Here is a 72089-nt window from a genome sequence, read left to right as displayed (position 1 = left end):
GCAACACTCTTGCGGATTTTGGCTGCATCAACCTTCAAAATACGACAGGTTTCCCTAGCATGAAATATGACATTTACAAGACAATTTGTTCATTCAACAAACATTGTCTGTTTGACACTGAGCTCTTTCAGAACCAAAAAAACATGGGGTTTGCAGCTGCAAGGTGCAGCTGGCATGCTGCACGGATGAATGATGTGATTCGTCCAGATGTTGGGGAACTTGTTCCCACCTGAACATAGGAATTTGTCCTACGAGCCTTATGGAGTTTTTCTACACAGAGCACGTATGCATTTACAGCTACTTTAGAAAAGTGCCAAACTTGTTCTGAGTGCAGCCCTTTCCGAAAAAAGGTGTGCTGTCCTAATGTGCTGCAGTGACTGTTAACTTGTAGCCTTTTAACATTGAGTTGATTATACACTTCACAGGATGTTTAGCACAAAGCCTGGGCATTGTTGACAAATTCAAATATTTCTCAACAATTCGCAAATGGGCATGCCTTGTTCCATTAACAAACTTGGAAAGGCGTCCATTCATGTTTTCGTATGGGTACGCAGAAAAATTCGACAAGGGATCCAACTCTCGGACACAGTTCACAAGGTGGAGAAGGGAGTGCGCATTGAACGTCATGTGTTGCTTCCCATAAAGTTCCTGGTACTCCTTGAGGAAACTGACCATTTCCTTTTGTACTGATCTCAGCTGATCCTGTGGAACTGAGTCAGCAAGACAGAAATGCATGAGGCGCACAAACTTCAGCGAGTTTTTTAAGTACGCAGATGGAAGAATACCATACAGAACAACTGGCGAGAAGTAGAGAAGCCAATTGCGCCACTCGGACGATTTCCAATATTTTCTGAGGGTCGGTGACCTGGGTAAGCGCGACATTTTGCTGACAGGCTGCACGCTTTTTAGACGCCTGCCTAGCTCTCCTATTTGGCCCCCAAGACTGTAGGGAAATGATGCTTTGTGCTCTAACCACAAGCAAGCAGTGGTCTTCACAAAGCCCGAGCACAGTGCATGCATGTAGTCAACCACAAAACTAAGAGGAAATTTGAAAAAAGAGAGCATCATCAGGATGGTGCTCTCCTTGATGCCCTTTACTGGTAGCCCTTTGCTATCTGCTTGACTAGCATGCAGTCTTACTGAACTGTCCGTTCTCATTGTTCCCTTCAATGGCTTGACCGGGTATGACCTGATGTGGCCTTCCCCTTTGCGGACAACTTCTCCTTTTTGTGTGCACCAAGCACACCCGTGTTCTCCGTTGAACTGGTGCATTTCAACACCATGGCTCTTGCCACTGTGTCAACTACAAAGGGCATTGGAAACACACCGGTGGGCTTGGTGACACTTTCCAGATTGCTCCAAGAAAACCTGCATTTGACAAATAATTCATTTCTTCAGCAAATGCTTTTAAGAAACACTCAACAACTGCCTTGCTCTCCCCAAACCACAAACCAGCGAGAACCACCTGTTTTAACTTTTCTTTGAAGGGTAGCTTATTTATTTGCAGTTGGAGAGGCCAAATTGAGCATTTAGATGATTTGGACAACGGTACTCCATCTGTGTTCTAAGAGACAGAGAGATCGCCACCTCTAAGTCCGAGCTCACTGTATACCTTGCTTTGAGTTATGTCAGAGACATCAATGGCTCGGTTCTGTTTTGTCAGCAATGTGTGAAGACTCTGGTCTCGCAACATATTCAGGAGTTGTGGCTCTATTCCAAGGTAAAAAAAAGGAGCATTCCTCTGTCAAGTCCTTAATGCTGTGCATTGCACTGCAGGCAGTACACTAGATTTCTGTGTTACATTCTTGCACTTTTCCTAGGAAACACTTGCCACTTTTACAGTAGCAGATTTTCTGCGGCTGGTCTCCATCCACCATGAACTGCTTAAAGCACAAGTATTTTGTCTTTGATAAAGCTGTGCCAGGAGGGAGCTACTGGTCTATAACCTCTAAAAGGCTCTCCGTTGCCTGCCGGCTGTTGTGATGCCGCAGAATATGGCCCATGAGCAGGAGTAGGATTTCCTGTCTAGTGATTTTGCAGCTCAGGTACAGTAGTTCACTCTCTAAGACAACAATGAAACACGTTTTCGCCTCATTAAAAGCAACGGCAATGCAAGGCACATGCTCTTGCTTTTAACACTCTGTGAGGTAATGGATGCTAAGGCATACGCTAGTATGCACTATCGTAGGAATTTTGGGCTTCAAGGTACTGGACACCGGTTGCATTGCACGAACATGTGCCATGTATGGAAAAAGATAGTGATATGGTAAAGCTAACCCGGAGTAAACATTGGTGGCATTAAAATTTAGTTCGTTGATAACTGACAAATGAAGATCAATGTAATTCTACCAACCACAAATCGGCCGCAGCGCTACCAATGCCTGAAGTTTTTTCAGTGCTTCTGAAATCGAAAGCTGTCAGCGTTAGTCGCATAAGTGTCCAGCATTTAAATATTGTCAGGAAATCGCAAGCGTTATGTCGACGATCGGCAGAACATACGCTGGTTAGTTTCTTTGCGAATATCTGGAAAACATGCGTTGGGTACTGTCTCCGCCGTTCGTGCATTTAACAGCTGTGCGCTACTGCTGTCCTCATCGCTTTCGCAGCCCACTGCTTCGATGGCGATGCTTGCATGAGGTTTGGCGCGAGGCTGGCAAGGTTCTTCAGTAGTTGCGTCGGCATTTCAGTCTGGTGAGACTCCTGGCTGGCAGCGACGCTGTTTGCCGGCACCGTTTGCTTCTGTCGAGATTTAGTGCGTCTTGGAACGGCGACGCTAACGTCCCGCAAGTACTCTCTATACCGCTTCCGTTGCAGCATTTCTGATGCCATCCCGCGAGCACCCTTTAGCTGCGACGGGCAGGTGTTTACAGCAGCACCATCAATAACGGACGGCTTCACCAACCTCTCTAGCGCCAATTGCGGCACGGTTCACGAATATCAAGCTTGTTCACCCATAAATCTGCATATTTAAGCAGCACGCCGGTACAAAGACACCATACGTGGATCAGCCGCACAGGCTTGGAGCACGTAACCATGGAGGAAAAAAAACGCACGCAGCACGACCTAACTGTAGCTAGAAGCCGAGAAACCTGGTGAGATTGCAAAGAGAAGCTACCATGAATCACACGAATACCGTATGAAGAACAAACGGCGCTGCAGTAGGTAGCGACAATGTTGGTTCCATGATTTTGCATTTTGGCAAACACTACTTATAACTAGCAAGACAATAAAAACGTGAGGGTCACTGTTTGTTATTCTTTTTGTTATTAAAAATATGCTAAGTTTTTAAAAAATACGTTATAAAACACTTGTTTTCTTGAAACCTCACTTGCTACTTTCGCGCTATTGGCGTTTTACAGCAATTGGCTTACTTCACTCTGTATTTCATGACCGCGGCATGTGCTTTATTGTCATTTCTGCGTGGGCAGTATGGGTGACCACATTGTTGTGAAGTGGGTGACGGCCCAAAAATGGGATGTCTACCCCATTAGGCGCATTCAGTGTGTAGACCTTCAAACCAAATTAATAGGCGACCGCAAGCGCTGGTGTAAGATTCAGTCTACTCCAGTGGAGGTGGAATGGGAGGACGGCTCATATGCAACCAGCGTATATTCTTGAAGTGGGTAGGTAGTCAAACGTTCCCTGGATCCTTTTCATTTTCGCGATTGCATAGCGTTTATTTGTAAATTCAAACGCCTTCGTTTGCTACTTGCGGTGAGGCTTCTGTGTTGCGAAGTGCTTTGCCTGCTCGTGATCATTATACTACCGCAGTCGGTAAACCAGGGGGTCATAGCAATGCATGTGTGCTGGAGGTGGTCCTGTTGGCTTGACAATCGATACTGGCAGTTTCGTGATACAAAATAATATACTTAATGAAAACGATTCAAGGAAATAAGGAGTCGATGATATGTGGCTGCCGTACTGCTACCGAAGGCTTGCACGGCAAATGGCATTTTTGGGCCTTTGATATTGCGGCTTCCAAGGACCTTTGTTTTGACAGCGAACTTCGTGCGCTAACAGTTCTGTAATGTTGCATGGCATTCTAATTGCAATTATTTTGTTTGAATCTTCTTTGCGTTTTCTGTTACAACCTGCAACGCATTGCAGCAATGAACTTTCTCAGTAGCCGCCGTGGTTATGCGCTTATTTGGCTCTGCGGCATTAAAACCCAGTACTCGCCGCATTGTGGCCACGCTACAGGCATTGCCATTTCCAAATAAATGTCATTATGACCACAAAATAGACTTCTGTCAATGCTTGGAGCCTGTTTTGCATTTTGCTAAAGCAGATTATCGACAGCTATGTAAGACACGCCACGATATGCTAATTGATACCCACAGCTATAGCAGCATAAAAAATGAATGACAAGGATATTCATAGTTAAGATCTTTGGTTGTGATTCCAATAGATGCCGAGCGAAGGCAAACGTAGCAGCGCAGCAGCAAAGTTAGGTACGCAGAGAAGATTAGATTCTGAAGTTCATGGTGATGAACTGGCTACAACTGGCACAGGACAGAGTTATTAATTGGAAGAATGTAGGAGAGGCATTTGCCCTGCAGTGGATAGATTAATGACGGGCATAATGAGACCTTCCGGAGACAGGGCTGAATTTGGTTTGATGTTGTGACTGCTGAAACCAAACAAACAGATGATCGCGGACTGCACAAACTCTGCACAGGCACTGATTGTGCATGATCTGTTTAACTGGACGTTTGCGTTGGCTGGCTGGTTATATGTTACGCCTGGGAGCTAAAACCGCAGTTCTTGTTGAAATGCATTAATGCAATGCTGTCCACAACTGCTGCACCAAGCCTAGAAAGGTGCGGTGCCTGGTCGAGGACCACTGATGCTTGTTAATGCTAGCTTGCAGCTAAACACTGCACTGGCCTTAAAAAAGGCGCTAACGTTTGCTCTGAACCTACTGTTCCTTCCTAACGAGTGTTGGCATTGAATCCATGCCTAGAAAAAAGGCATCTGGATCGCCTTTCTATTGTCTGTGGTCTTTATTTGTCACTATTTTACTGGTCTTAAAGGATGGTAGACACCAAATTCTGCTTGCATTATACTGCAGTTATTTTTTGTGCCTAACTTGACCTAAAGGTCTACTTCACATCCCTGCCATCGTTCAGTTGATGAAACCGAAACAGCATGAGAGAATAAATTTAATTTTAAATTATTCAGCAGTCGTAGGTGACTACCACGCGGTGATCCATGTATTGTAGTATCTAATGCATCATTTGAAAGAAGAAAACCACCATCATCATCATCATCATCATCATCATCAGCCTGACTACGCCCACCAGAGGGCAAAGGCCTCTTCGAAGTATCTTCAATTAACCCTGTCGTTCGCCAGTTGCGGCCACCGTATTCCCGCAAATTTCTTGATCTGATCCACCAACCTAACTTTCTGCCGCCCCCTGCTATGCTTGCTTTCTCTTGGAATCCACTCCGTTACCCTTAAGGACCGGCGGTTATCTTGACTTTGCGTTACATGCCCTGCCCAAGCCCACTTCTTCCTTTTGATTTCAACTAGGATATCATTAACGCGCGTTTGTTCTCTCACCCACTCCGCCCGCTTCCGATCTCTTAACGTCACAGCTATCATTTTTTTTCATAGCTCGCTGCGTTGTCCTCAACTTAAGCTGAACCTTTTTTGATAGCCTTCATGTTTCTGCCACATAGGTGAGTACCGGCAATATACAGCTGTTGTATACTGTTCTCTTAAGGAATATTGGCAAACTGCCTTTGATGATCTAAGAGAACCTGCCATATGCGCTTCACCCCAGTTTTATTCATCTAGTAATTTCCCTCTCATGATCGGGATCAGGTGTCACTACCTGGCCTAAATAGACATATTCGCTTACTACTTCCAGCGCCTGGCTACCAATTGCGAACTGCTGTTCCCTTGCTAGGCTGTTGAACATTACTTTGGTTTTCTGCATGTTAATTTTTAGCCCCACCGCTCTGCTCTGCCTGTCTAATTCATTGATTATGCTTTGCAGTTCATGTCCTGAGTGTCTTAGCAAGGCAATGTCATCAGCGAATCGCAAATTACTTAGGTATTCTCCATTAACTCTTATCCCCAACTGTTCCCAATTCAGGCCCCGGAATAAATCCTGTAAACAGGCAGTGAATAGCATAGGCGAGATCGTGTCTCCTTGCCTGACAACTTTCCTTATTGGAATTTTGTTGCGGACTTTGCGGAGAACAATGGTAGCTGTGCAATCGTTGTAAATATCTTCCAATATTTTCACATAACACTCTTCTACACCCTGATTCCGCAATGCCTGCATGACTGCTGTGGTTTTTACTGAGTCGAATGCTTTCTCGTAATCAATGAACGCTATACATAGGTGCTGGTTATATTCTGCGAATTTCTCTATCATCTGAATGATTGCGTGAATATGGTTTATTGTCGAGTATCCTTTACGAAAGCCTGCCTGATCATTTGGTTGATTGAAGTCTAAGGTGGTCCTGATGCTATTAGCGATTACCTTTGTAAATACCTTATAGGGAACAGACAACAAGCTCATCGGTTTGTAATTCTTCAAGTCCTTGACGTCTCCTTTCTTATGAATTAAGATAATGCTAGCGTTTTTCCAAGCTCTAGGTACGCTCGAGGTCACAAGTCATTGCGTATACAGAGTGGCTAGTTTTTCAAGCACAATCTCTCTTCCATCCTTCAATAAATCTGCTGTTACCCGATCCTCACCGGCTGCTTTCCCCCATCTGCATTGCTCCTAAGGCTTTCCTTACTGCGTCCTTCGTTACTGGTGGGATGTCCCATTGCTGTGCTCTACTGCCTCTGTGAGTAACATTCTGATTGCAATCGCTACTGTATAGATTTGTGTAAAACTCTTAGGCTACTTTAACTATCTTATCCATATTGCTAATGACAATGCCCTCTTTGTCTCTTATCGCATACATCTGATTTTTACCTATGCCTAGTTTTCTCTTCACTGTTTTTAGGCTACCTCCGCTCTTTGGAGCATGCTCGATTTTCTCCATATTAAACTTCCTGATGTCGGCTACCTTGGGCTTATTTATTAACTTCGACAGCCTACTAGTTCTATTCTATCTAGGAGTTAGACGTCCTCAAGTTTCGCCGTTTCTTAATCAGATTTTTAGTCTCCTGAGATAGCTTCCCGGTATGCTGTCCAACCATTCTACCGCCTACTTCTACGGCGTACTCCGCAATGATATCTGTGAGACGATTGATTATTGTTTCAACATTACGGTCGTCATCTTCAAGTAAAGCGGAAAATCTATTCTGTAGCAAAATCCTGAATTCCTCTACTTTCCCTCTTAAATAAATAAATAAATAAATAAATAAATAAATAAATAAATAAATAAATAAATAAATAAATAAATGCAAACTTGTTAATAGACTTCCGCTTCACTAATTTTCTGTGTTTCCTTTTCAAATCTAAGGTAATGCGAGACCTCACCATTCTGTGGTCGCTGCCACGGACCTTTTCGAGGACCTCCACGTCCTTTACGATGCCAGGTTGAGCGCACAGTATGCAGTCTATTTCATTTTTAGTCTCACCATTGGGCTCTTCCATATCGACTTCCTGTTGGGTCGTTTGCGAAAGAAGGTATTCATCCATGGTAAAACAAGCGCGGAAAAAACACGAGGACGGAACAAACACGACAACACGAGCGCTGACTTTCAACTGACGATTTATTACGCACATGTGTACATATATAGCATTCCCGCCAAACACTAAACAGAACAAAAACACTGCATCATCACTGAAAATATTAGAGCTACATATCTACAAATGCATGCTCCAAAAAGGTGATTTCGCAACGACATGGCAGCAGCGAAACGCCGACAAACCCCGAGACGCGCGTTGGGTGGGCGCCTGGATTGCCACGGAAGCCGCGTCCGTCTGCCCGGTTGAGCGAGAGTTTCCCCTACACCGAGTGTGAACGCGCGTTCGTAATGCGCGGGAACGCCGCTCATGGACATTCCGGCGTCTACGCTACGGTGATGGCATCGCCCCCCCCCCCCCCCCCTCTCCCAGCGCGTGACGGCGGTGTGATCTCTCGGGAGTGAGTGAGTGCGTGTGTGTCTGTGATTGGTGCCAGTGAGAACTTCCTTCCCCTGCAGGCCCGGCCCCCATCTAGGGACCCTAGGGAAGGGAACTCTTTAAAACCCCGGCAGCGGCACGGCCGAGGGGCTCTTTGTCATCGAATGATCTCCTGATGAGCTGTCGTGATGCAGCGTTCCTGCAGCTCACTTGTAAATATGTAAATTCCTGTATAAAGTCCTCTCTCATTGTCTTTCCAGCAGCCTCGTCTCAGACGTCCCTCATTCTCTCTCCGGCACACGACCATGCTACCTCGTCTTTAACAAACTGGTGGCAGCGGTGGGATGCTGCTACCTCGTATTTAACAAACTGGTTGGCAGCGGTGGGATGCGAACCATCGGACGCTAGCGGAGAGTTGCGGACAACGGGACGCTGAGCAGCAGAACGGCGAGTCGGGAGCAGTGCAACAGCCCTTTTTGATGACTGGTTGCCTGCAGCGGAACGACTGCGCTGGATTCTTGGCTGCGAGGTTTGGTGAGTGCGGGACTTTCTTCTGCTGTGTTTTGCTAGGCTTTTGTTAGTGTCAGGAACAGAGCTGGTACTTGGGTTGTCGTTGCTGCTGGGTTAGTTGCAGCAAAACAATAGCGGGCAGTAGAGAAGCAGCACTCGGAGCAGCCATGGATTTGAAGACGCTGCGCAAACCAAAGTTACTGGAGCTTGCGAAAGAGTTGGGTCTGGAGGTATCAGACAAACTCAGAAAACCAGAAGTGCTGAAGGCTATTCTTGCGTTAGAGGCTGAGGATGACGAGCTTTTGGATTGCCTCGAGACCATTGAGGAGAGAGAGCTGCGGGAACAGGAACGCGAAAGAGAGCAGCAGGAACAGGAACGCGAAAGAAAGCTGCGGGAACAGGAATACGAAAGAGAGATGCGGGAACTCACGTGGGAACTTAACACGATCAGAAGTATGAGAACGCGATCTCGCTTAAGAGTTTTCAGAAAAGGGGAAAATTTCAAAACTTTTCTGGAAAATTTTTAGAGAATGTGCATGGAGGAGCAGCTAGACCAGAGTTATTGGCCAATTGTGTTGATGGGATTCCTCCCATCTGAACCCAGACATGTCTGGGCGAGGTTGTCTGACGAGGATGCCCACAACTATGCAATAACTAAAAGTGCGCTCCTCCGATACTTTCGTATTCCCGCGGAGGCAGATTTGGAAGGCCAAATTGACGGTGGTAAGCTACACCGCGATAGTGTCAGGGACCGAGTTAGAAGCTCCGCTCAGTCGCCGGATGACACGAGTGCTGTTCAGAAGTGGCGGCAAAGGACAGGTTTGGTCCAGGAAAGAAAGGCCACTTCGGCAGCGAGGACCGAGGAGTTCGGTCGAAAAGCTAGCGAAGAGTGCAGATCCACAAGCCGCGAGGGCTTGGGGGATAATGTAGGCACTAAGGCTAGCAATGAGGAAGAGTGCAGATCCGCCAGCCATGAGGGCTCGGAGGATAATGTAGGCACTGCTAGGAATAAGGAAAGGGGCAATGCGTTGGTTTTGAGCCCAGAGAAGCATGCACTTTCCGCGAAGGAGGCTGATTGCTGCGATCGAGAAGGTAGTACCCAGGACAATAACGCTACGTTAGCCGAAGAGCGTCGCATAGTTCAAGTTCCGGGCAAGAGCGTTAGGGTAGGATCGATTAGCAAGCTTCAGGAGAGCGAGTTGTTATGCCCAGCAGAAAGTAAAGGGCAGTCGGGACACTTAAGTGCTACGACACGGAGTGACTCGTCAAAAGAGCGAGCCGATAGTTCGAATTCTAGTAGAAAAGGCGGCTCGCTGCTGTGTCAAAAAGCTGATGAGAAGGGTGAGGGCACGGCGATAAAGGGAGGCGCGCAGGGCCGTTCTGCGAGGGCAGTTTTAGGAAGGCGACCACGCGCAAGGAGAGCCAAGACGAGGGGTGCTCTCGAGAGAACGGATGAAGTATGGGCCGAGGACATTGTAAAGTTAAAGGCCGGCCAGCAGCGTAATCGTCCGAGGCTATCATCACGGTACTGCAAACGCGACAGGCGCCGAAAAAGGGCCAAGCTGACTAGGCGTGTACAGACGCCGCGAAAGCCACCTGACCCATTGTGGAGACGCTGCGGTAGCAGGACGCATAAAACTCGGAGCGGGCCACAGAGAAGCCCGCACTGCTACCGTACGAAATAACGCCGCAGAACGCGCTGCACAGGAAGGACGTTGCCGAATCAAGAAAGGAGTTCTCGTAGGCGTTTCCTTCATGCGCGACCGTCAACCCCTCGCTTTCAACTGTTCAGACGCTACTCGGGTGATGCTGACGCGCGGCCGGGGTGCGGAACAAATCGTAGTTGCATGGCGTCTGGGGCTCGCAGGTGTCGAAGAGCAGTTGATTTTTGTCGATTGTCAGCTGCTAAAGCCACTGTTGGTGTGCGACCGCGCAGGGCGCGGTTGAAGAATAGGCGACCCCTTTGAGCCGCCGCGCGGCTCGTTAGCAGCGGATTCCGAGGATGTCTCTGCTGTTTGCTTTTTCTTTTTTGAGCGATTCCTGCAGACAAAAAGTTTTGCAGAAAAAAAAAAGTTTTGAGCAGGAATAGGTTTCCGACGCGTTGTTTGTATTGAAAGCGTTTCTTTTGACAAAGATGGTTTGGAAAAATGCACTAGTGGTGCCCATGTGTAGCAGCGTCCGTTAAAACACGAAGTGCTAGCCAGACGGGCCATTTAGGCCACTAGCATAAGCGCCTGGAGTCGCTTGATTTTTTTGGCATTTGGGAAATTAATGTGACTTTGGCTGCGATGTTGAGCGAATCTTTGCAGGGATATGCAAGGTGACGGCAGTATGCTGCTATGCAGAATGAAATGTCGTGGTCATTACGAATCAGAATACATCACAAAAAGGGGAGTCTCAAAGGTAATGCCGATAGCTTAAGTTGTGGTCCCTAGCGCAAGAGTCAGCATCATAGTTGCAGTTTCTTCCTGATGTAGGATTTTGCACCTATTGGTTTTGTTTATTCTTTTAAACTGAGATGCGCTTTGTGGTGTAATGTGCCGATTTGTGGGCATTTTCTCAGTGCTGCGGAACTACTCCCAGGGATTAATTGGCTTTGTAAGAAGGAAAGAGCCTGGCATTGCTTAGTGGGGATTGTGTCGTGCTTGCGGACTGAGCGGTTGGGTTTTCGGCGTGGTTCTAACGCCAGCGGAGCACGAGTCAGTTTGCAGTGCCCTTTGGGAACCTGCACATGCAAAGGAAGACTTCGGGGTGCGCTGAGCTCCAGAACCGCCGAGAGACAACCGATTCCGGTTGAGACCAGCCTCAAGCGACATCCCTTCGGACAGCGGATGCTGTCCCCTGTCCATCGGGATCTCCTTCCCCCGGAGGGGCAGTCTGTTACGTCTCGCCCTCGTCCTGGGTAAGACAACGACATGGCAGCAGCGAAACGCCGACAAACCCAGAGACGCGCGTTGGGTGGGCGCCTGGATTGCCACGGAAGCCGCGTCCGTCTGCCCGGTTGAGCGAGCGTTTCCCCTACACCGAGTGTGAACGCGCGTTCGTAATGCGCGGGAACGCCGCTCATGGACATTCCGGCGTCTACGCTACGGTGATGGCATCGCCCCCCCCCCTCTCCAAGAGCGTGACGGCGGTGTGATCTCTCGGGAGTGAGTGAGTGCGTGTGTGTCTGTGATTGGTGCCAGTGAGAACTTCCTTCCCCTGCAGGCCCGGCCCCCATCTAGGGACCCTAGGGAAGGAAACTCTTTAAAACCCCGGCAGCGGCACGGCCGAGGGGCTCTTTGTCATCGAATGATCTCCTGATGAGCTGTCGTGATGCAGCGTTCCTGCAGCTCGCTTGTAAATATGTAAATTCCTGTATAAAGTCCTCTCGCATCGTCTTTTTCCAGCAGCCTCGTCTCAGACGTCCCTCATTCTCTCTCCGGCACACGACATGCTACCTCGTATTTAACACCCCTTTGTCAATGTGATATGCCTCTACTATTTCCCTTACTATCTGATCCTTATGTTTGAAGATGACGGATGTCTGATGAAGCAATGGGGCGCACGTGTGCTCAGGTTGCCTGTAGTGAAGCGCCAAATTCGAACCGGCTGCCTTGTCCAAAGAATTATGGTGCTCTCTCAGGCGTTCATTTAGACATCTCCCAGTCTGGCCAACATACCACCCACCGCAAGAAAGAGTTGAAGAGTTGGCCTTGTGAAGGAGAATCGCTGGGCAAGTACCCGAAGTGCAACGCCAGCAGTGCGTCTCCGAGTGCTTCTCGGCTGTTCAAGGCTCCCTTGGCAAGCGTAAAGCTTCGAAAGGGTTTGGAGCATTGGTGAACCACCTGGCCGCGAGGGACCTGAGACCACTGATAGCAGACAAAGAAGGGTGCTTTGTTGTGATGAATGAGAGCGTGTTCTCGGACAAAGCGTTTGCTGCCATTTCCAAGAATTTTCGACAAGTGCAAGAGAATGCCGCAAAAGTTAAGAGACGTGCCGTCGCCCTTCTTAAAAAGGTTAGTCTCGACCGTTTGCGTGAGTCCGTAAAGAAGTCGGAACGCAGTACGCTTGAAATATTTTTTACGGTTAAAACCCACAAAATAGGTTTTCCGTTTCGGTCCATAATTTCGGAGAGGGGAACGTGGCAGCTGGTTGTTTCCAGCTACTTACAGAAGGCGCTTGCTTCCCTTGCTTTTGAAGACCCTTTCCGAACGCGAAACTCTGAGGTCGTTTTGGAGTACCTCCAGAACAATGATCCTGGTGACTGTCATTTGTTCAGTGTTGACGTCGAGGATCTATATTATTGGATTCCTCATGAGTGTTTGCTGAGCTTTGTAAGAGAATGTATAAGTGAGGAAAATGATGAAGTGCGCTTCCGCAATGTTTGCGGTGTATCTGTTGATGCTTTTCTTGAAGTGCTGTGTATGTACCTCCGGTCTACCATTGTTGAATGGAATGAAGGTGTGTTTATACAGCGTTCCGGGATATGCATTGGTTCTTGCGTGGCTCCGCTGCTAAGTGACTTGTTCCTTAGCAGAATTGACAAAGCAATAGACGATATGCGAAATGCGCAGCGCCATCTCTCGGCGCTCCGAGAACTAAGTCCTCCATGTTGGCACGGTACAGAAAACGAAACCGCTGCCCAGCGTTGGGTTAAAACGGCTGCGCTTCGTTTGAAAAGTAAAATGCCGATGCAGTGTTGCGCTACCCTCTCCACTGTGAAAAGACACTACGATGCGTGCCAGAACTAGGTGCGTTCAAGCTTTTCACTTTTCTATTTTTTTTTTACTCCGTTCCAACGTTTTAGTAACACAAAACGCCATGCGAGGTATCATGTGTCAGCACGCGGATCAGTGCGCAGCTTTCGCTTTCTGCGCTGATTTTTGACAAATATCTCGAGGTGATTTGCATTTAAATTAAGATAAGGACCACAGCCTTTGTTGTCTCTGATCAAAATTAGAAGCCGATTTCGTGCATTTATCAACTCTCCGGTCGGGCGTGAATATATACAGACTTGAACAACGTAATAGAGAATGTAATTTTTTTGAGCGGGCCAATCGCTTGTGCCGTGGCGAAATAAGTTCACTCGAAGAACCATATGCCGATTACTGCTTATTTTGCTACGTGTTTAGTTAAGTTTTTCCCGTGTTCAATTAGTTTTAGAAGGGCGAGCAAACTCTCTGGACCATATACGCATATGTTATACGCGTTAAGGAGTGTTTGTGAAGCAATACACCCTACGATAAAAACTAAGGTGCGAATGGTTTATTTTTTGGGGATTCCTATACCTTCGATATCTGCGGCGACGAAAATCTAAAAAAAAAGAAGCGAATAATATAGCTACTTGAAGGAGGGACGCATGTCTAAGCTAGAAAGTACGTGCAACAGTGTTCTGAAAACGCTTCAGGCCATCAGATTTTATTATCGTTGTGGCAAGCTCCAACAGCTTGCTTCGCAACAAAGCCATTTGTCCAAGTTTGGGAGTAAGCTAATTAAGTTTCGGAAGCAACCGAACATGCTAATTTCGCCCCTGCACACACAGCTTGACCAGCGTATCGAGTCCGTGCATGCACCTACAGCTGTAACATCTTTCTCTAATCAAGCCGCCGCGGTGGCTCAGTGCTTATCTGAAAAAAAAAGCTGCGTCTTTGCTTACAATATTTTGAATTATATGTGCATGCCTACTTTCCTCTTGTTAATGTCGACTGACTGCGTCTTAAGCAGGACGCGGTTTCAACGAATTGTGGCGAAAATCAACCGACGCCGGGCTCTGAAACGGTGACGTTGAAAACCGCGGATGCGCATTGTACATTACAGTAAAGGAATCGAATTACGCAGCTGGTCGAGGGTCTTGTGTGATTATACTGCAATGCACGAAGCTCCTGGCGTCGGCGCGAACGAAAGTTCGCACTGTCACAGAAGTTTGTCAACACACGTGCGCACTCACCGCAAAATAACCGCTCGCTACCCTGCCAGATGAATTCGCGTCCACCTGGGAATAATATAGCCATGATAATGCGTGATGCTTGAACTGGTGCTTTAATGCGAGCATTAAAACGACAACAGCACACGGTCACGGTTCGACTTTCCAACCCACTTTCGAGTGCGGATTATTGCGATCATCAGCGCCAGACTTCAAGCGAAGCTGAGGATGCGGTAGGAGTAAGCTGGCGCTTATTGAAAGCACCTACATTTGGTCGAAGATCAGCTGTGAAAACAACGCAGCAGCTGAAGCTTGCCTGTTGAAATTCCACTCGCAAGAAGAAAGTACGCATAGCAAACGATGCACCAGCTCGACGAGCTCGACCGCGCCAAGATGGAAACCGGAAGTTGTGGGCGCGGTGTTGCCAGACCGCCAAGCAATTTCGCATATCGTCTATTGCAGGAGAGTTACCGGACGGCGTACTGAAAGTACACAGATAAGTGGACGATACATCGTTTTTGTAAAGAACGAAGAATGCACGCAGGATGTCGTGAACACATTTGTCAGTAATGGTCATGGACTTGCTTTCACCATGGAGAACGTTAAACAAGGTAGTATTCAGTTCTTGGATGTGGAGCTGAGACTTGAGCCCGGACACGTTTGCTGGTTGTATTCGCCTCGCTCCGTAAAGCCCTTACTCAGTTTTCAGTCCGGGCATTCCAAGCTGGTAAAGGAAGGCATCGCCTTGTCTTGTGTTCGCGCCGCTCTGGCCAAGTCGTGTGTCCATCTTATTGAGGAAGGAGTGCAAGGCCAAATTTCCAGGCTTAAGCACGCTGGTTTTCCTGAGGCAACTATTGGAAGGTTATGCGAATGGTTGGTGGCCAAAATCAAATCGGACCACAAGCGTGTTCCTCAGGCGAATGAAGTCTCTAAGCGCCGGAATATAGCTGTTATCCCATACGTCCACGCATTTTCACACCGTCTGAAGAAAGTGGGGCGAAAATTTCAAATTGATGTGGTATTTTCGTCTCGCAGAAAATTAAGCAACATTTGCCGAGCTGTGCAGCGGAAGCGAGAGGCCCTACTAGGAAGGAGGGTCGGTGGTGGTTGTACCACAGCACACGTAGAGAGGAGGGTTGAGTGCATCGAGGGTGTTGCTTATAAGATTCCCCTTTCTTGCGGTGGGTGGTATGTTGGCCAGACTGGGAGATGTCTAAACGAACGCCTGAGGGAGCACCATAATTCTTTGGACAAGGCAGCCGGTTCGAATTTAGCGCTTCACTGCAGGCAACCTGAGCACACGTGCGCCCCATTGCTTCATCAGACATCCGTCATCTTCAAACATAAGGATCAGATAGTAAGGGAAATAGTAGAGGCATATCACATTGACAAAGGGGGACAGCATGCATTAGTAAGCCCTCTTTATCACTGGCTAACCGCGAAATCACCTTTTTGGAGTATGCATTTGTAGATATGTAGATCTAATATTTTCAGTGATGATGCAGTGTTTTTGTTCTGTTTAGTGTTTGGCGGGAATGCTATATATGTACACATGTGCGTAATAAATCGTCAGTTGAAAGTCAGCGCTCGTGCTGTCGTGTTTGTTCCGTCCTCGTGTTTTTTGCGCGCTGTTTTACCATGGATAGTAATAACCAACTTGCCCACCTTTCTGTACTTTTAAAGGTATTCATGATATGTGAATTATTTCTATCTGCGAACTCTAATAACTCTCCCCTGCTATAGCTAGAACCTCTGCTATAGTCACCTACCGCCTGGTCTCCAGCTTGCTTCTTACCTACCTTCGCATTGAAGTCGCCCATCAGTACAGTATACTGCGATTTTACTTTGGTCATCGCCGATTCCATGTCTTCATAGAAGATTTCAACAATCTGGTCATCATGGATTGATGTAGGCGCGTCGGCCTGCACCACCTTCAGCTTATACCTCTTATTAAGCCTAATTGCGATAGCTGTTCCGCAGCCACTGGTGACTGAGGGCCGAGAGTTAATTTTGTTGTTCATAGAAGAAGATAATATGCAACTAAATTCGGCTGTCTGTAGTTCTTTAGGTTCCTTGAAGTGCATTGTACTGAATCATTTTCGTCTGACCCGTTTGTGTTAAGTAGATTTTTAGTGTACAGGCCTTGCCACATGTCTTTTTGCAGGAGAACTGCAGCTGTGACGCTGTCTCTCTGCTCGCGCGAGCAAAAAAAAAGAATCTCGGAGCTGGAGCCAGAATTGATGTCTATCCAAAAAAAAATGAAGTACAAGACAGCAAGGAACGAAGCGCGTCAGATGCTTGGTATGTAAGTACTTTTTTCTTAAGTCGCTGAAATGTTTCTTCCTGCTGTCATAGGATTGGCACTGACATTATTTTCTGAGTCTCCAACTGCTACATAGAGCACAGTGCATTGAAGTGCTACCTTTTTGAATGAGCAGTTTGTTCTGTAGCATGTTCTAGTAATAGTGGTAGTAACAGATGTTGCGGTGATTAACAGAGTTCCACCTTGACCGAGGGTTAAGACTGAAGCTCTTGATGTGTGCGCCTTTGCAACACTTCTAGCCACATTTAAGGTCCCCTCGATTTTGCTACACTTTCTGCACCACTTCAGGAGGTATATCACTCTCGCACTCAATTTGCCAGTGAAGCTAGTGTCACCTGCCCTTCGGCACTCGATTTCACTTTTTGCGGCACGAGTTCTTCTGCACAAGCCAATCTAGCAGTTCTCGCCACGTGCAAGGTACTTGGCGTGCTCCGTAGCAGACAAGTAGCAGGCGGCTTCGTGGCCATGTTTTTTTCATGGAGGAAGGAAAGCTACTTGTTTTTGTGAGCAGTGTTGAGACTACCGCATACCCATGCTAGATGTGGCATCTCCTCTGTGCCTTCATCAAGCAGCTGAAATGACAGTGTGCTTGTGTGTATGTGCGCGTTTGGGTACGTGCATGCAATTGACTGGCTGGCAGGCACACTGCGTATGGATTCTCTCCTTTCTGCCCAGCCTAGCTCGCATGTTGCGTTGCATTTCTCTTTTGTGTGCAAATATTTTTACGCGGAGCACAATGTAGTGTTTCTATAAGAGGCAGGTGGTGATACGTTTTTTTAATGCATGGGTGAGCACAGGGTTTATGATGACTCGCTGTGACATCCGCAGCTGCGCTTCAGTAGCAATTGGCTTTGAGGTCACAGTCAGCCGTCGCCTGCCAGTCAGTCTGATAGTCATCCGTTGCCACCTTCTGCTGACAGTGAACGAGAGTGGCTGAGTTCATATAAGTTAGGCAACTCTTTTCTGCTGTAATCGGTGGACAACCGCGGACACTTCTCGGATAGAACGCCAACAGCCTGAACCATGTGTAAAAATTGTCAAAGGTCATCTTGAGCGAGAGTTTGAATAACCTCTTGAATTCAAAGTTTGTTGCCTCTTCAAAATATTGGGTGATGGTCGGCCCGCGCCACTTTTCAGTCAAATTCATCACTTTTGGAATTAACGAATTTCATGGCCTCTCTACGAGATGCGCCTCTTCAGGCAAACGCACAGCGTTCAATTGGTTCAGTACAACTATCACAATGTTTGATTGAAGCAGCGCAAGGCCGAAAGCCAAAGAAGAGAGCAGAGAAAGAAACGGACAACTGTCACAATCCCACGCGTACGTCACGTGACAAACACGAGCACACGGCCGCAGCAGGTGAACGTTTCTGCACTTTTGCACTCGATTTGGCCGCTGCACCGAGAGCACTAGTGTCAGGCTACACTCCCGCCGCAATAACTGTTACTGCACTGACACGGCACTCTTGCAACCTAGTGCAGAAAGTGCAGTGCCAAACTGAGGAGACATTAGGAGACATTAGTGGGACAGTGGCGCATCACATATCCCAGCATATATCGAGTTGCTCAAGCACCGTATGTACCACATCAAATCTGGCGGGATGGTGGTGCCATGCGCAGTGCACATGGCGAATCCTCAATAGAATTCTGAGCTGCTCCGTTCACTCAGTGGCCATGAGAGCCACATTCATCTTTGTTGGTGGTTTTAACAAATTTTCCACCTCTTTTGGATTTTCTTTGAATTTATTCCCTAGCGAGGTGTAAAACTTAAGCTTAGCAACTTATTTTTATCTTAATCTCCGGCTCAAGTGTCCGTACATGCCGCTAAGTGCTGGAAGAGCTTAAGTGTCCTTTTCAGTTTGCTATATGCCTTGCAGATCAACCTCTAGGGTGCGTAGCAAAGCGGATTCCAAGAGATGGCAAACATAAAGGGATGACAAAGAATTAGGCGTACAGTCGAGATCAGGAAGTTTATGGATATAATGTGGTCACAGCTGGCTCAGGACAGCTAGGGTCAGCTAGAGGGTTCAAAGAAAAGCTTTTGTCCTTCTGTGGATACTGCATGGTCTGCTGTTGCCGATGAAGAGATAGTGTGTTTAAGCTTTTTTATTTATTCTTTTTTTTTTTTCAGGCGCTGCAGAGTTGGTAAATGGGCTCACAGAGACTGTTAATGCTGTGCGTCCCAGAGAAACTGCTGTGTCGACACCTGAGGCTCAGGTTACTTGCATTAGTTTATTTATTCTCTCGAATTGTTGCCTTTCTCACTCAAAATTTCACAAAGGATTACAGAGGAACTCGGTCTTAGTTTTATAATGGCATTGCCACAAGTCATGCACTTTCAGTGGGAGCATGCAAGAGTAGAGAATTGAGGAAGTTATTATTCATGAACGCGAAGTTTTGAGTTATTTAAAGTAGACAAGCACAATAATGCTCTTTATGAGGCTGTGTCGGTTACACCGAGTAATCATAGCAGAATCATTTGAAATGAACAGCAATTTACCAGAAAGTAGAAGAAAAGACTGCCAAAATTTACCAGGTTTGTCAAACAGCACGAACAAAAATTCCCCTCCGCTTCCTTTCCTTTTAGCGCCTGTTGACTTCTTTGGTGTGCACTTTCATTAGGAAGGACGCCTGTACCTTTGTTTGCACAGAACGGAAATATTCAACATCACATTGGCCATTTTAACTGCATAACAGTCTTGCAGCAGAATGTTGTCAGGGGTACATTGGTATTAAAGATGCCAGAAAGACTACCGGTCAGTCACTACGTGTGTTTTCATCTTCTGAGTCTTCTCACACTTGTGCCTGGTAAGTTATGCTGTGGTAAGCAATTGTTAATAGAGGTTAATAATCCACAACTAGTTCAAACGCCACTCGTGAAGATATACACATCCGTAATTTCTGTTATTAAGGCGAAAGCCTTTAATGTCTCAACGTTGTAAGCAGCAGTTGTCGACAGAGAATGTCACGCTTTTCAGTTGGTCGAAACGGTCGTAACGTCACAGTGCGCCAATTTCAAACGGGGCCAATTGTACTTTGTCTAGTAACCATGCAACCACTTGAAGGGACCATATAGTGATGCTCCAAGTAAGTGGGACTGAGCTTAGTTACTTGCTTAATTACCCAATTAGCCTAATTAACTTCTCTAGTCAGGCCATATAAATCAATAAAACCTAGTAAGGAATTGGTCGAGCTCGGGAATCGAACCCCGGTCTTCGGAGAGCGAGACGAGCATGCTATCCACTCAGCCATGCCAGCTCGATGGTTTGGAATGAACAAAGGCACGTCTAGTGAATACGGTGTCTTCGCTCACTGCCATCCTCCTCCCTTCCCTTCCGGCGAGGTTTAGGTGCCCACCGAGATATGAGAGAGAAATACATTTCTTTTCCTCAAAAACCAATTCACCGACGAGCGAGGCGTAGAACCGAATGGGCGATGGCGTTCTATGGACTCCCTGGCAGCGCTGCAAGACGCTCTCGCGTTCCACTCTTAGAGGCGAAGCTTAACATCTTAACCACACATCAGTGACCACACTTTAGGTCAAAAAAGTGCCCCCCCCCCCCCCCTGAATTTTGACGGGTGTCCACCGAGATATGTGAGACAGTTACGGCGTAATTTTCTTTCCTCAAATACCATTTTCATTTTCTTCATTACGGGCCATCTTCGTCTTTCTTCTTTCGCTCCCACTTCCTCCGTTCCTCTACGGTGCGGTTCAGGTGTCCACCGAGATGACAGAGATTTACTGCGCCATTTCCTTTCCTCAAAAACCGTTGCGTTGAAACGGCAAGGCATCGCGCCGAACGGGTGGTGGGTTCCGTGGACTCCCTGCAGCGCTACAACACGCTGTCGCGTTCCACTCCTAAAGGCGAAGCTTAAGCTTAAGCTTAATTAGCAGTTAATTGGTATTCAGGCATTAATCTGCAATTAACCAATAATTAGTGATTTGTCATCACTTAGTAATTAGTACTCAATTACATGTGACGCCACCAGTGCCACAGAAGCACTGAAAGTGGTGCGGAAAACGCTTTCGCCTCTACGCACTTTAGACAGTGAAAGTGCCCCCTGAATTTTTGCCTTCGTTTTTTGTTGTTGTTTTTGTATTGACAAAGTGCGGCTTGTTACATGCACTTTTTTTTCTTTTAAGAAGTCTGTTTTGGGTGTAAAAATGAAGGAAAAAATATTGATTTTGACCCAAAAACAAACGGCCCTAATCAAGAGTTATGAGGCTTGTTTGGATCTGCTGAAACTGGCGGCAATTTTTTTTATTTCTTGTGTAAGGGCCACTTATTCTTGTATGCATGTAAATGAATATTGTTGCATGTTAAGATACTAAGCAGAGTGCTATTGCTTTCTTTTTATGCTTGCAGGTTGACATTCGCAATAATGCATGATCAACCAACAGTTTCTTGACCGGATCAAGCACAGTGCAAATAATCAGGCTACAAAATTTGCCCGGAGCTTGATGAGAGCCGTATTTTTAGCAGAAGAGCTAGCGGAGAGCTCGTTATACAGGAGAATTTGCAATGCTAGGAAAGGTTTGGATTGGTTTATGAGGTTTAACGTCCCAAAGCGACTAAGGCTATGAGAGACGCCGTAGTGAAGGGCTCCGGAAATTTCGACCACCTGGGGTTCTTTAACGTGCACTGACATCGCACAGTACACGGGCCTCTAGAATTTCTCCTCCAAAGAAATTCCAGCCGCCGCGGCCGGGATCGAACCAGCGTCTTTTGGGTCAGCGGCCGACCACCATAACCACTGAGCCACCGCGGCAGCTGCTAGGAAAGGGGAAGCACCGAAGAAGGCATTGGACAGAACAAAGTTTGATTCATATACCTGCAAGTCCATATGGGGAGCTCCTGCATTGCCCTCCAATCAAAAATTTGGTTGTGACAGCTGTTGATTCACGGATGGTCAGTGCCATAATGCTTGCCTGAAAGGACAGCACTCTGGTGCCTCACATTTGTGCTGTTTGTGCTCTGCAGATTTAATGTATAAAAATTAATGAATTGTGTGTATGTTTATTTATTTATTTATTTACCCTCAAGGCCTATGAGGCGTTACAGAGGGGGTGGGTACAGGGGTTGAACAAAAGAGATAAGAAAGCACACGCGTACAAGCGCTCCTGCTTGGGCAGCGCTGCTGCCTGCAGTTTTTGGAAATAAATATATTCTGAAACATATGTTGCAGGGCTTAAAAAAAGAAACAAAAATGCTCTGGGCACAACAAACAAGTCACATGAAAAAAAAACAGGAAATAAGCAGGCTAGACCGTCAAGAATTTTTTTAGCGCGTATTTGAATGCCACAGGATGTTGAATATAGGCAATAGAGGCGGGCAGTTGCTTGCAGTCTGTTATAGTTTTTGAGAAGAAAAAGTCAGAAAACAGATTTGTATGGCAGTGTGAGGCGCGAATTTTATATGTGTGATCGACACGCGTTGATACGTAAGTAGGTTCAGAAAAGAGATCACTTTTCAGTAAAGGGTTATCGAAATAAATTTTTTGAAACAGGCACAAACGCGAAATCTTCCTTCGAATGTGCAAGTTCGGTAGACCTAGTTGTGACTTCATTAAGGAAACACTTGCAGTACGGGCGTAATAGGACATAATGAAGCGCAGTGATCGATTTTGGATTGCTTCGGTGTCGTCGGTTAATGTGCAAAGAGCTGGGTCCCATGTTGCGGAGGCATATTCTAGTTTTGATCGAATTAATGTTTGATACAAAATTACTTTGAGATGATTTGGTGCATGGGAAAAGTTCCTACGCAGATAACCGAGAGTGCGATTAGCATTGTTGGTAATATATTTCACATGACATGCCATAAAAAGTTGTTAGTTATGTAAACTACGATACATTTATAGGATGTGACATTTTCGAGAGCGGTAGAGTTAATTTTGTAGCAGTAAGGTATAGGAATGTTGGTACGACAGGATATTGTCATCATTTTGTATTTACTAGCATTTAAGGTCATAAGCCAACTGTTACACCAATGTGAGATTGCGTCAAGGTCGGACTGCAGGAGTATATGTTATCTTGAGAGTTTGTGATTTGACGATAAAGAACACAGTCATCGGCCTAAAGCTTCATGGATGAGGAAACATAGTCAGGAAGGTCATTAATATATATTAGGAACAACGACGGGGCCAAAACAGAGCCTTGTGCGATTTTCCAGAGGTAGTAGGTGAAGTAAAATTGTTAGATGTAACAAACTTTGAGCGATTAAAGAGGAAACACTCAATCCATTTTATGATGCAGGGGTCAATGTTCAGAATGCTTAATTTTAGAAGGAGCAGGTTAGGGAGGACTATGTCGAATGCTTTTGCAAAATCGAGGAAAATGCAATCAATTATTGATCCATGGTCGAGAGAGGGGGCTATGCTGTTAGTAAGAGATAATAGCTATGTTTCAAACGAGTAGTGTTTGCAAAAACCGTGTTGGACAGCAGTCAAAAATGAGTTTAATTCGAGGAACGTTATAAGGTTAGAGTAAATAACATGCTGTAATAATTTGCACGTGATGCTCGTTAATGTGACTGGTCTATAATTAAGAGGGCAATGAGTATTACCGGATTTGAAAAGCGGAACCACCTGACCTACCTTCCAGTCCTGAGGCAAAATGTAGTGCTGTAGGGACTGTTCAAAAATGCTGGCCAGAATGACTAATGAATATACTTCAGTGTTCTTCAAAAATTTTGAATTAACCTCATCAACACCACAAGAAGACGATATCTTCAAACCTTTTATGAATTTCATTACTCCGACTAAATCTATGACGATAGGATCCATTGGCAAGAATGTACGATTGCGTAGCTTGGGTGTTAGAGCATTCGTGACATCTGAAAACGACTTAGTATAGACATCATTGAGTACATTCGTTACTGGGGATGACCTGACATTTATCTTCAGAAAGTTTAGTTTAGTTTATGGGGTTTAACGTCCCAAAGCGACTAAGGCTATGAGAGACGCCGTAGTGGAGGGCTCCGGAAATTTCGACCACCTGGGGTTCTTTAATGTACACTGACATCGCACAGTAAACGGGCTTCTAGAATTTCTCCTCCAAAGAAATTCAACCGCCGCGGCCGGGATCGAACCCGCGTCTTTTGGGTCAGCAGCCGAGCACCATAACCACTGAGCCACCGCGGCGGCACTTATCTTCAGAAAGTGCTATGGCATTTTCGTTGGGCGGATTGCTAAGCGACCAAAATTTTGAAGGGCTACTTGAAAGAACGGAAGGAAGGGTGTCATTGAGGAATGATTTTTTTTCTTCTTTAAGGGCAGCGCGATACTGCGAAAAAACGTCGCGGTATGCGAGCCATTGTAATGGGTTGTTGGTAGGCTTGGCTTGACGAAAGAGTCTTTTTTTGTTAAGTAGTCTCTGCAAAGAAGTTGTGAACTAAGGGGACCGTTTCTTGCTTGACAGGCTATATAATGGTACATACTTATTTAGTAGTATCATAATTTCGTTCCTAGTGTCAGCGCTCGTGTTGTTGCGTGTGCAAACGTCGTCGTCTTTTCGCTCTGTTAAAAAATGGATAACCACCAACTCGCGCAGCTTTCTCTTCTGCTTTGTTCCTGAATAGAACCCAATTTTCTTCGACTGTACCGCTGAAGAAATTTGGCATACAGGTATTGACAAAAATTTCAAGTTCTTGTTTAATTGCTGAATAACTTGAAGAAGAAGAAGAAGAAGAAATTTCTTTATTTTGCTTGAGCAAAAAAGGTGACGGAAGAAAAAGCTGCTTAGTTGCAGCTTGACAAAGCTCCCGCCACCCAGACAGCAAGCACTTGCACAGCACATAGTTTTACAAAATTGATAAAACAGTCCTCTGAAAAGAGCAGTCAATTGTGAATTGTCACATGCAGAACAATAAACAAAATAGACACTTGAAACAAGATTAAAAGAAAAAAAAGGAATCCGTGGTACAGGTTAAACAAAAATTTTATAAATTCCCTTGTGCGACATTTGCAGAATGTCTATTTGTTTTTCGTCCAGTTCATTGAGCGCATGCGGTATGGCGTGTTTTAGTCGTTGTTTTCCGTACATTGTACGGGAAAATGGAATGAGCCATGGTGACTGATAGCGAAATGAATAGGTATTTGTTGGTTTTTGTAGTCTAGCTAAGGTCAGAAATGTCTCAGATTTTCCTTGTATTGCATTCTTGTACTTACTTAACAGGTTATAAGAGTACATATCTTCCACTTTTAGAATGCGATGTTTGAGAAAAAGGGGTCCTGTGTGTTCTAAAAATGATGTGTTTTCAATAATGCGGATGACCCGTTTTTGTATTAAGGCAAGTTTATTGATGTTTGACTTGGTGGTATTTCCCCAAAGCAGTATACAGTAGCGGAGTTGTGAATAGAAAAGGGCATTATATAAGAGCTTTCTTGTAGCTAGTGGGAGGGTGTGACGGTGTTTGTTTATTGTACCTACAATCCTACTTAGCTTTGTCGACAGATGTTGAACATGCTCGTTCCAGGACATGTGCTCGGAAAAGAACATGCCAAGCGTTTTCACACACGTTTCCAGCCCAAATGTATACGGACCGAAGGTAATGGTGGGAGATATTCCAGGTAGGACTCCGGGTGCACGAAAAAGAATACATTTTGTTTTGGATTCATTTAGTATCAGGCTATTTTTTCGGCACCATTCCTGTAGATTGTTACAGAATAAACTGGCATCTGTTTTTATTTCTTCTAAGTTTTGTCTAGATATCAATACTGTGCAATCGTCTGCATATATGACAATTGTGCAATCTCTGTAAATTTCTACAATATCGTTGATGTAGAAAAGGAAAAGAATGGGTCCTAAAATGCTTCCCTGTGGGACACCCGATGGAATTTCTTGTAAGTGCGATTTATTTCGGTTTATCTCAACATATTGATGCCGGCCAGTCAAGTATGACCGAATGAGCTTAAGTGAAATACCCCGAAATCCATAGTGCTCTAATTTTTCTAGTAATATTGGATGATTTACACGGTCAAATGCCTTGCTGAAATCTAAGTAAATACCTAAAGTTGTAAGTTTTTTCTCGAAATTTTCCAAAATTACCTCTTTTTGTCTTAAAAGAGCGTCTTCTGTGGAGCGGTGTTTTCTGAAACCGAACTGGTGATCCGTTATGAGGTTATGTTTTCTTGAAAAGCTTTCAATGCGTATATTAACAACTTTTTCGAGTCCTTTAGAAAAAATCGGAAGGATGGATACTGGTCGGTAATTGCTTAAATTATTTTTGTCACCCCCTTTGTGTAAGACCTTGACACGGGCGACTTGCATATTGGTGGGAAAAACGCCAGTAGATAGGGAAGAATTAAATACGTGTGTTAACGTGGGCGCAATTATATCCAGAACATATTTTATCGGTCTTATTTCCATATCGTTCGCATCAACGCTGTGGCTGTTCTTGAGTCCTTGAAAAACATATATTACTTCTGACTGACAAGTAGGGTGAAAAAATAAGCTTTGCGATACTGAACGCACAGAATAGCAGGCCTCGGAACAGTAGGCCGTGCTTCCTATTTCTACGAAAAATTTGTTGAAGCGGTCCGCAAGCACTGTTCCGCTTACTTCTTGATTATCAATTACGAGGTCTGGTATTGAACTTGCCTGTACGTTCCTCTTTAGTAGTCTATTTAGATTTTTCCAAACTAGGTCGCTATTTTGCAGACAATCACTATCAAAAAGGCGAGCGTAATACTCGCGCTTAGATTTTTTGATAGCTTTATTTAATTTATTTCGAAAACGCTTGAATTCCCTCAGTTTGTTGACGTCACGAGAGTCTACAAAAGATTGATAGAGCTTGTGTTTTTCAGCTATAAGTTTGACTATGCTGCGGGTAATCCAAGGCTTACGGGAGCGCTTGAAACTTCGATGTGTTTTTAGTTTGAAGCAAGCGAAATATTTTTGCTTGAAAATTTCTATAAACTTGTTGTATGACGCATTAGAATCTTCAATTGCAAAAATTTCACTCCAGTTCGTCTGAATAATTGCATGCCGGAACTCTTCCAAAGTATGCGGTGTTATTTCGCGGTACGTGACTGTATGGCATTTTTGGTTCAAGTTATTGTGTCGCTTTATCAATAAAAAAATTGGCATATGATCACTGATGTCAGAGCTTATGACACCTGACCGAATATTACGCGATGAATTAGTCACGAACAAGTCTAACAGTGATGATGATAAAGGAGTGACTCTTGTTGGAGTGGCAATGACATTCTCTGATTCTTTTCTCTGATTCTTCTCTGATTCTTTCTCTCTGATTCTTTTCGATTCGTAAATTCGATGTGGTGTGCGCTTAGCTGATATCATAAAGTGGATAAAGCAGTGGTCACTCAGGTTTGGAAAGTATGTTATCGAGTGCATGAGATCAGGCGCCGTTGCTAGGTTTAAGTCAAGTAGATTCGCTGAACTAGGACCAATTCTGGTAGGCTGCGATAAAGGTTGTGTAAGACTGAAGTCAAGGCATAAATGCACAAAAGAAGCGCTCTCGCTGGACGCGCCCTTGATTATCGGAGTATGCTGTGACCAGTTGATTTTCGGTAAATTAAAGTTGCAAAGCAGTCAAAGTGGGTGGCGCAGAAAACGTGATATCAAGTCGTGTAAAACATCGTGCAGTTCATTGCAAAATTGTAAGGGGACGTTTGGTGGTCTATAGCACAAGCAAACAAGAATATTCTGGTGATATAAAAAGCCACGAACACAAACGATTTCTAGGGAAGAGCTGAGCACAATCGCACTCGACAAAAAGGTCAGTATTCATAGAGATAAGAACTCCGCCCCTACATTTCGCTTCTCGGTTACAGCGATAAATAACAGTATTTATATTCACAATCAAAAAGTTCTGAACTGTCTACTTGATCAGAGAGCCAAGTTTCAGTCAACAGTGCAATGTCAGCAGAGCATGAGTCAAAGACGGCAGATAAAGCTTCACGCTTGTTAAGGATACTTCTAACGTTTGAAAATAAGAAGGAGTGGTTGCATTGCAATACGTTTGAAGCACGTCGACGTGCTTGTCGATGCTTCGGAAGTAGAGCTCACACGTGCCGTAACGGGGTCATTGCTTGAGGGTAGCTCGCAGACGTTATCAGTAGCCGATGAGTACACATAGCATTTACTGTACATGAAAAGTTTGTTGTGGCGTATGAAAAATTGGTTTCCGCTGGCGTTTGCAAAGTCATACAATTTTTATGCGACAACCTTGTTGCTTTACTAGTCTTCGTTAACAGACATTTTAGAATCTTTGATCTTGCTTTTCACGGCCAGAATGCTCTCCTTGAACTTAGATGACAAGAATTTCACAATAATTAGTCGGCACTTCCCAGAAAAAACATTTTCCTAACCTATGGGCGCGACTTATGCGCTCGTCGCTCGAGCCAAGCTCTAAATGGTTCAGGAGCGTAAATTGCTGGGCTAGTTGGTTCATAATGTTATCAGGGTGGAACCAGCGGAATAAGAAATCTAGTTTGGGCTAGTTGGTTCATGATTCAACAGGAAAATGGCGCAAAAGACGTGGACAAAAGAGACAAACACGACAGGACCAGCGCCAGCGGAAGACAGACGCAGGACAAGAAAAAGGAGGTACACACACCACACCGCTGGACTTGCAACTGGACTTGAAAACCACCACATTTAAATGTTTCCCTGCGCAAGCGCACACTCTGGACGATGGGAACAACTGTATTCAGATACAAGAAAGTTATATTCTTTATCCGCTACACACATCTCCTTGTTTTCCCTGATTAAAAACGCTTCAAGAATTTCACGCTCGCGTCTTGTTCTCCAACGTTGAAATTTGGGCTTGTTGGTTCATACTTCGGAGTAATAGCGCAAACAGGACCAGGGACAAAAGAACGAGTAGACACACACAGCGCCCCCGACCGATAATGCTCGTGCGGTGAAGCAAAGGAGAAAATCCTTTTCATTCCTTAACATGCGAGGCTTAATTGCTTGCAGTGCCTGAATTGAACGTTGTTCGGTGCTACCTCAGACGTTCATTGATGCACCCTCCGGTTTGCCCGATGTAGGTTCTCCCACAGGACAATGGGATGCAGTACACCACCCCTACTTCACACGAAGTGAACCTCGCCTTGTGCTTGGTTTTACACGTCCCCTTTTCTGCGGCCTACCAGAAATATGAGCGCACAAAGGCAGAAAAAACCGTAGTGACACCGAATTTTTGTGCCACTTTTTTCAGACCATGCGATGTCTTGTGGCAGTAAGGAAGCACTTCAATCTTCTTCCTGTTCTCTTGCAATGGACTTGCAGACTTAGCCGACAGTTTCTTCATCTTATTCCCCAGTGATTCACCCACCGCAAGCAAAACAGACGGGGGAAACCCAGAATCCGACAACCGCGCAACCTGCTCGGCCAGACTTTGCTGCATGACATGTGGGCAACTTTTCTTGAGAGCGTTCGAAAAACACAGATTTGCGATGCTGCGTTTCACCAGCTTCGAATGAGCCGATTCATATGGCAAAAGCGACTTTTTAGTCCTGGGCGCATATTTCCAATACACGTGCCCGTCGTTTAAAAAAGTTAATTCTAAATCATGGAACCTAATGGTCTTGTCAGAAGGAATCTCTTTGGTAAAAGCCACGTTCTTAGAGCATGCGCTAAAACATTTAAAAGCTGGTCTGCCGCAAGAGTGAGCTGGTCAGTTTCATTTAATTTTAAAATGACTAGAAAATCGTCCACATATCTGAAAACCCTAATAACACGTGTGTCTTGAATGGAATCCTGTAGAATCGAGTCCATTTTCGCTAAAAAAATGTCACAGAGAACTGGCGCTACACACGAGCCAATGCAGATACCTCGGTTTTGCACCATGTACTTGCTGTCATATTGAACAATTGTCGAATTTAAATACACCTTCAACAGCTCAAGGAAAGATTCCAGAGATATGCCAAACTTGTTCTGGAAGGAAATTGTCCCGGTTCTTTCAATTAATTCGCGTACAGCACAAAAGAGTTCATCATGCGGAACAGAGTAAAACAAGTGGACAATGTCCAAAGAGCAGGCTGCATTGGCACCGGGAAAACCTGAAGAGAGGCACTCCACCAGGTTGATTGAGCTCTTCACCCTAAAGGGATCCGTCGGCACCAGACCCTCGAAGGAAACCTTGAGGTAGTTGGAGACCACTTTTTGCCAAGAGCCTCCTTCTGTAACGATGACCCTAAACGGATAACCAGGCTTATGAGTTTTAGCGCTGAAGAACACCCGCAGGACGTCTTGATCACTCTTCCGAACTTCTTCTTCCAGGCGACGCAAATTCAGCCGATTTAACAGCCCCAATGCCAGTGCCTTAGCCTTACGCGGTTTTAAGTCTGCATTCCTGAAATTCTTCTCGATAGCCTCGGTGGCTTTTGTCTTGAAAAGGGAAGAAGGCAAAACCACGAACCCACCTTCCTTATCTGCTTGCAGAAGGCTGAGGCCCTCCTGCTGGAAATGATTGACCAAGGGGCGAAGATCCTTGCTTCTTTTATGTCGGCAAGGCCAATTCCGTGCAAGACAGCCGACTCCCTCCGAGACGCCGTGACTCTTCTCCTCAGGTGGTGCCTTTCCAGCAATACTGTGCACAGCTGCCAGAAGTTCATGCTTTCGAACCTGCGGCTCCAGGGCGTACTTAGGGCGAAGCTTCAGTACGTTGTCGAACTCCGACGGAAGGGAGGCTCCTTCTAGGTACGTCACAGCTGTCCTTGTTTCAGGCTGTCTCCTTTTCTTGGGCAAATGTCGCCGAAGGTAGTTCCAGTAGGTCTCCGTAAGTAGGGATGCTAGGCGAAGATGTTCACGAAGCCTGCTGGAAGCCGCCCAGGGATTCCCGATCTGAAGGCAGGCAAGACGCAGCCAATCCCGCAGGTGTCTGACCTGTCGATATAGCTCCGACTTGAGTATTCTGCAGACCCGCTTCCAGTGGCCTGAAGAAGGTGGCAGAGCGCCTAAAAGCTGGCACACTTCCAATGGCGGAAATCCGCTTTTTAGACAGTGCGACAATGCGACAATGCGGCATCACCTGAGGAGAAGAGTCACTGCGTCTCGGAGGGAGTCGGCTGTCTTGCACGGACTTGGCCTAGCAGACATAAAAGAAGCAAGGATCTTCGCCCCTTGGTTGACCATTTACAGCAGGAGGGCCTCATCCTTCTGCGAGCAGATAAGGAAGGTGGGTTCGTGGTTTTGCCTCCTTCCCTTTTCAAGACAAAAGCCACCGAGGCTATCGAGAAGAATTTCAGGAATGCAGACTTAAAACCGCGTAAGGCTAAGGCACTCACATTGGGGCTGTTAAATCGGCTTAATTTGCGTCGCCTGGAACTAGAAGTTCGGATGAGTGATCAAGACGTCCTGCGGGTGTTCTTCAGCGCTAAAATAAGTCTGGTTATCCGTTTAGGGCAATCGTTACAGAAGAAGGCTCTTGGCAAAAAGTGGTCTCCAACTACCTCAAGGTTTCCTTCGAGGGTCTGGTGCCGACGGATCCCTTTAGGGTGAAGAGGTCAATGAACCTGGTGGAGTGCCTCTCTTCAGGTTTTCCCGGTGCCAATGCAGACTTCTCTTTGGACATTGTGGACTTGTTTTACTCTGTTCCGCAAGATGAACTCTTTTGTGCTGTACGCGAATTAATTGAAAGAACCGGGACAATTTCCTTCCAGAACAAGTGTGGCATATCTCTGGAATCTTTCCTTGAGCTGTTGAAGGTGTATTTAAATTCGACAATTGTTCAATATGACAGCTAGTACGTGGTGCAAAACCGAGGTATCTACATTGGCTCGTGTGTAGCGCCAGTTCTCTGTGACATTTTTTAGCGAAAATTGACTCAATTCTACAGGATTCCGTTCAAGACACACGTGTTATTAGGGTTTTCAGATATGTGGACGATTGTCTAGTCATTTTAAAATTAAATGAAACTGACCAGCTCACTCTTGTGGCAGACCAGCTTTTAAATGTTTTTAGCGCATGCTCTAAGAACATGGCATTCACCAAAGAGAATCCTTCTGACAAGACCATTATGTTCTGTGATTTAGAATTGACTTTTTTAAACGACGGGCACGTGTCTTGGAAATATGCGCCCAGGACTAAAAAGTCGCTTTTGCCATATGAATCGGCTCATTCAAAGCTGGTGAAACACAGCATCGCAAATTTGTGTTTTTCGAACGCTCTCAAGAAAAGTTGCCCACATGTCATGCAGCAAAGTCTGGCCGAGCAGGTTGCGCGGTTGTCGGATTCTGGGTTTCCCCCGTCTGTTTTGCTTGCGGTGGGTGAATCACTGGGGAATAAGATGAAGAAACTTTCGGCTAAGTCTGCAAGTCCATTGCAAAGAACAGGAAAAAGATTGAAGTGCTTCCTTACTGCCACAAGACATCGCATGGTCTGAAAAAAGTGGCACATAAATTCAGCGTCACTACGGTTTTTTCTGCCCCCAGGAAACTGTCTGGTTTGTGCGCCCATATTTCTGGTAGTCCGCAGAAAAAGGGGACCTGTAAAACCAAGCACCAGACGAGGTTCACTTTGTGTGAAGTAGGGGTGGTGTACTGCATCCCATTGTCCTGTGGGAAAACCTACATCGGGCAAACCGGAGGGGCATCAATGAACGTCTCAGGCAGCACCGAACAACGTTTAATTCAGACACTGGAAGCAATTTAGCCTTGCATGTTAAGGTATGCAAAGGATTTTCTCCTTTGCTTCACCGCACGAGCATTATCGGTCGGGGGAGAACAAGACGCGAGCGTGAAATTCTTGAAGCGTTTTTAATGAGGAGAAACAAGGAGATGTGTGTCAGCGATCCCTCGGTTTTTATCACGGATAAAGAATATAACTTTCTTTTATCTTAATACAGTTGTTCCCATCGTCCAGAGTGTGCGCTTGCGCAGGGAAACTTTTAAATGTGGTGGTTTTCTTGGAAATAAATCAGTTGCAAGTCCAGCGGTGTGGTGTGTGTACCTCCTTTTTCTTGTCCTGCGTCTGTGTTCCGCTGGTTTCACCCGGACAACAAGCTCTAAATCCAATGCAGTATTCAAAATCGAGCAAATTTGCTCTTTGGTTTCCGCCCAGTTTTCTAAGGCATCATCAGGAAAACCATGAGAGATTAGGTTCTCTCTTCTGGAACGGTCCTCAAAATCATCTAGGCGATCGGTTAATGTAGCGATTTGGGGGGTAACACTTTGTGTAACATGGTCCTCGGAAGTGCGCAAAGAATTTTCTACTACCGAAAGTGTGTTATGTATGTCTGAAACCTCTTGCTCGAGAGTAGTCGGGGCTTGCCTTAGTTCGGGCAGGGAGGACATAACTTCATCACGTTTCGTGTCCATTTTTTATGCAGCGACACTAACTGCGAAACCAATTCTTCATATTGTTTACTGGCATCATCTTTGCAAGTACCGGGGTTTGACTCGACATCGCCACTCATGAGTAACAACTTTGCAACAAGAACACATTCGCAACTCAATGAAAACAGCACTGGTTGGCATGGAAGCAGCATCAGAGAAGCACTGTTCGACCTTTTCGAGTAAAGCGAGGTACGGGGCCTACCCGCACGAGAAAGCGGAAAGGTGCCTGGTTGGTGTGCGTGATTGCAGCGCTCCCATGCCCACTGAAGGGGTTGCCGAACTGGTGGTGCTTTACATACTGCGCCGAGGATGCGTCTGTCGATATGGAGGACGGGTCTGCGATGAGCCAGAGGACGTTGTCTTGCAGGAACCATGGTGACGGTTCGCCGAGGGAGGAGTTCCATGGGCACTGGAAGGGGGCGTCTCCGCCAACGGGTGGCTGCAGCAGCGTTCCAGGCGAAGCGCAAGATAATCGCAGGGCTGCAAATACAATTGTAATCTGCACGAGAAAGCGGAAATGTGTCTGGTTAGTGTGCGTCATTGCAGCGCTTCCATGCCACTGTTTTCTGTTTTGAAGGGACGAGCTCCACCACCCGCACAGCAGCCGCACTTCGCGTGAGCCGTCAGAGCCACGATTTGCCACAGCTGCGCATGCGCGAAACCAAGTGACGTCACACGCGGCACAAATAAAAAAATAAATAAAAGACAACCAGTGCGCCAGGAAACTCTGATATCTCGGTGGACACCCGAACCGCGCCGTAGGGGAAGGAAAATGAAATGAAAATTGGTTTTAAGGAAACGATGGTCTCTCATCTCGGTGGACACCCAAACCGTGCTGTAAGGTCCCTAAGGAAAATTAAATGGAATGAAAATTGGTTTTAAGGAAAGGAAATGCCTGTCCCTCATATCTTGGTGTACACCCGAAAGGAATAGACACCATTGTACATGTCTCTAAAGCAACCGTCTAAGACAGCACCGTATTCACTACACGCGCGACTCCTCCTCCGCCTCCGTACAGGCAGTGTGTGGACGTCCGAACGCGTCCACCGTTATCGTGGTGCTTCCAGTGCATTGTGCACCAACTGCGACAGCCATGGCGTGAAACCAAGCACAACTGCAGCTTTTCGCTGGTATAGCCAGGCTTAACCAGACTTAAGCCATTGCCTATTTTTTTTGCAGCCCACACGTGCTCGCTGTATAGAGTGCCTTGCCGTGTTGTCACCGGACTCTTTACACAATGCTAGTACGTGGTCGTAAAACTGATTAAATGCCGTTTTGAGAGCTACAGTTATGATTGAATTTTCTTGTGTGAAATGAAGCCTCTGGTGGCACTTCTGATAATAGATAAGTGCACAGTAGGTGTGGGCAAAGGGATGTGCATTCATAATTAGTTGGTCTGCAGTGAGCAGTTTTCTAGTCACAGGAATTTTTTCAAATGAAGTAGTGTTTCCTTTCAACTGCCTTTGTACCAACGTTTGACACCTGCCTGTGAAATAAATCTGAATGGACTTCCTTTGACCAGCCTCCAAATGTGCATTGTTTGTTCTTTATATGTCATCAGATTCTTGGATGTAGAAAGCACAGATCAAGTATATTGAAATCGAACTGACACGCCCTCAACTTTCCGTTCACAGAAAGTTCAAAGAAAGGAGCGCTTCCTGTGAACTGCCTTTGAACCAACAATTGGTCCCCAACTCTGAATCCACCAGGAATAGACTTTCTTTGACCATCCTCCAAATCTACATCCTTTGTGCTTTGTGTATCTTCAAGCTTCCTGAGGATGTAGAAGGGACAAAGAATGTACATTTGGAGGAAGTTCAAAGGAAGTCTATTCACATTGAATTCACAGTTGGGGGCCAATTTTAGTTCAAAGGCAGTTGATTCTTATTACTGTTTTTGAGTTAACTTTGAATTGAAAGGACGTTCCCAGCTGATGAATCTTGACTTATGCCCCAGGAGCTTAGAACCAGTCCCTGCCCAGCAACTAACTCCAGCTCCCATAATAACGACTAGATGCAGTCGATCTTGCCTACCATTGTAGTTGACCAGGACAGTCATAGAGCCAAGTGAAATCGCATGGCTTAACTTTCATTTTGGCAAACGCAGGCGCCGCATAGTTGTCACCAAATGTGTGCATGCCTCATTTTTCTTTTTTATTGCGAAAGCAATATTGCGACCGGTTGCAGCTGTTCGCGTCGGGGCGGCCGCGAGGCACGTTTGACCTTGAAGGGCGGCGCGAGGCGCTGCCCTCGCCGCGCTCTCGCCAGCTGCGGAGCGTGGAGAGGGGGCTGGAGAACGAAGGGGGGGAATAAGATGCGTTCGCTCGCTTGCCGGCTCCATCGTTATGCCGCCTGAAAAACAGAAAGGGATGCTACGTCGGCTTGCCGAAGCCAGGAAACGACAACGGGCTTCGGAGACAGATGAAGAACTCGAACAGCGCCTTGCTAAGCGGCGCGCTCAAGACGCTGCTAGACGGGCGCACCGCGCCTCTATCGAAACCGAATCGTCTACAACCGGTGATGGTTCCGAATGGAACGCTATGGATGCTTACGCAACCTACCAGGTTTAACCAAAGCTAAACCTTAGCAACTTTTTCTTTTGGGACCGAAGTGGCCACGGCTGGCCACGGCGCCCGTTGTATGCGGGCATGTCGCGACGCGGCGGCGATGATTTTGCCTCTCCCCGCGTGGACGGTTGACCCCTCGCGACGCTGGAGGGTCAAGGCTACTCCGCCCCCTCCCCAGGATTATCGCCGGGAAGCGAGCGATTGCACGAGGTGGGAAGGGAAGTGGCGTGTGGAATGCCCAGCACCATTACCGACCTTCGCAAGCTTCTCGTTATGACCGTAGCCTTCCCTCGTGTTCCCTTCAGTTTCTAAATCTTTCTTCTCCCCCCTTTTTAACATCTGCGAATCGTTGGCGTAATGGGCCTTGAGGATTCGTTTTTTTTGTTGTTTGTCACGAGAACGCGAGGGCGGGAAAGCCGGGAGCCGGGCAGTTGGCTTGGAGATTGCGGTGCGTGCGGACGTGTGTGAAGTCAGCCAGGGAAGTGGTCGGCAAGCGAGCTAAGGTGGGTGTCTGACGCGTAGAGCGCGCCGACGGCGGCCCGAAAGACGCGTGGAAGACGCGTGGCCCAGGTTCGCCCTTATCCGCAACCCCCCATCAGCCCCGCGAGCCTCTGCAGCCCGACGCTCCCTGCGACCGGACCTTGCCACTACGCAACTAGCCATCGTTTCTCCCCACTCGCTTTACTCTTTTCTTTGTCCTGTCGCTCTTTCTCTTCGTAACCTTTTGTACAGTATTGCTTTGTTCTTGTAACATTGTTGTATAGTTCTCGCCCTTCTGTTCTGCTATTCTTGTTAATAGTTGATTGTGTTCTCATTGTGTTTATTCGCGTACTGACGCTATTTTGTTGGGCTTGTTTTGTAACCTTTTGTCGTCTTTTCTTACCGAAGTAAAGAGGGGTTTGTTAAGAAACTTGACTACGCCTCATGCCTCCGGTCAACGGCTAATCAGGCGTGGCCCCTATCGTCGGTCAGCAGTCGAACCTCGTCTTTTGCACGCGGGGTGGAGAAGTTTGTCGCTCCTCCCCCTCCGAACTTACGGAGAGTGCAGGGGGAGGGGGCAGGTTGGCCCGATTAATTATAATTTCGAAGCCATCCAAACATCCAGCCGCCCACAATATCGTGACAATAGTCCTCTCATTAATCACGGAGACCACAGCTACCGGGTCCACTTTCGTCTCAATGGGCTGTCCATTGATGTCGACGGACACCGGAACTTCCGGCTCTTCGGACGCTACATAGAATTCCAATTCCTTAAACGGAATGCTCCGCCGCCGCTACCACGTTGGCTCTTCGGCTTACGCATCGGACACGCTTGCTTCGTTCGAAGTTTACGTTGGCAACTCTTCAAAAAGTCACCGGACTGCTTGCGTATACATGAACGGGCATTCATGGCCATCGTGAACGCCTCTGCAGAGAAGACATTTGTTACTTTGTTAACAGAAACTATTGTGCTAAAACTTTTCTGGTACAGTCAGTTCACCATTCCATATGTTCCTGCTCGGGATTTAAGACAGAAATACCGCTACTGCATTCCCCGCTCCTCAACCCGGTACGGAAAGCGCACGTGTCAGTACTATGTATCTCCCTGATTCAATAGCTTGTCACCTAGTGTACTCCGCATGAAAACTAAATACACACTGAAAAAAACTTTGCGGTATGTCTCCGCGTTGCTTCCTGCCCCGTAATTATTTCATCTATATTACTGTCTTAATTTCAAATTACTGTCATGCCTCTTGATCCAATAGTTATATATTTGTTTCACTGCGTTGCTGCCCTTTTTCTTATTTGCAAAGTTAATTGCAACGTCTCTATTTTCCTTTGTTTTGACAATGTTCGCTGTCACTCAAGCCCTTTGAGGCTTTGGTAGGCCTGATTTATGTTGTATGACAATTGACATGAATAAAAGATCCATCCATCCATCCATCCATCCACCCACCCATCCATCCACCCACCCGCCCATCCGTCCATTCATCCGTCCGTCCGTCCGTCCGTCCGTCCGTTCGTCCGTCCGTCCGTCCGTCCATCCGTCCGTCCGTCCATCCGTTCGTCCGTCCATCCGTTCGTCCGTCCATCCGTCCATCCGTCCATCCGTCCATCCGTCCATCCGTCCATCCGTCCGTCCGTCCGTCCGTCCGTCCGTCCACCGGCCTGCCTGCCTGCCGGCCGGCCTGCCCGCCCGCCCGCCCGCCGGCCTGCCCGCCCGCCCGCCGGCCTGCCCGCCCGCCCGCCGGCCTGCCCGCCCGCCCGCCCGCCCGCCCGTCCGTCCGTCCGTCCGTCCGCCCGCCCGTCCGTCCGTCCGTCCGTCCGTCCGTCCGCCCGCCCGCCCGCCCGCCCGCCCGTCCGTCCGTCCGTCCGCCCGCCCGCCCGCCCGTCCGTCCGTCCGTCCGTCCGCCCGCCCGCCCGCCCGCCCGCCCGCCCGCCCGCCCGCCCGCCCGTCCGTCCGCCCGCCCGCCCGCCCGTCCGTCCGTCCGTCCGTCCGTCTGTGTCTGTCCGTCTGTGTCTGTCCGTGTCCGTCCGTCCGTCCGTCCGTCCGTCCGTCCGTCCGTCCGTCCGTCCGTCCGTCCGTCCGTCCGTCCGTCCGTCCGTCCGTCCGTCCGTCCGTCCGTCCGTCCGTCCGTCCGTCCGTCCGTCCGTCCGTCCGTCCGTCCGTCCGTCCGTCCGTCCGTCCGTCCGTCCGTCCGTCCGTCCGTCCGTCCGTCCGTCCGTCCGTCCGTCCGTCCGTCCGTCCGTCCGTCCGTCCGTCCGTCCGTCCGTCCGTCCGTCCGTCCGTCCGTCCGTCCGTCCGTCCGTCCGTCCGTCCGTCCGTCCGTCTGTCTGTCTGTCTGTCTGTCTGTCTGTCTGTCTGTCTGTCTGTCTGTCTGTCTGTCTGTCTGTCTGTCTGTCTGTCTGTCTGTCTGTCTGTCTGTCTGTCTGTCTGTCTGTCTGTCTGTCTGTCTGTCTGTCTGTCTGTCTGTCTGCTGGCTCCATGGGATTCAACGAAATAGAACTGCAGCCTTTCTAGGTACAACAGCCTCGAAGCGGCGGTACTGGGGTCGAATGCTTCAAAAGGTCCAAGGCTGGGTGCCGACGCCAGTTGCAAAACGCTGTCGCCGTTCTGCTGGGTCATCTTGCCGCGCGGTGCCGTTCCGTTAAATCCTCTCGCCACTATAATGTCTTTTTTCAATACAGGAGCTACAGTAAGGAACTTATGATCTTTACATATCGTAATGAGCGCTAACCCAGAACACATACTTGCGCATACAACACACAGCTCCACAGCACTGACGCACAGCCCCCTGGTTGTGCACATGGTCGCCTACGTAACAGTAGTGTCGCAACGTTCTGTTGAAGGAGGCACATAGGCAGGCGTGGTATACGTGCATTCTGGTAAGCCGGTCAGGCTGTGAACGTTGATGGCTCGTATCGAGAAGGTCGACGGCGATGGCAAAATCAGACAAATGCTGTCCTACAATATCCCGTCCATTTTAAACAATTTGTGAAAAACTGTCATTAGTGAAGAGTAACAGCATATAGTTTCTTTCTTTAGTGTACTAACTCAGCCTGCTTTTATGCCTTCCCTCTTTACGTGATATGTTTGATGGTTATGTGTTTTTTGATGCCCTGAACGTGTTCTTTTTCGATACAATGTGTTTTTGTTTTAAATATGTCACAGGCATAACATATAATGTACCGTTGTGTGATTGTGAGTTTTTGTGCACAATGTAGTTGCTGTAGGGGGCGGGGACCTCCGTCAAGCCTCTATAGGCTTTTTGTCCCCGCTCCCCACATCCTTGATGTGAAAATAAACCTGATTGATTGATTGATTGATTGATTGATTGATTGATTGATTGATTGATTGATTGATTGATTGATTGAAATGTGTCCAGGCTTCCAGCAGCGAAATGAAACCAGAGGTGGGCGTACAAGGGTTCGGGCCTGGTAGTATTCATCGGTGGTGGTGGTAAAACTGTATTTAGTATTCATCGGTGTCGGGTTTCATTTAAAAGCCATCACACCGTGCGTTATCGTCATCAATGGGCAGTGGCCGCTCGCACTAGCGTTGGTCCTGGTGCGACCACGGAACTTTGCGTGATCGAGAATACTGAAGCGCTCAGTGTGTGCCAAAGTCTGTCGCATTGCTTGAAAAGAGCTCCGTCAGCTGCTGCAGAGAATTATATGTGTGGTGGCTACAGCGTGCCTAGCAGCGGGACAATTCCCCTCTAACTATCTGGCGTACAGTGGAAGCAAGATCACTCGCGGAAGCAGTGTCAATTGCAACGACTGCTGTGGATGTGTCCAAGCGAACGAACTTCTGTGTCATTCGCCGCATCTTCAAATTCTGAAAAGCTCATCACTGGCGTACGACATCGGCGACGGAGTACAGGCTGTCCTTGCGTATAAGAAACGTACAGATGTCTTCAGCGAAGCCTCAAGCTAATGTCCCACTTTGTCTTCGTCGGGCATACGAGGCGAAGCATACGGGCGCTCTGAGTATTAAGGCGGAAGCCTTTAATGCCTCATCGTTGTAAGCAGGAGCTGTCGACAGAAATGTCACGCGTTTCAATTAGTCGAAACGGTCGTGAGGCAACAGCGCGAATTTCAAACGGGGCCAATTGTACTTTAGTTACTAACCATGCAACCAATTAAACGGATCGTATAGTGATGCTTTAATTAAGTTTGACTGAGTTTAGTTAATTGCTTACTGAACCAATTGGTCTAATTAACCTTTCTAGTCAGACCAGATAAATAAATAAAACCGAGTAAGAAATTGGCCGAGCTTGGGAATCGAACCCCGGTCTCCGGAGTGCGAGTCGAGCACGGTACCACTCCGCCATGCCAGCTCGATGGTTTGGAATGAACAAAGGTGCGTCTAGTGAATACGGTGTCTTCGTTCACTCCAATCTTCCTCCCTTCCCGTTACGGCGAGGTTAGAGGTGTCCACCGAGATATGAGAGACAGATACATTTCCTTTCCTCAAAAACCAATTTACCAACGAGCAAGGCGTATTTGTCCGCGTTTCAGATTGCTCCAAATTGTCGTGACGTCACCGTGCGCGAATTTTCACGGGTGTCCACCGAAATATGTGAGACTGCTACTGCGCAACTTCCTTTCCTCAAATACAATTTTCGACTAGTCTCTACTGAGATATGTGAGACAGTTAATGCGTAATTTCCTTTCCTCAAATACAATTTTCATTTTCTTCATTACGGCCTCTCTTTCTTCTTTCACTCACACTTCCTCCCTTCCTGTACGGTGCGGCTCAGGTGTCCACCGAGATGACAGAGAATTACAGCCACATTTCCTTTCCTCAAAAAGCGTTGCGTTCAAAGGGCAACGCTTCGCGCCGAACGGGTGGTGGCGTTCCTTGGACTCCGTGGCAGCGCTACAACACGCTGTCGCGTTCCGCTCCTAAAGGCGAAGCATAAGCGTCATTAATTGGCAGTTAATCAGTGCACCAACAAAATGTGCAGCGAACAATCGCATAGCAGAATGCAGCTCTCAGGCTTTCGCCTTTCACCGCTTTAGCCGCTAAAGTTCCTCGTAATTTTTGCCTCAATATACTGGCTGCAAGTCTCACCAAGAAACTGAGCCCTATCAGCTGGCGTCTGCTCGGCCCTCCCCTGCTGAAAAAAGTTGTATGATGCAATAAACTCATACAGTTTATCTATAAACATCATAGACTTATCATACAAATCATAGAAAATTATCAAATATCATACATTTCTGTAAAATCATACAGTCATCATACATTATGGCTGCCTGGTGTATTATGGCTGCCTGGTGGTGTATGGCTGCCTGGTGTACATTATGGCTCATGGAACTGAACATTTCGAAATGCAAATTCATGCATGTATCGAGAAAGCGAAATAACCTCAGCTATCAGTATTCATTAAGTTCCACACCACTCTCCGAAACAGAATCATACAGGTATCTTGGAATCATCATAAACAACAAACTAACCTGGTGTGAGCACATTGCAAAAATTTGTACAGACGCTTCCAAAATGCTTGGGTTTATCAGACGATCCCTTGCTTTTTCCCCCCATTCTGTCCGACAGCTCGCCTCCGTAACATTCATCCGTTCCAAACTCGAATATGCCTCGGCGATCTGGAATCCCCATCAAAAATATCTAATCGATCAGCTTGAAGCCATCCAAAATCGCGCGGCCCGTTTTATCACATCGCAGTACGGCAGACAACACAGTGTAACTCTTATCAAGGCATCCCTTGATCTGCAACCCCTGGCACTCCGGCGTAAAATTTCACAGCTCTGTTTGTTTCACAAATTGTACTACACCTTCCCACAGCTAAGAAACTCTGTATTGCACCCGCCGCTTCGCACCTCACGACGACTTTTTAACTCTTTAAGTCTGCAGCGCATTCACGGCTCCACAAACTCATTTAATAAATCTTTTTTACCTAGCTCCGTTACACTGTGGAATGACTTACCCGATTTCATAGTTATTGAAACAGAACCCATTAAATTCAGGCAGTTATTATCATCACATTTCAAGGGCTGAGTTGTCGTGTTTTTGAGTGTGTGCATGTGTTTTTTTTTCTTATCTCAAGTTGTTCTTGAGCTGCTGTGTCTTTCTCATGTTAATATTTTGATAATGTTAATGTTGACCATGTACCCTGTACTTTGTATTTCTTGTTGATTTCAGTGACCACTGATTATGAAACGACCTTTCCCCCCCCTTATGTAATGCCCTAAGCCAAGGGCCCTTAAGGGTAAATAAATGATGATGATGATGATGATGATGATGATGAGATGTCATAGAATATCATATGAATTGTATGATATATCATACGATTGTATGATATTGCCGCGAATCTTTGTAGCATTTGTTTGGTGTGTTTAGTTGTTCATGCTTCAAGGCTGCCGGCACGCCGCTTTATCGCTTCGTTTGTGACGCGAGACGCGCCTAGAATTATCTCGATTGATCGCATCCGGACGGAACAGATTCTAGTTTGCGCCAGAATGTTCTAGTAACTTCTAAAATTTATCTCGAAGGTTCGCTATCAGCTTTAAAAAGAGCACGGCCGACAGCGGCGGTCATTCTGTTCGACGTCCGCCGAGAACGCTTGTCGCTACGCCGCCGCCGAGTGATTCAGATAAGATAAGAAAGATAAGATAAGATAAGAAAGTGGAGCTTCTGATGCGTGCTGCTAAAGAGCCACTTTTCGGCGGTCTCACCCGCAATCCACCGACCACGGTCGCGGAATTCACCAGTGAAGCAGCCGCCATAGAGAGAACCTTGGAAGCACGAGCGCGTCATTTTACTCGACAGCCCCTAGTGACCTCGACTGCCCTCTCGGATGGCACAGCATTCGGGGGCAACCTGCGGGATGTTATCCGCGAAATTGTACGAGAAGAGCTGCGTCGCCTGCTACCATCTTCCAACCAGCCTCAAGTAGCGACCCTTGAGAAAATTGTACGCGAAGAAGTGAAGCATGCGCTTGGCACTCCGTCATCTTCGCCTCCAGCTGAACGTCCAGCCTTAACCTACGCTGCTGCACTACGCAGTCCTCAGCCCCAACGCGAGAGCCGCATTCCGCCTCTTCGACGTGAACCAGCTGTTCCCGAACGCCGTCCCCCTGCCCCCGCACGCCCAGCCTACGACCGACGCCCAAGCCCCAGGAAGTGCGATGCCTGAAGGACTTCCAACAACCGCCCGCTGTGCTTCCATTGCGGCGAAGCCGGTGATGCACTTCGCCACTGCCCGTACAGACGCATCGACCTGCGTGGTTTCGCCATCGACACCCCACGACCATTCCCCGGCCAGCGACGACGGGAAATCGACGACTACCTGCAGAGAGGGGAGTACGCGTCGATAAGCCGTCTTTCCCGCTCGCCGTCGCCATCCATCGCACGTTTTGCATCACCGGGTCGCAGCTACGCCGCGGCTGTCCGAGCAAGGTCCCCTAGCCCACGTAGGGGAAACTAAACAAAGCATCCTGTGGAGGTCAGGTTGCTTGCCGAGGAAACGACGAAGATCCTCCAGCGACCACACCGTATGAAGACGTCGCAACCACTACGCCGACGCCGCATACAACGACAACCTCGATCACAACGCGAACCACTTTCAAAACGACGCCATCGTCAGGAAAAGCTTCGATCACACGCCCCACCCACACTTCACATATCCGAAGAAGCCGTGACCCGACGCCAAAGACGACGCGCAACACTAGAGCAAGGACATCCGACTTAGAAGTGGTTATCGACGGCCGGAAAGTCACCGCTCTAGTCGACACAGGAGCCGATTATTCGGTGATGAGCGGACCATTCGCTGCGCAACTGAGGAAAGTAACGACCGCTTGGGACGGCCCACAAATTCGCACCGCAGGAGGCCACCTCATCACGCCATCAGGACGATGCACCGCGCGAGTGACTCTCAAGGGGCATACCTATTCCGCGACCTTCGTAGTGCTACGGCAATGTTCCGCGAAGTGATCTTGGGCATGGATTTCCTTAATGAGCATCAAGCGATCATCGACCTGCGATCCAAGATGATCACACTTTCCACGGACGAGGCCATTCCGTCGATGAGAACTCCGGAACATCACGTTGCGCTTAGTGTCCTGGAGGAACGAGTATCCCACCCCGCTCAACCGTCATCGTCACCGTAGGCGCCACGGAAGCGAGTGACACTGAAGCCATTATCGAGGGGAATATGCAGTTGCTTCTCGACCGAGGAATCGGCATCGCAAGAAGCATCGCACATTTCCGCAAAGGCCAAGCCGAAGTACTGCTGACTAACTTCGGCGAAGAATACCGGCACATTAACAGAGGAACGACGATTGCATACCTCGACGAAATATCCGACGTACGAGACTTCTTCGCGCTCTCCGACCCATCCGTAGAAGATTCGCCTGACCAAGAGAATTCGCTCACTTTCGACATAAACCCAGCTCTGCCCTGGAACAGACAAGACCAGATCCGCAATCTCCTTCGAAGCTACAGCGAGTGCCTCTCGTCATCGCCGAAAGTCCGACAAACGCCAATTGCCAAATATCGCATTATAGCCGACCAGCACGGCCGACCTCTGCTCCAAAGCCCCTACCGAGTGTCTCCGCGAGAACGACAAGCCATCCGAGACCAAGTGGAAGAAATGCTGCGCGACAACGTTATCCAGCCTTCAAAGAGCCCCTGGGCGGCACCTGTTGTTCTAGTGAGAAAGAAAGACGCACTGCTATTCTGCGTTGATTACCGGCGGTTGAACAACATCACAAAGAAGGACGTCTACCCCCTACCTCGCATCGACGACACACTGGACCGGCTCTGCAACGCCAGGTATTTCTCATCGATGGATCTCAAGAGCGGCTACTGGCAAATTGAGGTCGATGAAAAAGATCGCGAGAAGACCGCATTGATCCCTCCAGATGGCCTCTTCGAGTTCAAGGTGATGCCATTTGGTCTCTGTTCCGCACCAGCCACATTTCAGCGAGTAATGGATACAGTGCTGGCAGGCCTGAAGTGGCAGATTTGTCTGGTATATTTAGATGATGTCGTTGTCTTTGCCTCGAGCTTCGAGGAGCACCTGAAAAGGCTTCGAACAGTACTAGACGCAATCAAATCGTCCGGGCTAATCTTGAAAGCAGAGAAGTGCCACTTTGCCTATGAAGAGCTGCTGTTTCTAGGCCACATTGTTAGCAAGGAGGGAGTACGCCCAGACCCGCAGAAAACAGCTGCTATCGCAATATTTCCGCCACCGGCCGATAAGAAAGCTGTGCACAGATTCCTCGGACTGTGCGCGTATTACCGACGTTTCGTCAAAAAGTTTTCGCGCATCGCCGCGCCACTTACCCACTTGACAAAAGCAGATGTGCCATTTAAATGGGAAGCGCCGCAAAAAGAAGCGTTCAAGGAACATCAGCGCCGTTTATAGACCCCACCGATCCTTGCGCACTTTGATGAAAACGCCGAGACTGAAATTCATACCGACGCAAGTAGTGTGGGCCTAGGCGCTATCCTCGTTCAGAAAATTGACGGAGTGGAGAAGGTCATCGCGTACGCTAGCCGTTCGCTGTCCAAAGCCGAAGCTAATTATTCGACAACTGAGAAGGAGTGCCTTGCCATCATCTCGGCTACGTCGAAATTCCGCCCCGACCTGTACGGACGACCGTTCAAGGTGGTCAGCGATCACCACGCACTGTGCTGTCTCGCCAGTTTATAGATAGATAGATAGATCTTTATTTCAGACAACAAGGTCTCGCATACAGGGGCAAAAGGCAGATGCACTCTGCGTGACGGGGCCCAAGCACCAGACACAATGCTCAGGACAAGCGGCAAAAGAAGCAAGAACTTCATACATTACAAAAAAGCACATAATTATATAAGGTAAAACTAGAAGGAAGGTGCATACTTTTGCAATGACATAATTATAAAGTAAATATTTACAAGGCACATCACAATAAGAAAAACACGAGAATTCACAGAGTTGATGGAAAAACAGGGACATCAAGAATTTCTGCGTGAACAACCCTTTAATCATTCGGACGAGAAAGGAGGTAAGCTTTAGCATTTCTATTGAAACACTTTTGGGAAACAGATTGCTGAATAATTTCTGTGGCCTGTGTATGTTTATTTAGAAGACTGGGAATTAAATATGAAAGCATTTCGGTTCCATAGTTAGTCCTTACGAGTGGTACTCTGTAACTGACTTGTCTTAATTTATAAGGCGCGTCACTACTAGAGTTTAATTGAACATATTTAGTGGGATGATGTTTGAAATCGTTAAACACATAAGAAAGCAGTTTCAACTCAAATAATTCGTTGACTTTTAGAATCGAATGCTTTGAGAAGTACAAACTTGTATGATCATTGTATGCAAGGTTTTCGACATATCGTATTGCTTTTTTGTGTAATGTTATCAGCCTCGTGAGGTTAGTTTTCGTTGTAGATCCCCAAACAAGCAAACAATAATGAAGATGTGATTGAATTAGGGTATAATATAATTGCCACTTCAGCCATTTTGGAAAAAGGTCTCGAATTTTATATAATACACATAATGACCTTGATATGCTGGCATGAATCTTATTAATATGCAGGGTCCAACTCAAGTGTTCTTCAAAGATTATGCCTAAAAATTTGTAGGAAGAAACACGCTCAATTACACTATTTTTGAATGTAAGCTTTATTTCACTGTTATCAGGCTTGTTACGTGCCTTAAATACAATAAGCTTTGTTTTATTAACATTTAACTCTAGTTTATTTATATTCAACCATAAAGACAATTCTTGTAACCATGCATTTGCCTCAGCCTGAATATTACTAAGATGCATGCCAGAAAAAAATACACTGGTATCGTCTGCATATAAAATTATTGTGGGAGTTCGAGGGATGGCTATTATATCATTGATATAAAGTATGAAAAATATTGGACCCAAAATAGACCCTTGTGGAACACCGTATATTAATTGGCCAGGTTGTGATTGATGACCAATCAAACATGTATACTGCACGCGACCGGAAAGATAAGTACGGATCAGATTTAAGGCAACTCCTCGAATGCTATAAAACGGTAGCTTATAAAATAAAATATCATGTTTAACTGAATGAAATGCCTTCCTGAAATCTAAAAAAAGTCCAACTGTGAATTGTTTGTCATCCATATTAGAAAATATTTTTTCCTTTATACTAAGCAATGCCATTACTGTTGACTTCTCACAAAACCCGAACTGTTCGTTAACAAAAATTTGTCTGTCGTCAAAGAACTTACACAGTCGGATTTTTAGCAAATATTCCAGCAGTTTAGAAAACAAAGGGAGTGCAGATATAGGTCTGTAGTTGTTTATATTGTCATAAGGGCCACCTTTGTGTAAAACAACCACTCTGGCAATTTTCATACCATCTGGAAAAACACCTTGAACTAACGCGTTCTTACATATATGCTGCAAGGGCAAGCTAATTAGATCGGAAACAGCAATAATAGGCTCAGCCTTAATTTCATCTGCGCCTGCCGCAGTGGATTTGTCTAGGCTTCTAAGGAATGTGAATACTTCATGTTCACTGCAAGGATTCAAGAATATGGAACTTCCAATTGGAGAGGCAATATACTGACCAATTTCATGATTTCTGTCCTGCTTCTGAGATGATTCGCCAGAGGATAAGAAATGAGAATTAAACTTGTCTGCCAAAGCAGCGCCACTGTATTCAACGCCATATGTGCTGGGAATATGGGTTGTTGCCCTTCCCATGAGGTCACTCAAACAATCCCATATTTTCTTATGGCAATTGGAGACAGCTGAAAATATATTCTGATAATACTGTTTCTTAGCTTTTTTAATATCAGAGCCTAACTTATTTCTAAGTTTTTTGTATTCCTTAAGTATGACTGGATCTTTTGATTGGATGAATTAGTCGAAAAGTCTGTCACAGGTTTGAATTCGTCGATATAACTCTCTCGTAACCCACGGCTTTCGAAACATTTTGTTAGTTTTTCCCACTGTCAAAGGAAATGCGGCATCATAATTGCTTTTTACTAACTGAAGGAAGATATTGTACGCTATACTAGGATTTAACTCATTGTAAACTTCGCTCCAGGGAGTGCTTTCCATCATGGATCTAAACCTAGCCAAGTTTTCTTGATTGAAACTGCGATATACTATCTGGGGAGTTGGTACTTGCTTCCTTTTTCTTATCGCCCGAGGAAAAAAAACAGAATATAGGCAGATGGTCGCTCAAATCAAATGTAAGGACACCTGATAGAACTCTTGATAGCTCATGATTTGTAACACATAAATCTAATAATGAGTCCCTTTCTAAGGCTATTCTTGTTGGTGACTGAATAACATTAGTGCAGAAAAATGCATCAATGGCTTCACAAAAAAGACGTTGTGGGGAGTTGTTTGTCAAAAGATCAATGTTAAAGTCTCCAACCAAAACAACAGGGATATTTATGATACAAGCATATCCAAGAAGATCACGCACAAACTTGACAAATTCAGCACTTTCACTAGATGGGGGTCGATAAATGCAAGCAATTAGTGTTCCATGACATTTTATAGCAACCGATCCATAGTGGGTATCGACAAGAGAAAAATCTGATAAAACTTCATAGTCAAGGTTTTCTTTAACATACAATGCGACGCCACCTCCTGTACGGTTTTCTCTGAACACGCCTTCAAACTTGTAGCCACGAAAAAAGATAACATCATTTTGATTTGTGAACCATGTTTCAGTGTACGCTAGTATATCAAATCTATGATTCAGGGAATCCAAGGCTGATTGCATTTCAAAGTGCTTATTTTTTAGACTTCTAATATTCACATGAAAGACTGACATCCTGTCATTTTCGTGAACAAGACAACTGCGCACCGCAGAGTTAAAAGATAAAGCATCGTAGTACAGAGGCTTTGTTTGTGATGCCATAAAAGAAAAATGATGAAAAAAACTGATAAGTAAGACGAAGTAGAGGCGGTGCCTGCTCAGATGATATTTTCCAGGTCAGCAACACACGAGATCCGTATTGCCGTTTCACCCTGGCACTTGCGCACAAAAAGCTTTCCATTACTGTGCCAAGCATATTCGTACTGCTTTTCTGTGGCCCTTGTCCTCATCATCCACATGACCCTTTTGTTCTGCGCTGTTAAATTGTCAAGAAAGTACACTGTGGATTCAGCTTCCCTCATACTTTGCTTCTTTGATATCCATTGGTCCTTCGTTACACGTGAGGAAAAGCGAACCAGAACTGCCGGGGTTTTGCCACGTTTAGAGGCAGTCTATGAAGGCCTTCAACGCCGTGTTCAGTCAACTGAGGAAGCTCTAAGTCCTGGGCTATAGCATTGATTTTTTGGAACAAGTTTTCATTTTTGGCTTGCGCAAGTCCATGTACTTACAAGTTATTCTGCCTGCTGTACTGTTCCAGACTGTTTTTTTGCTGTCATAGTTCGCAGATTTCCGGGTTAGTGTTCTCTAACTGAATCTGTGCCTCAATTTTTTCAACCCTTTTTGATAAAGTGGCAATCTCAGTCGACTGAAGCTGCATTTTGGCCGGCACTTCATCGTACTGATCTGAAAGATGCTGAACAGACTTTTCCATACTTTCAGCTGTCTCTTTGACCTGGAAAAGGACTTCTAACTTCTGTTTGATTTCCGGTAGTTCACCGAGCTTTTTGTTGATTTCGATTAGCATCCTTTCTGTCAGAGACTGGTCATTGTGTAGCTTTGTTACAATTTTTGAGCCTCGAGAAGCTGAAACTACACGTTTGACACTTCCAACTTTTTTTATCGATATCTGTCATTGCTTTGTGGGCAGTTTTGGTCGTATTAGAACAAGCGCCTAAGTGGTAACCGTATCGGCATTCTGAGCAGGTAAGGGAAGAGCCCTCTGCTGGAAGTGACTGATTACAAACCAGGCATATATCACAAACAGCATCACCCATAGCACTCGCGATGGAAAAGCATGCGGCACAATAGAAAACAACTACAGCAACAGCACAGACTCAAGCGGCGGCGGCGTTTGGCAGAAGGTTTCTTATGACTTCAATAAGTGAAAGCACACCAACCTGCGAAGTGAAGGATTTGCAGTTACTCTTTGCCGATGTTGCTTCCGCCACCGCCGCTGAGCAAGTGTGGGGGGCACATGAGGCTTGTCCTTTTCTATGCTCCTGGCTGGCGCTGCTTGTGTCGTTATCTTGCGGGGCCGATCGTCGTCGGTCTTGCCACTTTAGTCCACCAGATGTATCAAGCCTGGCCAAGAACTGCAAATTGAAGGATTTGCAGTTACTCTTTGCCGATGTTGCTTCCGCCACCGCCGCTGAGCAAGTGTGGGGGGCACATGTGAGCCTTGTCCTTTTCTATGCTCCTGGCTGGCGCTGCTTGTGTCGTTATCTTGCGGGGCCGATCGTCGTCGCTCTTGCCACTTTAGTCCACCAGATGTATCAAGCCTTACCAAGAACTGCAAAGTGAAGGATTTGCAGTTACTCTTTGCCGATGTTGCTTCCGCTACCGCCGCTGAGCAAGTGTGGGGGCACAGGTGAGTCTTGTACTTTTCTATGCTCCTGGCTGGCGCTGCTTGTGTCGTTATCTTGCGGGGCCGATCGTCGTCGCTCTTGCCACTTTAGTCCACCAGATGTATCAAGCCTGGCCAAGAACTGCAAAGTGAAGGATTTGCAGTTACTCTTTGCCGATGTTGTTTCCGCCACCGCCGCTGAGCAAGTGTGAAGGACCCCTCCGGCCGCCTCGCTCAATAGAGCCTACGGCTCCAGGAGTTTGATGTAATCGTCGTTTACAAGTCCGAACGCAAGCACTCTGACGCCGACTGCCTGTCACGAGCCCCTGTAGATGCACCGCCGCCGGACGACGATGAGGACGCCTTCCTGGGACCCATCAGTTCCAGCTCTTTTGTACAACAGCAACGAGCGGACCCCGACATAAAATGCCTCATCGAATACTTGGAAGGCAAGGTTTCTTCACCCCCCGCCTCGTTCAAGCGAGGATTGTTTTCGTTCTGTTTACAGAACGATGTCCTCGTGAAGAAGAATACCTCCTTGTTGTACCTCTAAATCTCCGCGGAGAAGTTCTTCAGGCCTCACACGACGAGCCGACAGCTGGACATCTCGGGTTTTCTCGCACCCTCCGCCGCATTCAACACAAGTATTACTGGCCCCGACTGTCTGTCGATGTCGCACATTATGTGAAAACCTGTCTAGATTGTCAGCGACGAAAGACCCCTCCAACCCGACCAGCAGGATTTCTGAACCCCATTGAACCCCCCTCAAGGCCCTTTCAGCAGATCGGCATGAACTTGCTTGGCCCTTTCCCGAAATCAACATCTGGAAATAAGTGGATCATTATAGCGACCGACAACCTGACCCGCTACGCCGAGGCAAAAGCCCTACCTAACGGAACAGCAGCAGAAGTCGCCAAATTTTTCGTGGAGAACATTCTTCTGCGACACGGCGTCCCCGATGTGCTCATCGCTGACAGAGGAACAGCATTCACGGCGGAAAGGACGCAAGCCATCCTACATTACAGCCAAACCAGCCACCGGAGAACAACTGCATACCACCCGAAGACCAACGGACTGACCGAGCTCCTCAACAAAACCATCGCCGATATGCTCGCCATGTATGTCGATGCCGAACACAAGACCTGGGACGTCATCTTGCCTTATGTAGTCTTCGCCTACAACACTGCAGTGCAGGAGACCACCCAGATGACGCCTTTTAGGCTCGGCCATGGAAGAGAGGCCACGACCACGCTGGACGCCATGCTGCCGAACGTTACCGAGGAAGATAACGCCCACGTCGCCGCCTACCTGCAACGCGCAGAAGAAGCCCAAAGCTTTGCCCGATTAAGGATCAAAGACCAGCAGCGGACCGACGCCACACGCTACAGCCTACGAAGACGCAACGCGGAATACAAGCCAGGAGACCGAGTCTGGGTTTGGACGCCCATTCGCCGCCGAGGATTGAGCGAAAAGCTTTTGCGACGCTATTTCGGCCCGTACAAGGTTCTTCGTCGGCTAGGTGAATTGAACTACGAAGTCGTCCCTGACCAAATGACTGCATCCCAGCGACGGCGCGTACGACACGAAGTAGTGCATGTCGTACGCCTAAAGCCCTATCATGCACGCTAAAGGACGCCGTGTTTCCACATTCGGTGTTTATTTTTGCACAATCCGTTTTTGATTGTTGATAGCCGCATTATGTTCGAAAGCATCGAGTCGATGCTTCTTTGAGAGGGGAGTAATGCCGCGAATCTTTGTAGCGTTTGTTTGTTGTGTTTATTTGTTCATGCTTCAAGGCTGCCGGCACGCTGCTTTATCGCTTCGTTTGTGAAGCGAGACGCGCCTAGAATTATCTCGATTGATCGCATCCGGACGGAACCGATTCTAGTTTGAGGCAGAATGTTCTAGTAACTTCTAAAGCTTTATCTCGAAGGTTCGCTACCAGCTTTAAAGAGAGCACGGCCGACAGCGGCGGTCATACTGTTCGACGACCGCCGAGCACGCTTGTTGCTACGCCGCCGCCGAGTGATTCAGTTCTTTGCGGGCGCAGGTCAGCCCGAATAAAGAATTTCGTTTCGAAGACGTTCTCGCTGTTTTCCTGTTCGCCGTACTGCCGTCACCACTACGTAACAAAATTCTATGATGAATGATCTATGAGGTTATTGCATCATATAACTTTTTTTCAGCAGGGGCTTATTCTTCGCGGAAGAGTCCCCGAAGCACTTAGTTATTCCACAAAGCGTTACCAAGGTGTCAATGTTTCTTCGTGATTTTCATACCATGTAAGGCCCGTTTCTGTGAGCGAGCAGAGGACGTTCGTTAGGTGGTCGATTGTATGGCACTTGTGGTAGCGGCGCACTCGTTGGTAATGCGTGAGCCACTCGCCCACGTCATCACCAGCTGTCCACGCGAAGGTTCGGGGCTCACGGCAATGCGGCCAGTAGCTGCTGAGTGCAGGCATGGGGTAGCTTCTTCATCTAGGGACATCTCGGGCACGGTAGGTGGTAGGCTAGCAAGATGTCGACTCCGGCGAGGCCAAGGCGGATGCTCCGCTGTTGGTTAGGGCGTACACAGCATGACTCCACGAAGTTGTTGCGGGCGCAAAACCTTACTCAAGGTCGGTTCACGCCAGGCGTACCAGGCGCTCCTAGTGAGCTCCCGACAGTGTCCAGCCGACCCAACTTCCACTTAATGATGGTGATGTCCACAGGCTTAATGGCACTTCCTCTCACTCAAACACAGCCCTCCATCCTTCTACTACCTCGTCTTCGCTCTACTATGGCGATATATTTGTGTAGAGGTACTAAGTTTGCCTTCTGTGGACATAATGCTACAGGCGACAGCGAATTTAAAAGGTTTGTTATTTCACTAGAGCTGTCCACGGCAGTTACAGTGGATTCGAAACATCGTCATCATTATAATAATAATAAATACTTTATTCACACAAAAGAAACAATACAAGACGCGGACGCGCCAAAGCCTCAATTGGGCTTGTAGGGCGCCGTCCGGCAGCAGCAACAACCTGTGTTACCAAATCAATTCTTTGTTTTGTGTGCATTAAAACATATGCATTAGAGCTGTTCAAGCTCGGCAATAGCATCACGTAACTGTCTGCGAGTGTTCAAGTTTAAAACATTATCAGGCATCTCATTGAATATACATGGGATATAATATGACCTCATAGACATACCAATTTATTGTAGCCTTATCATTTATTGTACCCTTAAAGATCCCGTATGAGACATTATGCCACGATTATTTGTGATGTGTCTAAAAATTTAAGATCCCTGCTTGTTTGGGATCCATTACTGGATTTTTAAAATTTTATTTTCCGTTCAAGAGATCTTCGCTGCTGCAGTGGAGGCGATTTCAGGTTTATGTCCATCGCCTCACTAGAGGCGCTGCATTTCCGCGGAGAACACGTGGGCAGAGGGTTGGACTTCTCTTGAACGGAGGAATCCTGGCATGCTGCCGACTTCGTGGCCAGCGGGCCCTTTTACGAGTGTGGCATAGCAGCTTTCACTGCGTCTGCGAAACGCACGGGTGGCCCTTCCTCAGGCTCACTGTGTGTGAGATGGGCAGGTGCCATAGGGCGGGGTGGTGTGCCTCGCCCACACGCCACATAGGCGAAGTTAATGTTTGCGCTTAAGCAGAAAGTGCCCTGAGTCAGTGCACGTCGCCTTCGTGTTTCACCGAAGCTGATGTTTTCTTTTGTTTTTACGGTCATAATTTTTTTTTCCTTCTTTCAAGATGGGCACCACTTTGAGTAGGCAGCGTGCTGTCCCTGACAGTTTGCACAGTGCAACTCAGTGTCGTCACAGTTTTCTGAAGGATGATCCTTCAAAGCGCATGTTGCGCACGTTTTGCGGCCGCGGCAACTCTGTCAGCCACGGCCAAACCTCTGTTTGGAATGTAGTGCCTAACATTTACTTTAAGGTATCCGAATTTGATGGCTTCAGGTAGGGGTCGGGACCTCGTCAAGCTGTTCGAGCTTTTAGTCCCGTACTCCTCCTTTTCTAAGGAAATAAAATGATTGATTGATTGATTGAATGTACTTGTGTAAAGTGTGAGGGCCAAGTGTTCTGTATTTATTGGTTGGTTGGCCTCAAATTGTGAGCGCTGTATGCGCCTTCGTCGTTTTCATCTATCTGGCTGCGACTTCATCCTCTTTCACCCGTGACTATCCATCATCGTCGTTTTCCGTTGCTCGCTCGGGACGCCCGTCTCTGGCAGTGCCTTTGAATAAACCTGGTCGTGAAGTATTGCCTTAAACGTGGTGAAGCTGCACCTTGGACCCCCCGTTGCTTTTTTCCTGCTTCTCCCTGGAGCTGCGTTCTGGTCTCCGCTTGTGTACTCTAACCGTCATGTCCCAAGAGGAGAGCGCCGACGGCCCGGAATCCTCCCGCTCGTCTTCTCCTGCCCCTACAAAACTTGGACCGTCAGCAGCCGTCTCTCCGTTACTTCTGAAGTGCAAGTCATAACTAGTCATTACTAGTCACAAGCTATGACTAAGTAGTCATTAACCAGAAAGGCCTTTCTAGGCTCATGGAACGAAAATCTGTGCGCGGGATCTGTGCGTCGCATCTGTGCGCTGATGTTTCAGTCGATAAGCAAAAGAATCCTAAAATCTTGCGCACGGCCAGAATCGAACCACCATCCTTTCGTTCCACAGCCGAGCGTGGTAACCACCATGCTACGCCGACCACCTGCGTACGCATGTGCAGTTCTTGTCTAGTGTTAGAACGCTGGAGAGTGTTGGGGGCAAGGCTTTCGCCTCATCGCACTTTAGATCACCAAAGCGCCCCCTCGAAATTCTGCGGCTTTCGCTGCCTTATTTCCCGCTTCTATAAAAACTGTAATCTGGGCGAGTTGGTTCATAGATTTTTTTAAAGCATGAAATGCTATTAGCCCCCGTTGTCGGCAGTGTGGTGACGTCACGCCTAGACCGAGAGCCATCATCCGGGCACTGAAATCCACTCATCCGGGCACTGAAATCCACTCATCCGGGCATTGAAATCCAATCATCCGGGCACTGAATTCCAGTCATCCGGGCTCTGAAACGAGAACATCCGGGCACCGTACGAGACTTAACGAGATTTAACGAGACTCTGTAAGCCCTCCTACGCGACCGGCATGCAAGCGCCGGTTGGTCTCCAAAGGAGTCACAAAAAATAACTTCTGCCAGTGCCTTCTCAATGTTTATCAAGATATCAGTCGCTGTGCGTTTGATAATGCACGGAATTATAATTTCCGATTTCTAATAACGCGTGCAAAAAGCACATAAATGCCACGATACACTTCGTTGTCATACGTGATCTCTTAGGGGCTTCGCGCATCGAAGCAAAGCCGCGCAGGCGCACAGGGGCCCGGGGGAGAAGCGCTGCGTTCAAAGGGCAAGGCATCGCGCCGAACGAGTGGTGGAGTTCCTCCCTTCCATTACGGTGCGGTTCGGGTGTCCACCGAGATGGCAGAGAATTACTGCGCCATTTCCTTTCCTCAAAAAACCTTGCGTTGAAATGGCAAGGCATCGCGCTGAACGGGTGGTGGCGTTCCTCCCTTTCTGTACGGTGCGGTTCGGGTGTCCACCGAGATGACATTAGGCCCGTAAACATTTCATGCTTACTCTACTCTCGGTTACGGGAGAGGCAGAGATTTTTTTTTAATGCGATGTTGAATGCCTCAGGGCATAAAACGGCATGTAATGATAAATGAGGATGCCTAAATAAATGAGTAAAGGTTCGCTGATCTAATGAAATCGAGCAGTGAACGATGATGAGGTCCTTGTGTTCAAGCGGTGTACGAAGCACTATTATCGGGCGAAAGACCCGCTGCCGCCAGGTGCCAAATTCTTGTCGGCTTCAACGCCGGGCAAACCCACAGCAGGTGGTGAATGTCGGCCTCAAGATTTCTGTTCTTGCAGACTGGACACCCGGGGCGGGGAAATACACCTTCGAATTGCGGCCACTTTCGTGTAACGGCCGGAGTTAGGGCAACCCCGACCCGGATCCTCCGAAGCGCAACCTCCTCTGCACGGGTAAGACCACGGGGGAGGGTTACCGCACACGGAGGGATTAGAGCACGTGTGCGGCGCCGGAGGTGTTCCTTTTTTGTTAAAAGGAGGGTGGTGTCATCCAGTGTTAGGACTCGAGGCGAAGACGAAGTTGTGGTCTCAAGGTGGGTCGCAGAATCTGAACGGCTTTGCGAACTCAGGAGGTCTCGTGGGACCCACTGAATTCGGATTGGCTGCGGGGTGCGTGCCGCAGCTTGAAAGGGGTACGTACTTGTGCAAAAGACGGGACGAAAACGAGGACGAAAACGCATTGTACATGCCGTTTGTGTTTCCTCGTTTTTGTCCCGTCTTTTGCGCAAGTACGTACCCCTGTCACTCCCACTTCTGTAGTCTTCAATACGAAGGTCGCTGCTATGAAGCCTCCGAAAGTGCCTATACTCATAGTGCTCCCTCTCACTAACGCTCTTCATTCACTGATTTTTCGCGACGTTCTTTTCACTTGCCGACAACTCCGCTCCGCCTCACAGTTATCGGACAACCAGAGGTCGATCCGCTTCGCCGTACCGCCGCTCTTCCTCTCCGCTCCGGCCGTCTTCACCGACGCCTGACCTCCACTCGGAAAATTAGATGGTGCAGTTTTGGAGAGAAAGCTGCATGCATTTGACCCAGGCAAATACCTCCGGTACACTAAATACGCTACACTCCTGTTTTAGTGTGGATTGAAGGTTTACGAATTGAGGATTTGATTGGCAGGTTCGCTGCGGTTTCTGTAATTCGCGCTGACTTGTGTTCTCGCCTTCGTAAGGTGAAAACGCTGTACAATAGACTCTTCCTGCGTGTAGGCAACGACGTCCACATTCGACATCCGCCAAGTGCATTTTACCGGTTCCTGGCGTCACCAGGTAGAACTTGCTCTGCTTTCTCCTTACGCTTACCTTATTTTTGGATGGGATTTCTTGTCCAGGGAGCTGGATACTTACCCACACAAATATTCGCTCCGGTTAATGGCAGACTCCCATGCATGAATCATACAGGGAAAAAACCGCGTTCGCTACTTCCGAAGGGCTTAAAGAGTTTAATGCTATGCCGTTTGGACTGTGTAACGCTCCCGCTACTTTTCAACGCATGACTGACACAGTCCTCCCCGGGCTGAAATGAAGAACCTGCTTATGCTACCAAGACTACATTGTTATCGCATTAGTAGGCTATGTCTACAAGATCGTGTCCGGAGAAGTTATGAGGAACCTAGAAGAGGTAGCGCCAAATAAACGGACGTAATCAAAAGAGCATGATGTGAGGCTGATGTCGAAAAAAAATTATGACAATAAGTTGATTAGGTAAATAATTACAGCCAGAAATGTCAAAAAGTGGGCGGAGCCAGGGCAACGTGTTGCGCCAAATTTGAAAAAAACGAAATGGGTACTGAGATGAAACCAGGGAATGATCGGAGTGTTTCGAAATCCAATCAATCAATTAATAATTAATGAAAGTCGTGAACACACTTAACACCTAATTAGTGATCAACGATTAATTAAATCGGTTAATTACATCGATTAAGTAATTTAGCGTACATCACCCAATCATTGATCAGTCAATCGCTCAGCGATCAATCAATCGATCGGCGATCAATCAATCGATCACGGCAAAGGGAGGCAAAGAGGGCAAAGTGTTTGATGAATGAAAATTAATCACCTGAAAAAAGTGTGATTTAGTTGGAGTTATTAGGGAACGAATTATAAGCAAAAGGCTATGGTGGCGATTAATCGGTGTGATCACTATGACAGCTCATGACGTCACTTCATAATGTCATAGCAAGTTGCCGATTTGACGTCGCCCAGTGGCAGGCAACGAGTGTCGAGGAGGGAACAATGCTTCCGCACTACGGCAATGCGGGTTACCGCAGTGATCTCTAACGTTTTTTCACTTCGACTTTTCGAGACCACTTACGCCAGCTCAATGAAATGCTCACTTGCCGTGCTTCCGCTGGCCTACAAGTTAATACAAAAAAGTACATTTCGCCAGAAGGAAATCAATATCCTTGGCCACCTGGTCAGCCGAGACGGCATTCGACCCGACCCTCACAAGCTTGCCGCTGTCTTGAACTTTGCTCGTCCCCGGCGGCCTAAGAAACTGCCTAGTTGCCTTGGACTGCCCTCTTATTTTAGGCGGTTTATAAGAAATTTCGCTACCATTGCCGTTCCACTTCATCAGTTTCGCACCGCTCATAGTGCTTTCGATTGGTCCGAGCAATGCCAAAGTGCTTTTCAAGCCTGAAGAAAGCTCTTATCTCAGACCCTGTCCTTACTCCCTTCGGCGATGCTGCTCCCACCATTCTTCGCACTGACTGTGGCGGGCACGGCCTTCGTGCTGTCCTGCAGCGTGATAGTACTCTCTCGAGAGAGTTATTGCGTTTCCCAGCCGCAGTATGACCCCTGCGGTACGTAACTACGCTATCACTGAGCAAGAATGTTTTGCCGTCATTTGGTAAGCTCATAAATTCCACCCCCACCTTTACGCCCGCCAATTCACGGTCGTCGGGGGCCACCACTCTTAATGCTTATAGTTTAGAATAACTTTTATTTGGGCTAGATGGTTCATTGTACTCGAGAAAGGAAAAATAGTAGCGCCGAAAAACACACACACACAGCTGAACCCAAAATGAACAAGGGAGGGGAAAACCTCAGGTTGCTAGAGCCAACGTTTCGACAAGGGGACTTGTCTTCGTCTGGGCTGGAAACGTTGGCTCTAGCAACCTGAGGTTTTCCCCTCCCTTGTTCATTTTGTGATCGCCAAGGACCATCTACCGCACCCTCTCTCTACCATGGACACACAGCTGAAGAACGACGTAGGACAAGCGCTTGTCCTACGTCGTTCTTCAGCTGTGTGTGTGTGTTTTGGCGCTACTGTTTTTCCTTACTCTTAATGCTGGTTGTCTATCCTCAAAACTTTGTCTAGACGCCTTGGACGCTAGGTTGCTCGTTTCCAAGAATACGCTTTCGACCACGTGTACAAGTCTGGTCGCACGCACCGAGACACCGATGCCCTGCCCTCCATGCCTTGTGTCGCATCTGTTGATTTCAACGCGCTTGCATCAGATCAACGCGACGATGCTTATTGCCGCGCCCTAATCGACCGTCTGAACGGAGCTTCCTACCCTACTAACTCTAGGCTACGTACCCAGCTTGACCAGTCCGAACTCAAGAATGGCGTGCTGGGCCGCTACGTTTACTGCCCGGATGGCACCTGATGGTTTCCAGCGGTACCACGTACGCTTCACACCCGTATTTGGAGGTCTCCACGATCACTAAATGGCCGGTGGCTTCGGGATTCAGAAAACCTATGACCATGTGAAGAGCTGTTTTTTCGACCTGACCTTTCCTCAAGCGTCGCTAAACACGTCGCAGATTTCCCGCTCTGCCAGCGACGAAGAAGGCCGACATCACCTCCCGCCGCACATCTGTAGCCTCTACTATGCCCCGCCGCGCCGTTCGCCGTCGTCGGCATCAACTTGTATGGCCCGCTTCCTCTATCTGCACGAGGTAACCATTGTATAGTCACTGCCATCGACCATCTGACACACTGCGCAGGCACGGCAGTCTTGCGTAATGGCTCGGCGCCCGAAGTTTCCATCTTCTTTTTGCAATCCATCGTACTGCGCCATTGTTTCCTTCAGGTGTTTCTCGGTGACCGCGGCCAGACGTTCCTTTCGATAGTTGTACTGCGCCATTGTTTCCTTCAGGTATTTCTCAGTGACCGCGGCCTGGCGTTCCTTTCGACAGTTGTTGCCGAAGTTTCTCAAGCTTCTTCCATACTTCGCAAGATGACGTCCAGCTACCACCCCCAGTCGAGTGGCCGGACTGAGCCGTTCCATCGCACCCTGTCAGATGTAATTGCGGTGTACCTGGAACCTGACCACCGGAATTTGGACGCAGTCCTTCGTTTCGTCAATTTTGCCTGCAATTCCGCGTTGCAACCATCCACTGGTTACTCCCCGCTTTTTCTCATTTACGGCCGTTCTCTCACTGCCCTTATCGACACCTCTTTCTTCGCGATGCCTGCGAGCTTCTCCCCGCCAGTTCCCAACCAGTTCCTCTTCACTGTGACCCGATACCGCCACGCCGCTTGCCTGAAAATTGAAACCTGCTAGGAAGATCGAGTTGCTGCGACGCCACGCACCGCGTTGTCTTATTCCACCCTAGAGACGAGGTCTTGCTTTGAACCCCTCTGCGGACGTCTCGTGTTTGCGACAAGTTTCAGCAACGCTTCATTGGTCCCTACTGGGTGCTCAACCAAGCTTCTCCAGTGAACTTCCTCGTCACTCCCGTTAATCCTCTTCCGGACCGCTCTTACCGCAAGACTGAAATTTTCCACGTTCCCAGCCTGAAGCTTTTCATTCGGTGCGCTGCATCAGACTAATCGCGGCCAGGCTGGCCGCTTCTAACCGTGCGGGCAGTAAGTGTGAGGACTGTATGCGCATTCGTTGTTTTCACCTGTCTGGCTGCGACTTCATTCTCTTTCACCTGTGAATACTGATCGTCATCGCTTGGGTCGTTCGCTTGGGGCGCATCTCTGGGAGCGGGTTAGAATAAACCTGGTCTGTGAAGTCTTGCCTTACAGTATTCTTTTTTGTCCTTGCGGATTTTGATTCGGCACCGATCTGTGACATTTTGGTCGATGAGCCCTCACAGGAAAGCAATCCTGGAAGATGCACGAAATCATGTTCTGAGTTGCCGCCACAGACGTTGTTGCGGGATCAGTGTGCTGTGATGGAGATTGGGATGCCTCCAAAGATACAGTGCTTGCGATTTTGGAGTCCTGGATATTGTCATGGAGTTCGAGCAGTAAATCGCCACTGGCCATTTTGGATTCCTTGCAACCAGGGCTCAATCTATCTGTTAAGCACTTTGGCGCCAAGAAAGGCGTTAGGATACTTTCATGTATTTCTTCTATTTCGCTATATGTACGACATGAAACTTTGATAACGTTATTTTATTTTTAGGAAAAACGTCTGCTCCTTTGTTTCGCACTTTTTCAGAGAGCGATCCCGTTTGGAGAGGGGGGGGGAACCCAGAAATGTTATATATTATTCGGCCATATTGCCAGCCACCCACCATATAGCTGAACAAAGGGACGGGGCAGGAACTTGCAAGTCCAACCGCGCCAGGTGTACACCCTAACTATAACCCAATGTCAAGAAACGCAGGAGAGTTCCACACACAAGGTTAACCCTAGAAGCCAGGAAGAAGGAAAAAACAAAGAAGAGAGAAAGAGACAGGAAAATTGGGAGATAGACGATAGGAAAGTGAAAGATGCAATAAAAAGCATGAAACTCAAAAAAAGGCGGTCATTAAGCCATTGGAACTTTATGAACGCATTTGGCTGGTTAGTTAGCTGCAGCTAACACACCGGCAGGGCTATAGCAAAGGGAAGAGCAATGCGATTTGACGCTACTATAGCATAGCGAAGAGCACGGTGAACGATGAAAGTAGGGCGATAACGAAGGAAGGAAGGGCAAGAATGAAAATGCGGAGGAGGGGGTAGCGGTGGAACAGAGAGACGGAAGCGTAAGGTGAAAGGTTGAGGAACAGGGTACGGGGTGTGCAGCCGAGAGGGGCAACACTTAGTTTTTGCCAGCTGTTGCGAAATGATTTCCTAAACTTGTTTACTGACATGCGCCTTTCTTAGAACGTGCACCGCAACCACCTGTGCTAAGCGACTGCAGTGGATATGTTAGGAGGGAGATACCCCAGCAACCTCACCGTTTCATGCGGCACACGTTGGAGGGTTTATCAGAAACGATGCACTATGCCGTAGAAGTGAGCTGATCCCTCACGAGAAAAATTGTTGGCCCCTTAATTGTCGCACAGGTGCATGGCTGATTATGCTCGAATCCGCATAACATCTGTTGGGACGTCAGCGCGCACGCACCGCGCGTGGCTATCACTGAGCATCTGGTGGCTATCACTTTTTCCCTCACCGTATTCCCTTCCTCTTACCTTGGTATCTGGGGGTATGAAAAATTGGAGAACGCTTAAGCTTCGCATAAGAGTGCAGCGCTGCCAGGGTGTGCACGGAACGCCATCGCCCGTTCAGCGCGACGCCTTGGCCGTTGGAAACAGCTTTGGATGCAACGCATTTCTGAGGAGAGAAAATAATTGTCTCACACCTCGATGGACACCCGAACCCCTCCGTAAGGAAAGAGAGGTAGGTGGGAGTGACAGAACAGAGAGAGAGACAAAAGAGGTGCCGCAATGAAGGCAACGGAAATTGGATTTGTGTAAAGGAAGTTGCAGTAACTGTCTCACACATGTCGGTGGGCACCTGCCGCCCCGATTATAGGTCGCCAGTTCGAATTCCTGCCGCAAGCTTAACCAGTAAGTTTATGCGGCTCAACACGCTAAATGCTGTTACACTACCTGGAACATTCCGCGGCAAACGGTTGGCTTGCTAGACTTTTTCCGACGCGCGGTGCCGGCGGCTGCAACCACGACGCCGACGGCTTTTCGACCGAACGAGCTCTATACGCTGGTGCGTAAACGACTGTGTATGGGATACTGAAAAGAGCGCCATAGAACTACACACATAAGAGGTCGCGCTCATATTCTCGACCGCAACATATCGCATTAACAGCTGCTGCTGAATATCGCGTTGACACGTGGCGACCGCCATGTAATTAGTTGTTTTTTTTTAACCTTAACCCCAGAGTAGTAGATATGCGGATTGCGAGGCACCACACGCAAGCGTGGAGTGCTCGCCTTCGGTCGCAAAGATGCAGATGAACAGCAGAAGTAGAAATTCAATCGTGGCCGCGGCACTCATGCGTGCTTTACATCATGGCGCAGGGGCGCCAGTGTGTGAAAGCAACTGGTTGAAGCAGCAGTGTGCCAAGTTTGTTCGGCTGTGTACTTGCATACACCCCCCACCCATTACGCTTAGAAACTTGCAGGGGCACCGGGCGAATGCGGTAGCCGCCTTTCCGTACCGACGAAAGCCTGCATGACAAGTTCTGTATACGACAGGACGTGCTGGTAGTCAATAAACTACATCAGTTAAAACCTTGTAGACTAATCAAAGCTACGGCCCGACAGACATTTATTTATTAATGATTTTCGAATGTTTCGCTCACGGCCAACGCCGCCGACGCCAATGACGGCACCAGCGTTTCTGCGACACGGGGCCCTTAGCGATGCCGCGTTTAAACAAGGCCACACGACAATATGGCGCTTTTTCCTTGTTGGCATTGGCGAGTGCTGACGTCGGGCCACTTCAGTTATGACTAGGGTGGGACGGTCGAACGAACACCACCCGCGAAAAGGAATGGCCAACTATGCAGGCCCACCGTCGTTCGACGAGGCCACCGATAAATGCCCAGCGTACCAAGTCCATATGGAAGCATTATTCGAGGGCCATGGCATTACGGACGAGATGAAGAAACGGGCTGTACTCGTCGCAGCGCTGAGCACCAACTCGGTGGGCGTGATTGCCGGACGCTGCGCGCCAGCCAAGGTGAACGAGCTTTCGTACTGCGTGGATGTTGCCGTTCTGCAACAATACTTTTCGCCAGAGTCTAACGAGGTAATCAAGGCGGAAAGCTGGGCTACTTGGTGTGTCATAGTTAATTAAAAGACTAGCGCATAAAACTAGGACAAAGGCAGAGAAAGAGACAGGACGAGCGCTAATTATCAACTGAAGATTTACTGCAACAAACAGTACATAAAAGCACTTCAGTGGCACATGCGCACGCTGGGTTAAAAAGCACAAACTAATCAAAATGTGGCAAACTGCTTCGGAGAAACATGGTTTCTTTCCTGGTCAGCGCAAGTGATGTCGTGCTGACACAGTTATCCCCTTCCCTGTTAATGTGATAAGCCTCACAAATTTCACGGCCTAACCTTGTGCCTGCCCTACCAAGCACACACGTGGCATCGAACGCCGGCACGCACCCGAACCGCTTACAATGCGTGGCCAAATGGCTGCCCTCCTCGATGTGCCAATTTTCAGCGTGTCAGCCATTTGGGCTTTCGTCCGCAGCGGCGTTGTTTCAGAGCCGCATGGAGGCGATACTGCAAGGATTACCAGAGGTGCAAGTCTATCTTGATGATGTCACTGTTGCCGAAAAAAAGAATGATTGCCCTACACTTCGCAAAGTGCTGGAGTGGTTCCAATAGTCAGTGGTGCGTTTGCACCCAGACAAGTCCAAAATTCGACAACCGGAAGTCGACTTCCTAGGTCACAGAATAAGTGCGCACGCTGTGTAGCAGAAGACGGAAAACATTGATGCCATCCTTGAAGTTAAGGAGCAGCAAAGCACAGCTGAACTGCGGTCATTCTTAGGACTGGTCACTCATTACCATAAGTTCCTTAAGTACGCGTCCTCGGTGATTGCACCCTTGTACGAGCTTCTCCGCACAAACGCCAAATAGCGATGGGGCCGCCAGCAGGAGGAGGCCTTTGACAAGGCACTCTAGATCAGGCGCTCGAGATCAGGGCCCAGCGCTGGATACAGCCTGCCATGGCTGCAGGCAGGATCCAGCGCTGGGCCCTGACCTTGAGCGCCTGTAGCTGCAACATCCAGCACAAGGACGGCAAGGCCAACGTTCCGGCCGGCGGGCACAGCTGGATTCCAGCAACCGCATCGGCACTGCCCGACGAATTCGAAGAGTGCTTCATATTTGAATAGGTTTTAAGCGCAAAAAACAGACAGACACATAGGCAGGTAACAGGACGAAGCGCCAACTTCAAACTGATTTTATTGCATGCCTGAAACGTACTTATAAAGCTTGTCGTCACATGTGCAGGAGGGTCACCTAAAGATCAAGAACGACTTGATAAGGCGTGCTCCAGGAATTTCTTCTCACAGTTAAACAGTACAACTGATGTGTCGCTTACGCACATGTCGCCTTTCTTTTTGATAAAAAACGCTTCTATCAATTCCCTAGCCGTAGTGTTTTTGCTTTTGCCCAGAATGCGCACATCAGTGAAGCATGGCTCACAATTGCGGGACGGGTACTTACTAATGTGTTTAGTTAGATGTGTGCCTTCCTTTTTCTGTTCTACATTTCTCTCATGTTCCCTCGTTCGCTCATTCAGGCACCTGCCTGTCTGACCTATGTAGGAATGCCCGCAAGACATTGGGATTTCGTAGATAACCCCTTCAGCACATTTCACGAACGGGCTCCTGTGCTTTGTTCCGCAGCCTCGTTACTTGGTGTTGTCTTTATAAGTACGGGAGCAAAGGCCACCCAGCTTTCTCGGTGCCGAGAAGGCGAGCCGTAAAGCATGGCGGCTGGCAACTTTCTTCAAATTATGGGCCACACGATGCACGTATGGCACCACCACAAAAAGCCTATCCAATTGGTGATTAAAACTGTCCCGCATTCTGTGAGGGCATGACTTTATGTGTGCCGATTCGAGGCAAAGCAAAGCAATACCACGTTTCACAAGTTTAGAATGGCACGAGTCAAAAGGTAGCAGCTGCTTTCATGCCCTCACAGAATGCGGTAAAATTTTAATCACCAATTGGCTAGGCTTTTTGCAGCCGGGTTCCCCCGTTCGCTCGTGACTGCGGTGGTTGAAAGCCTCCTTAACAAGACAAAGAATAGTACCGGTAGAGCTAGGCCAGAGGTCCCTCGAGAAGAGGTAAGACCTGTGGTGGTGCCATACGTGCATCGTGTGGCCCATAATTTGAAGAAAGTTGCCAGCTGCCATGCTGTACGGCTCGCCTTCTCGGCACCGAGAAAGCTGAGTGGCCTTTGCTCCCGTACTGATAAAGACAACACCAAGGAACGAGCATGCGGAACAAAGTATAGGAGCCCATTCGTGAAATGTGCTGAAGGGGTTGTCTACGAAACCCCCCTATCTTGCGGGCATTCCTACATAGGTCAGACAGGCAGGTGCCTGAATGAGCGAACGAGGGAACATGAGAGAAATGTAGAACAGAAAAAGGAAGGCACACATCTAACTAAACACATTAGTAAGTGCCCGTCCCGCAATTGTGAGCCATGCTTCACTGATGTGCGCATTCTGGGCAAAAGCAAAGACACTACGGCTAGCGAATTGATAGAAGCGTTTTTCATCAAAAAGAAAGGCGACATGTGCGTAAGCGACACATCAGTTGTATTGTTTAACTGTGAGAAGAAATTCCTGGAGCGCGCCTTATCAAGTCGTTCTTGATCTTTAGGTGACCCTCCTGCGCATGTGACGACAAGCTTTATAAGTACGTTTCAGGCATGCAATAAAATCAGTTGGAAGTTGGCGCTTCGTCCTGTTACCTACCTATGTGTCTGGCTGTTTTTTGCGCCTAGGTTGGTTGGTTTATGGGGTTTAACGTCCCAAAGCAACTAAGGCTATGAGAGACACCGTAGTGGAGGGCTCCGGAAATTTCGACCACCTGGGGTTCTTTAACGTGCACTGACAACGCACAGTACACGGGCCTCTAGAATTTCTCCTCCAAAGAAATTCTAGCCGCCGCGGCCGGGATCGAACCCGCGTCTTTCGGGTTAGCAGCCGAGCACCATAACCGCTTAGCCACCGCGGCGGCTTTTTGCGCCTAAAACCTATTCAAATATGAACCAAAACCAACTAGCCACGCAGCAAGTGCTCTTCGAAGATTGCGATGGTTGTGAGTATGCCCTTCTCACGGACAACCTCAACGATGGGGCGATTTCGGTCAAACAGCTAGCGGCCTTGACTTCAAAGGACAGAGAGTTAACCAAGGTGCGGAAATGGGTACAGGAAGGTTGGCCGCGGCACCTTGCGAGGAAGGACGAACCTTTAAAATACTCTTTAACAGAAGAGACGAATTCACTGTTAGTCAAGGACTCAAGCACGGGGGCCATCCCATGGTGGTGCCCATCGAGGCGTAAACAGCAATGCTACATCTGTTGCATGACACGCATCAAGGAATAAGGCATTGGCCTTCTCACTGTTTTAGTATCCGCGGAATGATGCTGACTTAGAGCGGCTCGTAAGAAGTTGCCATATTTGCGTACAAGCGGCTCGTATGCCGCCTTCACAGGCGGCGGTGCCCAGGCCGGAAACAGGTCGGCGTTGGTCGAAGCTGCACATAGATTTCGCCGGTCCTGTTAAAGGGTACATCTTGCTGATATTGGTAGATGCTCATACTAAGTTGATTGAGGTCGCGCCCATGAAAAGCGCCACAGCTTGCTCAACCATTGAGGCCTTGCGCGCCACGTTCAGCACCTTTGGTACACCGGAAACCATCGTGTCGGATAACGGTCCTCAGTTCACGGCGGAAACAGTTCGACGTTTTTCTGCGGCCGAACCGCAGCGTATCAGCCGCAGTCAAACTGGCAGAACGTGCTGTGCGGACCGTAAAGCAGGGATTGAAGACAAACCGTCAAGGGTCATTACAAACTGGTTCAGCAAGGATCCTGCAGAGTTACCGAAGGACCCCGTCGGCTTGCGGAGAAGCACCAGCCATGCGGTTGCTTGGGTTCCAGCCACTTTCGAGGTTGGACAACGCTGTGGTACCTTTTACTCCAGTCGAACGCAACCACAGCTGTACTCGTGTGCCTGGCTTTTTGCAGACAGCCGATCTTGTGTGCGTACGAAACTCTTGACAAGGACAGCCCGGCACGCCAGCCACGATCAGGGAAACACTAGGATCCCGGATGGTAACGGTAGATGACCCTACGGGGGAGATCGTGCGCCGTGACTTGAAGCAAGTCAAGGTGCGACTTCCGGACACTTCAATGCCCATTTCACCAGTCCAGCGCCCCAATGACATCCGGTCGGAAAACACCACAGCTAGTCCAGAACCAGATGACCCACCTGCAGCAGGGTCGGATACATCTGCACGCCTACCACCCCTTGATGCCACTTCATTTCTGAGGAGGTCCACTCAGATCCGAAGGCCTCTCCAGCGGTGTTCTTCTTAGGGGGGGAGAAGATTCTTGTGACTTCAGCGCGCACGCACCGAGCGTGGCTATCACTGAGCATCCGGTGGCTATCACTTTTCCTCTTGCCGTATTCTCTTCCTCTTACCTTGCGATCTGGGGGTATAAAAACAACGCCCCAAGAGAATAAAGCGCTTTTTCCTGGTTGGCATTAGAGAGTGCTGTCGTCCGGTCACTTCAGCATCTACCACAGAGCTGCTCGTCGGCACTTTAGTCATCCGTAAATCGACAGCCGAACTGTCACCCAGGACATAGTTGGGCGTCTATGAAGGCCTTTGTGGAGTCCACTCCGTTTAGGATGAAAACGAGCCCACGCAACTCAGAATGTGCGGGCTACGCGCCTCGTGGCGCGCTTCAAATCAAGACGCGTCCTTTGTGGATTCAGCGTTCTTCCTTGAAACAATGTGACAGCCACGTTGTAACGCGTTCTCGCGGAGAGCAGCAACTATGGGAGAGGATGCAGCAACCAAGCAAAGGTTGTACCGCGCCGCTCTACACCAGTGAGGCGCGTTCGTTCAGTGAGATAGTTTAGAGGCCTTGTGCGACAGAGCGACAACGGTCCGCATTGCACTCTTAAGGGTAGGCTAAGTGGTGTCTAAGTTTTTTTCTGTCCCAATGTATCGCATAATGAAGCTCCTTCAAATTTTGAATTAGAGAGTACCGTAACTGTAGGTCAATTTTTTTCTATGAAGTAGCCAACTCTTCCATAGAACATGGCGAAAGATATAAATATCTTGAAATCACTTCCTGCAGCGCTCGTTCAAAGTGCACACACTTCACAAACATCATATCATCTGGCAACAAGTCTCTAGCATTGACGAAACGCCACCCCCGTCATGAACCCTAGCAGGAGAAATTTATGGGATATAAAACACTCCTTAGAACTTGAGTACACCAGTCCAATGTGAAACTCATCTGAGATACATCTAATTAGTGCATTCCGATTAACCCTAAGCCGTGCCGTTCATTTCGTTCATCATGCATACTCCTGGTCTAGAAGCGTTTCATCTCTGAACATAAATTCCAATAACGAAGGCCTCGTACATCTTCGCCACAACGTTAGCCTTTGTAGGCAGTTCAAGGCTTTTAATAGCCCATTCGATCAGGCACTTGACACTGTCCATCGCACCTACATATGCCATCGCAATGCGCATCTGTTTCAGATTGATGGCCTTTTTCAAGCACTGCAAATTTTACAGGACCTTTTTCCCTCGAAGTGTTGTAGACTGGAATGTGTTTCCCTGCGAAGCCGCCGCCATCACGTGCGAAACTCCATTTCTTTAGCCGCGACCAATGATACCCAGAGGTAAGGACCTGTACTGATTTATTTGTCAGATATGTAACTTCTGTTGAAGTAAGTCTTTAATGAAAACGAAGTGAAGTTAGGTGAGGTGTCTAAGGATATGACTTTTCAAAAGGTATCTCAACGAAAATCGCAATTTTAACCAACAAAAGAATTTATTCTGAAAGGATATGAAGCAAGCTGTTATCAATAGTGGTATCAACAGACTTTTCGCATCCTTCGATGACATTAATCAGTAAAATTAGTAAGAAAGGTCGAGATCTATGACTTTATAGGAAAATGTTGCTTCTAATCAAGAGTTGTCTTGAGTAGCGTGGCCAAGTGGTTTTAATATAGAACCGCACATCGCACCTCGAATTAGTTGCAAGTGGTATACCTGAGGGGAGCATTCTTAAGACACTATTATTTATTGACAAATCAGCGACATAGCAAACATTTGTCCGCCGGCTAAATATAATATATAAAACGAGGATACCCCGTCATCATTTAAGTTTGCTAGCTGCAGTGCACTTGGAGCCCGTTGCATTGGAGTACGTGTGAGTAGTATGTCATCATCATCATCACCACTGCAACGTCCACTGCAACGTCAACGTGCACCACAACGTCCACTGCAAGACAAAGGATACTCCCAAGTCTCTCCAAAGAACCCTGTTGTGTGCCAGCTTCCTAATCTCATCCGCTTACCGAACTTTCTGCCACCCCCTGCTACGCTTGCCTTAGCTTGGTATCCAGTCTGCTACCATTGACGGCCATCGGTTGCATTGGCTTCACATTACCTGGGCACATGTAAACGACTAATAAAACCTTCATTTAGGTCGGCAAGCAGTTCTTCTTGAATCGAAATTTTTGATATGGTACAAGACAGGTTATCGGGCTGTCTTTGGCGAATTCTTTTAAGTTCAGAGCCTTGCTTACCTTCTGCTCTCGTCATGTCCCGCATGTTCCGAAATCGATTAAGCGTGTTTCGCCAGAAAACACCGGGACTAGTTCCGGGTCCGACTGACTGCCACGCTGATTAACAAGGGCGCAAGCATGTTTTTCAAGAGGGTTGAATCGCTGATTATAGGCACTTGCAGCAGCAATCAAAATGGAGAGCATGCTCGCAAACGTCAGTGGCTGTCTGAGTTTTCTCTTTAATGCAGGAAGTGTACCTTTGGATTAGACGACGGAATCGCTGCTGCAACAAGGGGCAAGCAAATTCTCGGAACTGCGTAAATAAGCTTATGCTAGTCAAACTGCAACCTAAACGAGACCAACAAATGTTCGTGTAATTTTCATGAAGGATTCAGTCCGTCTAGTTTCCTTTTTCAAAACTCGCCCTAGCTGATCAAAATTAACAAAATTCCACTGTCACGCATTCGCGCCTTTAGATGTTTTCCTACTTCTTCAACGTTACAAAATTTTTAGCATAATATTTCGCCTTTTTTTGTGAAATAGCTCTTATAATGTTAAATATTTGGTACACTTTTCAGGTTCGTTTAAAAATTCGTCCTGAAGGAGTTGTACCATCGTGGGCGTTCCCGCTTCCACCGTGAAGCTCATCCTCCAGCAGCCTTCAAATCATGTGGGGTCTCTCTAGCAGTGACTGGAGGCCTCGGAAAGAAAGCCGAGAATTTTGGAAAAGAAAAGTATTTTTCTCGAGGGATGGAAAGCAGAAAAAAAACGGACAGCGTCTACAAGGCCTGTAAAGCGGGTATCGAACAATTTTTCTAGTGAAAATTCGCACTTCGATAAGCGTCTCTGTGAAGCTAAAATAAGATAAACAAAAAAGCGCTCCATTTAATATTACACTCTTAGAAAAAAGGGGCGAATAGGGGGCGAGAGGTTCGTCTTTTTGGGGACTAATTGACCTGCCACTGGCAATCGTCCTTTTCGGGACTAACTGCAAAGGGTGTAACTGTTGGTCCCCTTCGAAAGGGTGCAACCGTTAGTCCCCGGGAGCAGACATTTAACGAAAAAATGCAAACGACGCGTGATTTCCAGCCTAATTTATAGCGGGATAGTTTCCGACAGAACTTCACACATATAACAACGATAAAGAAAACAGAAATAAACATACATGAAAACACCATGATTCGAACCGACAACCTTTGGATTATGAGCCGAGCGCGGATATGACTACGCCACCACAGAGGACAGTCTACGGTAGAAAATAAAAGCCTTGTATGCGAAACACACACACGGTCTGTCTGTACCGCTCAAATTGTTATCACAGTGTGGTGGTTTTGGTGTCATATGCTTTTGAAAAACCTGCGGTAAGCTTTAATGCGCACGCACA

Source organism: Amblyomma mixtum, chromosome 10 (assembly GCF_055824585.1).
Source record: "Amblyomma mixtum isolate Tamu chromosome 10, ASM5582458v1, whole genome shotgun sequence".
NCBI lineage: Eukaryota > Metazoa > Arthropoda > Arachnida > Ixodida > Ixodidae > Amblyomma > Amblyomma mixtum.
Note: the sequence above shows the minus strand (reverse complement) of the source record.